Source organism: Andrographis paniculata, unplaced genomic scaffold, assembly GCF_009805555.1.
Source record: "Andrographis paniculata isolate CXL003 unplaced genomic scaffold, ASM980555v1 Contig77END, whole genome shotgun sequence".
Taxonomy (NCBI): Eukaryota; Viridiplantae; Streptophyta; class Magnoliopsida; order Lamiales; family Acanthaceae; genus Andrographis; species Andrographis paniculata.
The window spans coordinates 3,462,333-3,534,421 of record NW_026137614.1 but is presented as its reverse complement, the minus strand read 5'-3'; the positions used below and the strand labels follow the sequence as shown (position 1 = coordinate 3,534,421).

The following is a 72,089-nucleotide window of genomic DNA, read 5'->3' as shown; positions in this document are numbered from 1 at the left end:
GAAAATATTTTTGAATTGAAAATTGTTTCAGGAATAGTAAAATGTTGAATAAAAAATAAAGCTCTGTACATATATTTTCAACTTTATTTTGGCATTATTCATCAGAATTTCTCTCTAAAATACATTGTATTCAACTTCTATTTTTTCCATTTAAAACATTACATTCAAACCCTATTTTTAGAACTAATTTAAATACATCCCAAGTGTTTAATGTAATATAAGGGTGTGTTTGTTTGAAGGATTTCGGAGGATTTCCACTATTCATCCAATTTTTTCCCCCCAAAAACATCAAATCAAACACCTATTTTTCATTTTTTATATTATACTAAAAATCAATTTTACATTCAAAACATCATATCAAACCCTATTTATATCACATCATACAACTATTCAAATTCAAAATTTTTACTATTCAAATCCCAATCCAAAATCCAAACCCCCAAACAAACACACCCTAAATGGATGTTGGATGCGATTTACCTGAAGAACAGATTTTTGATGTAGTACTTCAAATGAAAATTAAATTTTCATTGTTGAAATAATAAAAGCATAAGAAAAACAAAAGGAAAAAAGAGTGCAGAATAAAGTCAAAAACATAAGTAAACAGAGCCTAAGGGTACCTCTACAAAAAATCTGCTTCCTTCTAGTGACAAACTGAGCACCGTTCCACGAGCCTATGTGAGGTTGGTATGCAAAGCAGCACCATCTACAAGGAAGATCAGCAGCATTTGGGGTATAACTGGGATCAAAAGCATCCAAGAAGCTCTAAGGACCCAAATCAGGTTCCAGTGCACTCATGTTATCTGTATTCAACACACCATGGGTGAATCTAAGAGCTTGCTACTTTGCAACGAACAAGGGTCTAAGCTCACAGCAATTTCAATGGTCCAAGCTGTCTGTTGGCATTGCAAACAAAAACAAATGAGCTCGTTGGTTGAAATTGCTTTCCAAAAATAAATAATACTCTCTCCGTCCACAAACTAATGTCCTACTTTCCTATTTGGGACGTCCAACAACTATTGTCCTATTTTCTTTTTTAAATACAAATTTTACATTTTTACCTTTCATTCATTTATTACTTTTAATCTCTACCATACAATTAAGGACAAATTTGTCAATTCATAACAAAAAGACAATCACCTAAAAAATCGTGCAAATAAACTTTAGGACAATAGAAATTGGACGGAGGGAGTAAAAAATTAGGAAAAGAATTCATCTTGAGCAAGTAGTTTCAGCATATAAGAAGCATCTGTAGATCATTTCCTGGTTTCAAAGTCGTAACACTCACATTTAAAAGTTGATACAGAAACAAATATAGAGCCCCCCTTGGCATCAAGAAGTTCAATAAAAAATCTTCCTCAATTTTCTTGGCTGAAACAAGGGCACGATTCATACATATCCCAATTGATTTCTTAATTAAGACACCAAATAGTCCAAGATACATTTAAAAAACAAAGTAGCAGCTCAATCAAATATGGATCAATAGATAGGATGAGTTATGGGCCACCAAAGTTCAGATTAATCAAACTTAAGAATTAGACAAGCTAAAAAACCGTTTACCAGCTTTATATTAGGTTGTTCAGAAGCTTCAGAGAGACTATGAAAGATATGAAGAGACACAGGTATAAACCAATTATTGGAAAAATAAAAAGCGAAAAGAAAAAGAACAAGTCTGCTTGATCAATAAGCTTCTAGCAAGGTTACATCTTAGAGTAAAATATATATAGCGTTATTAGCTGATTATTTTGATATAAATAATCATGTTGCATACAAATAATTATTTATCAATATTGTCCTAATAACTTTTGGCAAACATTTTATTTTACTCATCTATTAACAGTTACATATTATAAAAATTGAATGAGCACAGTTATTTAAAAATATACCCATATATATTATACTTTATGCAATGTATCATCTTATAATACAATAGTAATGGCTATATTATGTTGGACTCCCTCCCTCCCAAACACCCTGCAACATTTTCTTTTTTGTTTGTCCCAAACTCACTGCAAAATTTTCAAATTTAGAAATAATTAATTATATTTTTTATACATATATATATACTTCACTTTATCCCGTCACATCACTCAAATAAAAATAAATAAAATATATTTCTCTATTCAATCACATCACCTAATCTCCAAATTATCTTAAATTACCCTACTTAATACTACCCACCTAAATTCTCGTGCCAAACTCATATATTGCACGGTGTTTGAGATGGAGAGAGTACATACATATATATATATATAATAATTAAAGAATAACAAACCTTGTCTTTCTAGAGATCTTTGTTGATGATGATCTTTGGTCCAATTAAGGATAAAGAAATCTTCTTCACTGTCTTGGCTACACATGGCGCTTAACAATGCTGAGTGTCCTTCTGAACCAAAAACTACTTCAAGATCAGCATTGCTCTTCCTGCCCATCTTGCTGTATGAACGACCTGCCACCAAAATATGAAACCTTACAAATAAGCTTTTGAGAGACTCAAAGCTCCATCCAGAAAACCAAAACAGTAGCAGAACTAGAAAGAACTGAAACCCAGAAAATACCATACATTAATTACAAAATTCCATGAGCGCTCCTATACAAACAGCATGGTACAGGAAACTATGAACACACTTGTACAGCCTGTTGGCCCAGTGAATACCAATGGCATTCAATATTTGTTGTCTGATGCCCAACAACAGTGGGATTGGGTCATTGAGATTTTTGAAAGGCCATGTTCCAATCAATCTAAAGAAACAATTCTACATGTATATGATATATTGTTAACCAAAGAACTTAATTCTTGTATAGTTTAACTTGCCACACATAGTACACAATAGGACATCTTTTAATTTTTATGGTCTAAAGCTCTTGAAAGTCTGATTTCTCCTCTTTCACTGATGATCAATGGTCTGGCAGCCAAAAGTAGACTATCAAATACTCCTGCATAACCAAATGCAGCATGCAACAACACCATATTCATGCGTGCATGCTCCAAGTTGTGAGAACATGTATTAATAACAAAGACACCCATTCATCATGTTGTCCTCACAGCAACTAGTCAAGAATCCATCATCTATACTTCTAATCATCCTCATCGCTTCTTGTTACTGTGTTGCCATCAAATTTTCTTCTGATTCTTGAAGGGGCTGATTTCTTTCTGTGAGCAGTCATCCCAGCTCTAAATGGCCTGCCCTTTCTTAATACCAAATTCATTAAACTGATGTACCTATTTCTCATAGCCATCAAAGGATGCATCTCAAGCAGTTGATTTTTTCTATATGCCTCCCTCAAAACAACAGTCTGAGTTCTTATCTTATTTGACACATAAAATATCCCTGGAAAATGCACCAACGCCTTTTTAACCCTTGTCTGCTGAAATCCCAAAAATTCTCCCAAGCAAAACAAATTATCCCTCTCTGTTTTCTTCGACACTAGCAAGCTCAGCACTTCATGAATCAACCCTACCGTCCATTTCTCTGCGTGATCTCCATTTGATGTCAAATGGAATGCATTTTCATATGGAGAAATGTAAGGCAAATTCTGCCACTCATTCACCCATGTTGACACCCTTTTTTCCAAATCAAATCCTCTTGGTAAATTCATCAAATACTTTATGCCTCTTCCACTTTTCCCTTCCCCAATAACCGTCTTCTCCATTTCCGATACTGCAAGATAATCTCTCCAAGAAACTAATTCCAAACCAAAAACAAGATCACCATTAGAATCCCGGAAGCCCATATCACAAATCTGAAAATAGTCTGGGAATTCCAGCAACAATGTCAATATGTAATCATGAGGCAACCCCAAATCATACTTAAACATTTCTATTATAAACAGAGGAAGCTTTCCAACTCGTGAAAGCATCAAAAGCTTAGCCAGCCTCTCAGCAACATCTTTTCGGTAATGAGAAAAATTTAGAATCAAATTTTCGTTGTGATGAATAGCCAGGGCTTTATGGGTGAGTTTTATATGAGGAAGGGAATTGGACTTATTAGGGGGGAGAAATGTTTTGAAAATCAACGGATAATTTTGAATAAATTTCTCAACAGTGGTTGGTAGATGAAGGTTCGGCTTTAAGGGTGATGCAGTAGACAGTGGTAGAGTTTGAGAAGGGTGTGAAAGGATAAGGTTTTTGAGAGAGATTAAAGGCTTAAGGTTTTTCTCCCTCTCTACTGCTTTGTCAAGGTAGGGATCACGGACCCATTTGATTCTCGCATTTATAAAGAAGCGCTTGTTATAGAGAAAGTAGTGGCGATTTGTAGTGTTGCGAAGATGGAAGAGAGGAATCATTTCTCATAACTTCCAGTTCATTGCCTTTTACCTTCCTGGAGAGATGAATGCATTAGAGAAATTCTTCACAAGGCAAACATAGTTTCATAAATTCACCAAAATATAGATGATAGCAAAAATGTAGATCAAGCTAAGTAAAGCCCAAGCTGTTTCTTTGTGTATACATACTGAACATCAAAATATCACAATGCAATGGCAAATAACATACTCAGGACACATCAAATTTGTTCTGCTAAGATAAGCATACAAAGCCCATAACCCTGGACCTGTTCATAAGATGGCTGATAGGTACTTCATTAGTACAGAAGCATAGAATGAAGACAAATACATTAGAAAGATTGTGCAGATCAGATCAACACAGGGATGAAGAAGATTACAGATAGAATGTAAGTACTTTCGGGTGTGTTTGTTTGGGGATTTTGGAGGATTTCTACTATTCCTCCAAAAAATTTCCCTTAAAATATGAATCAAACACATATTTTTTATTTTTTCTATATTATACTAAAACTCGACTTTCCATCCAAAAATGACATAGCACTTATTTATTTGACAACAAATAGCTATTCCAATTCAAATTTTCGTTGTTCAAAAACCCAAACTCAAAATCAAAACCCCAAAACAAAAAAAGCAAATCATAATAAGGAAACTTCAAGTGGAAATTGAAATCCAGTTATAAAATAGAGGTTTATGTTGGATAGAACAGATGAGGAGTCATAGAATTGAATCAGGTGAGTTTAATAATTCAATACAATTTCATTTTGCAAGTCTACAATCACATTCTACAATGATTTTGGTACATAAGAGTGATGAGAATCGACATATATAATCTCAATAACTAACAGAAGCACTAAATATGACGATAAATCTCCCATCAACCATCATATTACGGCTTGGAGGGAAAATATGAGAAAATGCAGAAGTAACTTAAAAGTAGATGAAGCAGTTCACCATTTTATATGCTTCCTTCGCAAAATCCTTTCAGATTTTGGGTATGCCGGTTGAGGCCATCAGCAGTAGATGAATTTAAAGGCAACGAAGAGCTGCCGGAGACGACGAATTTGGCGCAATGGGGACTGCTGCGCGGACAGTAATGAGTAAAACGCAGGTGAAGAAGACGCGGCGCCCGGCAAACCGTAAAACAATTAAAGATGAAGGAAAAAATGAGAAAAGGGAGGCGAAGGCGAAGATGACAACAGGGCCGGAGAAGAGGAAGAAGGAGAGGCTATGGTGAAGATGCTGGGGGGTGCCGGTGAAACGGAAGTTGAAGGAACTGCCGGAGAAGACGAAGACAAAAGACGGCGGGCTGTGGTGGACTGGTGGGATAAGGGTTTAGTAATTTATTTATTTATTGTTTATTTGTATCTTTTCCAAATACTAGTATTTTTTAATCTTATTATTTTAGATTTCTACTGTCCGATCATACTTAACTAAATTAAATTAATTAACTAAATAATATATATAATATCATGAACTATTATTCAAAAAAATTATTTATACTTTCTTATAAAACAATAAATAATTTTATTTATATTTAAAATTTCATTAGTTTTATAAAATTAATTTATGTTAATTATAAATAAATAAATATTTTTTTTATTTATTTGTATCATATAAAAATTATATTTTTTATTAAATAATATTTATATTTCATATAATTTTTATATTTTTTATTACAATATAATTTTAAAATATTTAAATATATATTCTAATTTTTAACAATATATGTTAAATTTATTTTAAAATTATTAATATTATTAATTATATAAAAATAATATAATAATTAATTATTAAATTAATTAAATATTAATATAATAAAAATATTCAATCCCGAGGAAAGTATTTTGTAAAAGTATACTCCTATATAATTTTTTATAATAAAATATTCAATTAAAATTATTTTAAAAATATATATATAAAATTGTAAAGAATATTAATATTTTAAATAAATTTAGTCAGTATGTTGTATGTTTTATATATTTGAGGACGGCCATATGGATTTTTGTTATTTTTTTAAAAAAAATATATTTTGTGGGCTCTACTAGGTATATATTATTATACGATAAAATTACTTATAATTTTTTTATAATTTTAAAATTTAATGTAAATTCTTTCAATATTTTAAAAATTAAATGAAATTCTCTATATTTTAAAAAATATTGTATAAAATCTTTCGATATGCAAAAAATATAGATTGAAAATTATCCTTCGTATCACAAATAAAATACTTTCTTCGTTCCATAAGTAAATATCCATTTGCTTGGGATAGAGTATGAATAAAGTAAAAATGACCAAAATAATCTTATTAGTACGTGTGATATAAATGTAATGGCATTTGGGTAATATATTGTAAGTTGTAAGGGTATTTATAATATTACGTAGATAATACAGTTATTAAAAAAGGAAATTGATACTTTGTTATAGGACGGAGGGAGTATAAAATGAGGTTTCATGCAATATTTTTGAGAGGATGTCATGTAAATTTTAAAATATAGAAAGATTTACGCTATATTTCGAAACTACGGAGGAATTATAAACAATTTTTTCTTATTATATTAATATACTTCCTCCATCCTGGTGCAATAATATTAGTATTATAATGGGTTGTAGTGAAAAAACGAAAATGCCCCTATTAGTATTGTATAATATAGTGTAAGTTTAAAGGGTATTTATTATGTTAGGTAGATAGTACAGTTACTAAATTAGGAAATTATAAGCTTATTTTGGGACGAACAAAAATAAAAAATGACAGTCTTGCGATGAAACGGTGGGAGTATTTAAGTTCACTATTGGTTATATATATATATATATATATTATAGAAATTTTTAATGATATTTTGCTAAATATATATATACACACACACGTGTATATGTATATATTTGTGCATGTATATGGGTGTCTTTCTGTAAGTTTGTGTATGCATATGTGTCTGTGTGCGAGTCTATGTGTATATATATGCGTGTCCGTGTGTTTGTATGTGTGTGTAGACGAAGGTCCAGGTCGCTACGGAAAATCTGCAGTCTTGAGGAAAAAATATAAGTAATAACTGCGGAGGCTTTAATGATTATTAATGAGGTGTAATTGAATTTTTATTTTCATTATTTTAAATTTATTTTTCAGTATTTGGTGGTTAATCATTTGGCGGTTACTCAAATAATTAAAAGAATTAGATTATTTTTATTTTCAATATTTTATTTTTATTTTTCAGTATTTTATATTTATCGCAATTTATTTTTCCGCACTTCTATCCAATTTTTCTATCGTTTTCTTTTGATTCCGTTCGTGTTTTCTTTCTAAGTTTTAATGAAATACATTTTAAAGCTTTTTTTTTTTTCTTTCATTCCAATCAATAAATTTTCTACTAATTTTCATTTTTGCAGACACAAAAAAAAAATCAAATAGCGGCTTTTTGGATCAAACTGTCGTGAGAGTCGGGATATACAAAATTTACATATACAATATAGACAATCCAAAAGCTTTTATAAATTGTAAAAATCTGATGAAATCTTTCAAACAAACATACATGCACCTTAGTGCAACGCTTTATATGAGTTATTATTTTGTTTAGATATATGTGTTTATATATATATATATATATAATTTTGAAAAAAAAAATAATAATAAAATAATTGATATAATTTCTTAAGAAAGAAAATAAATATTTAGTATAATATTTTTTAAATATTATTATATAAATCATACTAAAACTTTAAAAGCATATATAGAGAGTTTTGAAAATTGATGGCTTGAATTAATTTTATGGAAATTATATAAGATATTATATATAGAGTTATTTTTACCGTTGCAGTTAAGGGTTAGACAAATAGTGTGTTTCTTCATCCCAGTTTTGGGCCGTTGGCTCAGTAAATTTGCTCAAAATTAGACTGTCACGGTTTGGGGACAAAGTCTGATGCGATTTTTTTTTTTTTTTTTTAATTTAAATTAAATTTTTTTTATAGTAATTATAATGTAATAAAATATATACAATATATATGTCATTTTGTAGAGAATAAATTTTTTTATAATACAAAAAAAAAAAATTTAAAATATATATTGATATAATATAAATTTATAATAAAATTATACAAATTAATACTCATTTATATTATTATATTCATTACCATCAAATCAATACACATCAAAACTCTCTGAACCCAATCCAAACCTTAACACAAAAGAAACACCTAAATTCAAACTCACCGTAAAATTCAAATAAAAATCAAACTCAATCTTAAATTTTTCCAAACTTCCTGAAAATACACATCAAAGTATTAATAAATTAAATGATAATTTCTTTCATATATATATATATATATATATATGATAAGAATATGCTCGGCCCAATCTTACCTCTAATGCCTAATTTCTTTATTTAATTCGAAATAATAATATTCTTAGATCTAATGCCTAATTTCTTTATTAAATTTTAAAATAATATTTTTTTTCGTCTCTTAACAATTTAATTTTTTTTTTTTATTTTGATCCGTTAATAAAGTATCTATATTGTAATTGTACTGTCTACCTAACAGTATAAATACCATTCCAATTTACAATATATTACACAAATGTCATTACCTTTTATCATATTCCATCCATCTCATATACACCGTGTCTGCTACACTGTAGACACAGTATTTTAGGAGGAGTGTAATTAGTAGATAATTAAGAATATATTAGTAAAATAATTATCCTATAATATAAATAATTATAAATTAAGATTAAAATAACTAATTAATTTAATTAAAATTAAAAATAAAATAAATTAAAAAGTTTAAAATGAAATTAAAGTGCGTAATCATTTTCCAAAAAATGAAAGTGACATGGAATGTGGGACAGACAGAAACGGCGCAGGGAGTACAATACTAATAGGGTTAATTTAGTTTTTTTACTCTTATTTCTACTTTATCCCAATATAATACTAATATTTTTAAAATTTCGTGTAAAAAATAAATAAAAATATAAATATGGGAAAAAATGAGTAATAATAATAATACTAATTGGTGACATGCATGTATCCGTCCACTCAGTCATTCATTCAATAATGGCTTTATTATGTCAACCTTGGTATTATTATATTATGTGTATGTATGTATTGATTAAGTTGTGCATGTGCCATGTGCATGCATGCACCATGTCCACACTTCGTAGGGTCACCTTCTTACGTGGTTTTCTAGATATATTATATCATATAAATACGAGTTTGTACGGATCTGCCACTTGAAAAGTCTATCCTGCCCCTCATTTCGAAAATGACAATTTAGTCCTTACCTATCTTTGTACTGGCTTGAAAAGACGAGATTGTACGGATCTGCCACTTGAAAAGTCTATCCAGTCCCTCATTTCGAAAATGACAATTTAGCCATTAATCTACCTTCTCTAATTCCTCCTTTATTGACACGTGCCTTGCACCGTCTCGCCAAACGCTTCCACCAGTTCCCAAACTCAACTTGCCCGACCGACCATTCCAGAGACCAATTGCTAGACCAGCCGACCTACTTTATCCGACCTGCTGACCATCAGACCTGTCTGTCCGACCTGCTGACCATCCGTCTGTCCGACCTGTTGACTTCCCGACCTAAGGACTTCCCGACCTGACCACTTTCCGTCTTGAGGACCTCCCGACCTAAGGACTTCCCGTCCTGACCACTTTCCGTCTTGAGGACTTCCCGACCTAAGGACTTCCCGTCCTGACCACTTTCTGTCTTGAGGACCTCCCAACCTAAGGACTTCCCGTCCTGACCACTTTCTGTCTTGAGGACCTCCCGACCTAAGGACTTCCCGTCCTGACCACTTTCTGTCTTGAGGACTTCCCGACCTAAGGACTTCCCGTCCTGACCACTTTCTGTCTTGAGGACTTCCCGACCTAACCACTTCCCGTCTTGAGGAACTCCCGACCTGAGGCCGTCCCGACCTGAGGACTTCCGGACCTGACCACTTTCCGTCTTGAGGACTTCCCGACCTGACCACTTCCCGTCTTGAGGAACTCCCGACCTGAGGACTTCCGGACCTGACCACTTCCCGTCTTGAGGAACTCCCGACCTGAGGACTTCCGGACCTGACCACTTTCCGTCTTGAGGACTTCCCGACCTAAGGACTTCCCGTCCTGACCACTTTCTGTCTTGAGGACCTCCCGATCTGAGGACTTCCCGTCCTGACCACTCTCTGTCTTGAGGACTTCCCGACCTGACCACTTCCCGTCTTGAGGAACTCCCGACCTGAGGACTTCCGGACCTGACCACTTTCCTTCTTGAGGACTTCCCGACCTAAGGGCTTCCCGTCCTGACCACTTTCCGTCTTGAGGACCTCCCTACCTGACGACTTCCCGACCTAAGGACTTCCCGTCCTGACCACTTTCTGTCTTGAGGACCTCCCGACCTGAGGACTTCCCGACCTGACCACTTTCCATCTTGAGGACCTCCCGACCTGAGGACTTCCCGACCTGAGCGCAAATTTTTCTACTTTTCTGCCCGACTTCGGGTCCTACCTTCGTTCAAGACCCTGCTACCATTATTTTTATTATTATTATTATTTTTGTACGTAACACCTTAAATTTGATTTTTTAACGTCTGAGATTAGGAATCTCTAAACACTGTACGGTACATAAAAGGAAATTGATTGGAAAATTAAAATGTTGAAAATTTAAAGTGGTGATCCCCAAATCTGACTTTGCTTTGTTGAAGTTGATTGAAGATGCTTGAAAATAAAAAATCTAAATCCTTAAATATTACTTTCATGGAACTTTTTCACCGGTTGTTAAGATGGTTACAGTCCATTGTGTTGTATCTCTAGCCCTTAGTCGAGGTTGGAAAGTCTTCCAATTACATGTTAATAATGTTTCTGCATGGAGATCTTAATGAGACAGTCTACATGATAGCTCCTGAAGGGTATGCAGATCTGTTTAAGAAAAAAGTCTGTCTTTTGAAGAAATCCCTCTATGGATTGAAACAAGCTCCTCGACAATGGAATGAGAAGCTAAAGATAGCTATGCTAGAGTTTGGTTTTATTCAATCCCTTCATGATTACTCTTTGTTTGTTAGGACTGTAAATGACTTGATCACTGTTTCCTTAGTATATGTTGATGATATTCGTTCAAGACACTGCTACCATTATTATTATTATTATTATTATTATTATTTTTGTACGTAACAAGACCTTATGTATTAGTTGATTTGGGTATTAAAACTTGTATGTTGTTATACACGAGATTGTATGGATTTGTCACTTGAAAAGTCTATCATGCCCCTCATTTCGAAAATGACAATTTAGCTCTTACCCTACCTTTGTACTGGCTTGAAAAGACGTTTTCGAACCGTCGCCAGCAACCGCCGTCAACCGCCCAAGACGAAACGTTTTGAAACGTCGTCTGGTCGGTTACATCAACCGCCTCGCCAAACGCCTCCACCAGTTCCAGAACTCAAATAGCCCAATCGACCAATCCAGAGACCAATCGCTAGACCAAAAGACTCCTTGGCCGCACCCACCAAGCAACCTGTCCATCCACCTGCGGACCAGCTGACTTGCCTATCCGACCGCAGACCAGCCGACCTACTTTATCCGACCGCAGACCATCAGGCCTGTCTGTCTGACCGCTAACCATCCGACCGAGGACCAACCGACCAGACCAACCGACCGAGGACCTTCCGACCTGCCTATCCGACCAGACCAACCGACCAAATCAAACGACCTGACCCACCGACCTGAGCACAAATAATTCGATTACATTTTTGTTTTACAGTTTATATTTCAAATAAATAATGTTTCACTACATTACATTATAGAATAGTCGCGCGGTATACCGTGCAAGAGCGTGTTCTAGTATATATATATACCGATTCCGTCTCGGTCAAAAGGGGTCCTTTGGAGTTTTTAATAAATAAAAAAATAATATTTCATTCGTCCCATTGAAAGGTTATCATTTTCTATCTGCGTCTGTCCTAAAATAAGATTATTATTTTCTAATTCAGTAATTATATTACTTACCTAACATAATAAATACCTTCCGACTTATACTATATTACACAAATACCATTACTTTTATATTACACAATACTAATAGGAGTATTTTCGTCATTTTCACTACAATCTATTATAAAATTAATATTAAAAAATCTACGTGCAAAAAGCAAACGTCACTCTTGTTTCGGAACGGAGGGAGTAATACTTTATTAGTCAGTGGAAGTGTGTAAGAGGTTTTGATATTTTTGCCATTTGAATTTATATAAAAAGTAATTGTATGTATAATAATATATTTGTAATTTAGGTAAAAATTAAGGGTATTTTGATATTGATGTACGATTAGTTTTATTAAATAGAAAATAGATACTTTGGAATTAGACGAACGAAAATAGTAAAAATGATAATTTGAGTTGATACGGAGTAAGTATACATATATATTGACACGACCCCCTTTTGACTTCATTCAATTATTAATATATTTGTTTATGTGTCTACCTATTTAACGACACAAGCACTCGAGTATTCGAACTTGTAAGCGGTACAAATTTGATTCGGCTCGTTAAGAATTTGAGTTAAAATAATGGTCGAGATTGGTACATTAAACTCAAATTCGAGCTCGAGTTCGTGTTCAGTTCGAATTTTATACATATTTGATATATTTTTAGTATATAGATTAAATATATAATTTTATTCATAATTTATTATAGTTAAATATTTAAAAAATTTTAATACTAATAAAATTTGATATTAAAAATATATATTTTATTAATATATAATATAATATAAATATATTATCTCTAACGAGCTCAATCGAACTATCCGTAAGGAGAGCTCGAGCTCGTTTATCTTTATAAACGAATCGAGTCAAGTTGCTAACAAGCCGAGTCGAGTCGAGCTCGATTCGTATAAAATAGTCCTGACTTGCCGCAAATTTGATATCAATTAATCTTTGAAAATTAAGAGTGTGTTTATACAATATTTTTAAAAATTTGATATCAATTAATCTTTTTCAAAAATATTACATAAAATATATTTTCTCTATCACAATATATCATATTAAATACTAAGTTTGAATTATTTATGTCAATTTAAAAAATTCTCAAAAGTATATTTTGTCAAAATAAATGTAATGTGTTTTTATGTAATTTAATATTTTACAAGAAATTTTTTTTTTTTTATCAAAACAAATACTCTCTCCATTAAGTAAAATTATGTCCATTTGATTGGAAGCAAATTTTTTTAAAAAAATACTCCCTCCGTCCGCTTACAAAGTTTATATGTTTCTATTTTGGGACGTCAAATTACAAAATTTACATTTCATTAAATACCTTACTTTTTTTTCCACAAATACTCTTACTTTACATCACATCATTACTTTTACACAAAAAAGTAAGGGCAAAAATATCATTACACTACTTTTAACTACTCACTATAATTAAAATACTATTATTTCTTAAATATCGCGCCAAAAGTAAATGTAACACTTGTAAATGAACGGAGGAAGTATTATAAAAATATAATTTTTTTTCTTATAGTAAAATAATTTTTTTTTTTTACTAAAAAGAAAAACATTAATTTTGGGTCCACCGTTGATTAAAATATAATATTACTATATATATTTTTAACCTCATAAATATAACCTTCTTGGATATCCAAGGGTGTGTTCGTTTGGAGAATTGGATTTTAAATATACTATTTATTCTATTTTTTTTCCAAAAATATTAAATCAATTATTTATTTTTTATTTTTTATATTATAATAAAAATCAATTTTACATTCAAAACATCACATCAATACCTATTTATATCACATCATACAACTATTTAAATTCAAAATTTTACTATTTAAATCTCAACTCAAAATTCAAACCCCCAAACAAACACACATCAATCATATCGTCGGCTGTGTTTATTTGTAAGATTTTGTTTTTGGGTTTTGGTTTTGAATAGTAAAATTTTGATTTGAAATAATTGTTTGATGTGATATAAATATGTATTGATGTGATATTTTGAATGTAAAAGTTAATTTTAGTGTAATATAATAAATAAAAAATAATTGTTTGATTTGATATTTTTATAGAAAAAAAATTGAAATAGTAAAATTGAAAATCAAATAGCACAAGTAAACACACTCGATTCAGAACGTTACATAATTCTAAATTATTGGGATCTTTTATTTTAAAGTAAACTGTTTTTTAAGTCCGGTAATTGGATCCCTTTATCATTTTAGTCCCGTAAGTGGAGCCTGTTGCAAACTAGTCCCATAAGTGAAAATTTTTTGTTGTTTTAGTCCTCCGGCGCCGGAGATGCCCGCATGGCTCGCCGGAGGTGACGTATCCGGCAGGTGTCGCTGACCTGGCGGACACGTGGATTTTTTTATTTTTTTTAAACTTATTTTTAATTTATTTTAAATTTTATTTGTATTTTTTTTTATTTGGTCCAATTAAGAAAAATGAAAAAAATGAAAAAAAAATGAAAAAAAATAATAAATCCACGTGTCCACCAGGTATCGCTGACCTGGCGGGACACCCGGCGGGCACGTCACCTCCAGCGAGCCACCCGGGCGTCTCCGGCGCCGGTGGACTAAAACAACGAAAATTTTTCACTTATGAGACTAGTCTTCGACATACTCCACTTACATAACTAAAATGATAAAAGGATCTAATTACGGAACTAAAAAACAATTTACCCTTTATTTTATATATAATTTTGCCTATAATAAACATAAAGTTTACATAATTCATTTTTTAATATATTTACAATAAAATTACATATCAACTTCACCCAATGCTTTTTTTTATTATTATATTTTATTGCATCTAAAAGAAACTGTCCACTGTGCACGTATCGAATAAATAACCTGCACGCATACTTAAAATGGTTTTTATTTATTTATTTTTTCTGTAAATTTTATACCAAAAATATATATATTAATTTTTCCTTACAAAATATTTAATAATAAAAATAAATTATATCACATAAACAACACACAATTATTAAAATATTTTAACAATTTCCAATAGCTAACAATAAAAATTTTAAATTTTTAGAAAGTTGAATTATAATAATTGTTTAAATGTAATTTGAATATGTAGCGATGGCATGTATTTTGAATGTAAATTTCTTTTTAAGTATATAAAAATATAAAAAATTAATTTTATAGGTTTTTTTAAAATAAAAATAAAATTTAATAAGTAATAAAATTAGAAGTAGAAAAAATTACAAACAAACATAACCTAAAAGAACACAACAAAGTAATTTGAGTGTGCGCTGAATACAACATAAAGCCTAAAGTCGCATAATCTAATCTTAAAGCGTTTTATATAATTAAATCGTTATTTCCTTTCCACGCTTTTGGTTGTTTTCTTGGTTGGTATTTTTTCATTTGACTTAACATTAAAAATATCATTATATTTGTATAATTTTTTGTACGAATCATATTCTATTAGTATTATAAGATACTAAAGAAAATATTTTTGTAATTTTTACATTTTGATATAATAATTAATATTCAAAAATCAACACGCAAAAAATAAATAAGACCCTTAGAGCCGACGGAAGTATTTTTTTACATTAAAATATTATTATTTTTAATTTTTGTATTAAAATAATAGAGAGTGTATCTTTAAAGGATGTGTTTATTTTGTAAAGAAATTTGTAGCAATATATATATATTTTTTAATGTAAAATATAAAATAATTATATAAAAAATATAAAAATAATGAATATGTACGAAAAAAAAAACATATGTACCCTTTTTTTAAAGAACACACTTGCAATGTTGTGTTGTTCTTCCACTAATTATCTAAAGTATTAAACAGGGATCAACACGTATTCCAAAATTAAAGGTGTTTGTTTTGGGGATTTTTCCTAAAATATACTATTCATTCAATTTTTTTTTTTAAACATTAAATTAAATATCTATTTTTTATTTTTTTATATTATACTCTATTCGTCTCAATACAATTGTCTTGTTTACCATTTTTGTCCGTCACAAAATAATAGTCTTATTTTCATAAATAATCATATCACCATAAAACCACCCATACTTTTTTACACTAATATACTCACAAGAGCAAAAAGGTCTTTTATTCAATTTATGCTAAAAATCAATTTTATATTCAAACATCACATCAACAACTTAAAACCAATTGGTGATAGATAAAGTAGCCTTCACCTTATATACTAGGGAAGATCCCACACATTTTCCAACGTGGGATATACTCAACGCCTGTATCATCACAAACAACACTGCCAAAATAGCAATTGAAATTTCAATTAATTTATTATTATTATTATTATTATTTTGTGACCAAACACGTATAGAAACACATTGTATTGTACTCCCTCCGTCCCAGATATCATGTTTACGTTGTCGTTTCTGTCCGTTCCACATATAATGTCACTTTCTTTTTTTGGAAAATGATTACACACTTTAATCTCATTTTAAATTTTTATTATTTTTTAATTTTAATTAAACTAATTAATTATCTTAATCTTAATCTATAATTATTTATATTATAGGATAATTATTTTTACTAATACATTCATAATTATCTACTAATTACACATCTCCTAAAATACCGTATCTACAATATAACAAACACAGTATCTGGGACGGAGGGAGCATAATACGTACATATGGAGTGATGATTGAAGTGCACGACACGTAATTACGTGGCTGATTTACTACTGATCGATTACGTAATCATTCTTATCTTAAACTATCTAGATAAAACAATGTATATATATATAACTTCCGTCCTACTCCGAATGTCTCATTTATTTTTTACGTATTGATATTTGAATATTAATTATTATATCAAAACGTAGTATAAATTAAAAAAAAAATTGCAAATATACTTCAATTAGTGTCTTATAATACTAATAGAAGGATATTTGTACAAAAAATTATACAAATATAAAAATATTTTTAATGTTAAATACAATGATGCAAAAGGTAAATGTGACCCTTAGAGACTGACGGAATATATATATTATTGAATACTTTTTTGTTCTTACTATAAAAAGAAAAATTAAGGTAATTCTAATGTTATTTTAGTAAAATTGTGACTAAGTAAACCTAGGAGCAAAGACTTGTAATTCATTTAAGGTGTGTTTGTTTGGGGTTTGTATTTTGAATTGAAATTTGAATAATAAAAATTTTAAATTTGAATAGTTGTAAGATGTGATATAAATATGCATTGATGTGATATTTTGAATGTAAAACTAAATTTTAGTAGAATATAAAAAAATGAAAAATAGATAGTTTGATTTGATATTTTTAAAAGAAAAAAATTGGATGAATAATAAATTTGAGGGAAAAAACCTAGGATAGATTCTTGAAACTAGTTGTAAAATACATTGCTTATTTGATATTTAGTCTATTTTGATCCACTCTTTATAATCTTTATGTTACTATTATTTTCACTTTCTTAAGTTTTTAATGACATTTTTAACTTAGTAATACATCTTCTAATGAGAAAGTCCTTAAAGAAGAAAAGGTCTTATAGGATCTACCTATTTTAAGTCTTTTAATTGTTTATAATGTCGTTTGAAAAAGAGATATGATTTACTTTTTTTGTCCACTAAAAAATTATTTATTTTGATCCGTCTCACAATAAAATATTATTATTTATTATTATATATTACACAAATATCATTACCTTTATATCATATAATACTATTAAAGTTATTTTTTTTTCTTTTCCAATTTCTCTTAGTTTGTACTACATATCAATATTATACTATTATTAAAAAATTATGTGCAAAAACAACCGAGTACTTATTTAAGGAACAAAGCGAGTATTATTTTAGAAATATTTGTTGATTATGGATAAAGTGTTCTTTAATTCAATATGATAACTGAGATCCTTAACTTATTACTTCTATGAACGAACATAGTTATTTTGTACTCTTTATTATGATCACCTAAGTTTTATATTAATCTAGTTTTGGGTATGGTTAATAATTTAATTGTTTAGTTGACATTATATGAATTGATTTCTTGATTGTGTTCCTAATATATAGATTGTCTCGATGTATGTGATCCTTAAGTGTTATATATGTTAGAATCTATCATTGATATTTGGTGATCATGCTTATTATTTGAATTGCATGTTTCTTGTGGATTAGTTGCTTTTATTTGATTAAAACATGTTATGTCTTCAATTGATTGTTTGTGGTCTTTGTGCCTATAATATTTGCATTTAGACTGTAAATTTTTGTACTTAGACTGTAGGACTTAATACTTAGGTTGTAGGACTTTGCGCTTAGAGTGTAAGACTTTAGGTTGTAGGGCTGTATGTTTGAATTGTAGGACCGTGTACTTAAGTTGCAGAATAGTCTGTCTAAGCTATAGAGTATCTGAATTATAGAGTAATGTGTCTAAGCTGTATAGTAGCATGCCTGAGATGTAGAGTTGTGTGTCTAAAGTATAAAGTTATGTGTCCATACTGTTTTGTGTGCCTATACATTCTCTAGTTGATATCAAATAAAGTGGAGTTCATGTTATGAGATTCTAAGTTTTATATTCATCATATTGTTGCTTTTTTTCATTTTTGAGTATGCACGTGTGTTTCTGAATTGTGCAGTATCTTATTTGTTCGCTTACAATCTCTAGGCTCATTGTGTTGAACATGCTTATACTTGCTTGTTTTTATAGTAGCTTATGTGTACTACGTGCTAGGTTACTGTGTGATTAATCTAAGTGTATGTTAGAGACTTGTGTTTGTAATGCATGTGTGAAACTCAAACCTCTCCGAACACTCGCCGGAATCGCTCCCTTCCCTCCCTCAGCCGCTGCTCTCCCCATCTCCAATCCTTTCTTACAGTTTTTTATTCTTGAGAGAAACTTCCGCAAACTCCCTCCTTACGCTATATCTAATAAACCAATGTTTGTTTGGGGGATTTTCCCCCAAATACATTATTCATCCACTTTTTTTTTCCAAAAAATATCAAATCAAACACCTACTTTTCATTTTTTATATTATACTCCCTCCATCCCAGAATTATATTCTTAATTGAGTTGGATACGAGATTTAAAGAATATTGGTAGTTGGTAAAAAATATAGATAAAAGACTTTTTTGCCTTTATGAGAGTATTAGTGTAAAAAGTAGTGACAATTGTGTAATAAAAATGAAAAAGTAGATGTAGTTTTATGGTGATATGGTTATTTATGAAAATAAGACTACTGTTTTGGGACGGACAAAAATGGTAAACAAGACCATTGTACTGGGACGAATGGAGTACTAAAAATTAATTTTACATTCAAAACATCACATCAACACCTATTTATATCATATCATACAACTTCTCGAATTCAAAATTTTTACTATTCAAATCTCAACTCAAAATCCAAACCTCCAAACAAACGACACCCTAAACAAACCCATAACTAACACACCCCAATTAATGAGCTATTAGGAATTGGGTTTAGGTTTATGGTTTGGGTTTGAGAATAGAGTTTGGATTAGAACAGATTGGGTCGATCCGGTTGGTTGGATTAAGAAGTCAGTTAACTTATTTTATTTACTCTCTCGTTGGGTTAGGTCTCGAACGATTAAAATTTTCAACATTAAAATTCAATTTTACATTTAAAATATCATATCAATATATATATATTTATATCATATCAAATAACTATTTCAATTCAAATTTCACTATTTAAAATAAAAAATCAAAACCTCACAAATAAATTAACCCTTTTTAAAAAAAATTACATCTAATCCAAACCAAATTTTAAATTTTATTTTGATTTGAACATATATTTAAATTTTATTTTGATTTGAACATATATTTAAATTTCAAATATTTTGCTTACTTATACTTATGCGACTAAATATTCCATTTACCCAAAATTTTCTATTATTTTAAACAAAGATTCTAAATGTCAAAATTCTATCTAAAACATTAAGTAAATTAAAGAATAATTTTTATACTTTTCATTTAAGAATTTATACCGTAATAATAATAGTACTACCTCCGTTTCAAATAGAGTGTAACATTTATTTTTGGCATGAGTTTTTAGGTTGGTAGTATTAAGTAGGATAATTTAAAAAATTAGGGGATGTGATGATGAGAGAAATATATATTTTATTTTTTTATTTGGATGATGTGAGAGGATAAAGTGTAAGGTAGAGATTAAATATAATTAATTATTTCATATTTTAAAAATATTGTAAAGTATTTGAAACATATAAAAAAAAATATTACAGATTATTTGGAACGGAAGGAATATTAAAATACTTAATATTATTATAGTAATAATATTTAAGAATAGAATAGAACAGAACAGCTATGAATTATTTAAATATCGACGTGACTGACACAGAAGCAGAATATATATATATATATATATGTATAATGTGTCAGCTTTTTAATTATTTGATGAGCTGTCTCCTTTTGATAAACTCTATATAATAAAATTTCCTTTACAATTTGCCCGTCCCTTCAACCTTTTTTGCAAAATTATTGTTCATTGTTGCTTAGGCTTGTTCATGTAAAAATCAATTAAATACCATTATTTATTAAAAAATATATATATATATAAACATTTATGTAAAATATTATGGTTTTATTCTTTCTATATTTCTTCCACGTATTTTTATAAAAAAATATACATATTTATTATTTTTATATTTTTTATATAATTGTCTATATTTTACGTAAAAAATTTTTATTTTAAATACTCAAACACATCCTACATCTAATACATATAAATATAAATTAAATTCTTATTTCTTTTAAAAAACACGTATTAAACTTAATCTCTAATATTTTAAATTATAAGCAAGTCTTTATTAACTTTACAATTTTTAGTTTTATTGGACCAAATTTTTATTTGAATAAAATAAATAAATAATTTTTTATTTTATAGTTTTTTTTTTTTTAAAATTAAGTAATATTTTAGGTTTATTCTTTTATCATTTTAAACTAAAATTAATACTCTCTTCATCTCATATCTATATATCAAATTGCTTTTTGCACGAAGTTTTAGAAATATTAGTATTATATTGAGATAAAGTAGAAATAAAAGTAAAAATACTATTAACCCTATTAGTATTGTATGATATAAAGGTAATGACGTTTGTGTAATATATTGTAAATTGGAAGGGTATTTGTAATATTAGGTAAATAGTACAATTACTAAAAAAAGAAATAAATATTTTGTTATGAGACGAACCAAAATTGAAAAATAGATAAATTGTTAAGGGACAGAGGAAGTACTATTCATTTGACATAATTTTAATAAAAATATATTCCCTCAGTCTGCCTCTAAGAGTCATATTTACTTTTTGCATTATTATATTTAACGGTAAAAATATCTTTATATTTGTATAATTTTCATATAAATATCATTCTATTAGTATTGAAAAATACTAATTGAAGCATTTTTGAATTTTTTTCTTAATTTGTATTATTTTTTATAGTAATAATTAATATTCAAAGATATAAATGAGACCCTCAGAGTATGAATATTTATAAAATATCGTATCAAAATATTATTTAAATAAAAATTTAAATTAATATTTAATTTCAAATTGCAAAACCAAACCTGTCATTAATACGGTCCATTCATTTACAAGCTACTATTTTATCGCATGTATTTAATTGAGTAAATTTCCATCTAACCCCTTCAATTCTCACCGCACTACATTTATTACCCAACAGCTACTTATTTACACCTCCAGAAATTTCAGTAAATTTTTAAATTATTTACCGTGCATATTAATTGTACGATTATTTGAATATATACTTATATAAAATTTCAATTATATTAATACTACACGTAGAATTTACTGTAATTTTATTTTTCACCATCTTATTTTACCTTTTTCATTTAATAAATTAAATACGTATTAATTAATTATAGCTTTAGATAAGATAACGCAGACTTTAAAAGAGACAAGTGGGAGTGGGATTCAAACCCAAAATTAAATTAAGCATTAAATTAAAATAAATTAGGTTAACAAATACCTACAGCTCATAAATAAACATAACAACAACAACAACAATAACGCCTACACGTACATAGATACCAGGGGCATTTTCGTCATTTACCTCCTGTCAAAACCGAGACAAAGGGCTATGTCCATTCTGCACCATCAAAAACTGCAGCTCGAAATTTTCTCCCCAAAAATTTTTCCCCCTTTCTTCATCGCCAAAAATTGTCGAAGTCGGAGAATCTTAGGTCGAAATTTTTGTTGTTGTTGAGGAGGAAACGATCGAAACGTCGGACAGGATGAAGAAATTAAGCTCTGTTCGGGAGGTTTAAGATTTGAGAATCGAAGAAATTTGGTGTTGCAGAGATGCCGGAAATCCAAAGGCCTGTTAAGACAAGAGGCTTCTATGTCCGAATGAAGCTCTCCAATGGCGGACAGAGGCATACGAGGAATTCAGCGAAGCAGTTTTGTTACAGATACTCGAAATGGATTCTGTGGTTTTCCATCTCTCTGTATTTCTTATCCTCTTTCTTCAATAAACCCTCGCCTTCCTTCTCCCGCACGATTCTCCGACATTCCGCCGCTTCCCGTGTCCTAATCGAGGAATCTTATTACAACTCCACGTCGTCTCTCAGATTTCCGATGAATGGAATGAAGGTATACGTGTACGACCTCCCGCCGGAGTACAACGCCGCCTGGCTGTCCGACCGGCGGTGCAGCCGCCACCTGTTCGCGGCGGAGGTAGCGATTCACCGCGCGCTGTCGAGCAGCGAGTTTAGGACATTAAATCCTTTGGATGCCGATTTTTTCTTCGTACCTGTTTATGTCTCGTGCAATTTCAGCAAGGTTAATGGTTTTCCGGCCATCGGACATGCCAGAGCTCTAATGGCGGCCGCCGTCCGCCACGTGTCCGAACGGTTCCCGTTCTGGAACCGCAGCGGCGGCGCCGATCATGTCTTCGTGGCGTCGCATGATTTCGGGTCGTGCTTTCACACGATGGTAAGGGTTTGGGATTTGAGTTTTTTTTTTCGGTTTCCTGTTTGGTTGAGATTTTCGAATTTCAGAATTTTGAATTTTAGGGTAATTTTGTCTGTAGGAAGACGCCGCTGCGGCGGAAGGAGTGCCGGAGTTTCTTAAGAACTCGATTGTTTTGCAAACGTTTGGGGTGGAAGATAAACACCCTTGTCAGAACGTTGAGCACGTGGTAATTCCGCCGTATGTTTCGCCGGAAAGTGTACGGACGACGCTGGAGAAGACGGCGTTAAATGGCCGCCGTGACATTTTCGCGTTTTTTAGGGGTAAAATGGAAGTTCATCCGAAGAACGTTAGCGGCCGTTATTACAGCAAGTAAGATCAAAAAAAATTGAATCGACTGTTTAATTAGAAACGTGATTTTTTATTTCTCCTGTCATTTCAGGCGCGTGAGGACGATGATATGGCAGAGATACGGCGGCGACCGGCGGTTCTATCTCCGGCGGCGGAGATTCGCCGGTTACCAGTCGGAAATCGTACGGTCGAAGTTTTGTCTATGTCCTTTGGGGTGGGCCCCCTGGAGCCCCCGGCTGGTGGAATCGGTGGCGCTCGGCTGCGTGCCGGTGATCATAGCGGACGGAATCCGGTTGCCGTTCCCCGCCGCCGTGCCGTGGGCGGAGATCTCGCTGACGGTGGCGGAGCGCGACGTGGGCCGGCTGGGGAAGGTCCTGGACCACGTGGCGGCGACGAACCTGACAGTAATACAGAGGAACTTGCGGGACCCGGAGGTCCGGAAGGCGCTGATGTTCAACGACCCGATGGTGAAGGGGGATGCCACGTGGCAGGTCCTAGTGGCCCTATCTGCCAAGCTGGATAGGTCCCACAAGAGGCTTTCTAGCGAATGAGCGAGGGACACGTGGCATTACGTTGGGCGGCGCTGTCTTGACGTGTATGGGAAGGATATAGAGTTGGAGACAGCTGGAAATTGAAGCGTATGGGAATGTCCAACTGGGCCCTATGGGTGACGTGGCGCGATGTGATTGGGCGGTTTTTTTCTCTGACTGTGGGTAGTGGGTCGTCACGGGTCATATGTTGCAATTACATGTGAGGGAAGGTGCACAGTGTTGGGATATTTCAGTAATTGAGGGGGGACCGGGTGTGGTGCTCCCGGTCCACATGGACCACCGCGGTTGAGCTGAGCTCGGGTATTCATATTCATATTTCATTTATTATTTTAATGTTAAATTACAAATATTGAATTTGGAATTTGTTGTTTATAAATGAATGGGAAAAAGGGACAACATGTGGGCAGCTGTGTGATGTGTCAGAACTCAGACCAGACCGGCTTTTAATTTCACAAATGGACTTTGTCACGGGTTGCCACTCTTCATCATAATAAATAAATAAAAGTATTAATATAATATTTTTTTAGGACTAAAGTTTTAATTGAATTGGATAAAAGATTTAAAGAATATTGATATAGTTGATAAAAAATATAAATAAAATATCTTTTTTTTCTTACGAGTGGATTAATATAAAAAGTAGTGACAATTATATAATAAAAATAAAAAAGTAGGAACAATTTTATAGTGATATGATTATTTATGAAAATAAAATTATTATATTGGAACAGACAAAAATGGTAAACAAAATTATTGTATTGGGACAAAGGGAGTATGTACACTTTGGTTGTACTCCCTTCTTTTTATATAATTTGTCTATATTTTTTTTTTTCTGTTTCATATAATTTGTCTTTTTTTTAAAAAAATATAATTATACATTTTAATCAAATTTTAAATTTTATAATTTTAATTAAATTATTTAATTATATTAATTTTAATTTTTAATTATTTTTATTAATATATTGTTTAATTATTTACTGATTATATTTTATTTAAATTCCCGCCCCCATCGACTCTTCCACTAGAGAGATTTAAACATCAAACTATAGTGTGACTGCCCATGTTATGTTTCCCATATGCAAAGCTGAAAATGGGTATTATATTATATAATATAAATAAATAAATATATATATATATATTGAATATTCGTCCTGCTCCTCGTGATGCGAGTTGTGTAAGTAGACGTTAAAAGCATCTTCTTATCCAAATAATTAATTATCCTTAAATATCAACATTATATGTAATTAATTAAGACTTTATCAATATTTTAGCTACGTCAGAAAATTAATAACAAAATTGTTTAAAAATTACATAAATATATGACATTTCTGTTCCATCTCAATAGTCTATATAAAAACATAGGAAAAAATTAATAATAGGGTTATGTTTACGTATCCATCTGGAATTTACCTAACTTAAAAACTTTTTCACAGGCCTGATAAACAAGTCACACTAGACGAATCAAATGTGACAGGTGATCTGAGACGTCGGAGATTTGAACCGGGACTTCACAGTCACAAGTCCAACCTCCACAAACTAGGCCATCGTTTACGAGACGACATCGTATATTATTATTAATCTCATATATTGTTGGTATAGTACTTTAGGATGCCATCTACTCCAATAAAATTCCTACTTAAAATATCCTTACATATTCTATCATATATCCAAGATTATCTTTTACTAAAATAAGTGTATATATATATATATGTCAGATGGGAAAGTTGTAAAAAATATCATATATATATATATATATTTTATTATCACTTTTGTCTTGTATTTATTTCGCTGGCAAAATATATCTCACATGATTATAAAAGTTGCTATTTCTATCATTTGGCCGCGCGTGAAGGCGCGCGGTGTGAATGTCACGCGCCGCGGACAAATGACATAAATAGCGACTTTTGTAAACATATGAGATATATTTTACCATAAAGATAAATACATGACAAAAGTGATAATAGGGTATAAGTGTGATATATTTTTTGTAATTTTCTCTATATTATAACAAGCATACCACCATAAAAATATTCTACCTTACAACTTATATACACTAACGCACATATGTTAAGATTTTCAATGTATTTACACATTTGTCCTAAAGATTCATAAAAATACATTGTGTGTTCAAATATTGCCTGTCCAACTAAATAAAGTACCATTGCTAAGGTTATAAAGATTTAAAATCATAGTTGCATTTCAAATTTCAAATCTAATTTAATGATGCATTATTATGCGAAAGTTAAATTTTCATAAGTATGTACTCCCTTCGTTCCAATACAATAGTCTTATTTACTATTTTTGTCTGTATTAAAATAATAGTCTTATTTTCATAAATAACCATATCACTATAAAACTGCCATTACTTTTTTATTTTTATTATACAATTGTCACTACTTTCTACACTAATATACTCACAAGGCAAAAAAATCTTTCTATACTTTTTACCAACTACCAATATAATATCAATATTCTTTAAATCTCGTGTCCAACCCAATTAAGACTATAGTTTTGAGACGAAGGGAGTATATATTATAATAGATCATAATGTGAGTTTTGATAAAATATACTACCTCCGTTTAGCTCTTTACTTTTTGCGTGCTGATATTTGAATATTAATTATTATATCAAAACATAGTACAGATTAAGAAAAAAATGTAAAAATAATTCAATTAGCGTCTTATAGTACTAATAGAAGGACATTGTATAAATAATTATACAAATGTAATAAATACAACGATGCAAAAAATAAATGTGACCCTAAAAGGCGGACGAAAGGAGTATAAAATAATAATTTTTGTCATTCAAATTTATTATTATTTTCTTCTTCTTTTTTTTTTGTAATCATAAAAATATTTTGTTTTATTTTTAGTAAAACAATACCATTTTTTTTTACTATAAATGAAAAAAAATTATATTTTTATTTTTTAAAAAAATTTATATCCGATCAAATGAGAATAAATATGAACGAGGGACTGAGAACAATAAATTAGTTTGCTTTCCTCCAAATAAATAATCCAACAATGTACTCTTGCAAATGACTATAATAATTTTTTCAAAACAAATAACTGAGATTATTTACAAAATAATCTATTATTTATCAATTGAAATTGAAACTATTACAAATTTACAACATAAAATAATTCTTTTTTTAAAAATAATAATAAACCAAATATAATAACAAGTATATATATATTTTTTTAAAAAAATAAAGCAAATAATTTAGAAAAAATCTAAGCAAATTTAAAGAGATACAAAATTTATGAATTCTTTCACACACTCTGCCACTGCGGCCGGCCACCAGGGCTCCGTCGGACACGGAGCGCTGACCGGGTGCGTCTTCTCCACCGGTGTCCGACCAGAACACTGGCGGGGATTTAATCCGTTGCTAAAACCCTTCACAAAAGTGACTTTTTTTTTTTGTTGGTAATCCCTTGCTAAAAGGAGTTACTCCAAGGTTCTAAATATAGTCATAGATGTATATTTTAATTAATATATATATATATATATATGTAAGAAGTAGTAAAATATATATGCATATGATAAACATTAAAGAGGATGCTACAAATTAAGCAAATCGACTGCAATGACAAGTGTTTAGTAGAAAATTTTGAATGTTGTTTTATTTTATTTGTTACGAGAAAACGAGAAAGAAAGCAAATAAAGAACACAGAGGTTTTACGTGGTTCGGTGACGGTGTGTCAACCTACGTCCACGGGCAGGAACCGGAGAGATTTTATTATACTGATTCAGAGATTTACAATATGTCATCCGACTAAGAACCATAGTTGTCTATTTATAAGCACCCCAAAACATCCTAAACCCTAAGTCCATTTGTTATTAATTAGGATAAGCCCAAAAGGAACCCTGCCAATTGAAACAGCCCTTTCGCTTTGGTTTAGGGTCGGGTAGACCGCTAAATCCAAGTCACGTTTCAACAATCTCCACCTTGACTTGGAGTTTCTCCAACCGCCAAAGGTTCGTCAGTATCTCTCAGTCGTCTCCTTCCTGCCAGATGCCCCGAGAAGGCTTTACCTCCTACGAATATTCACCAAGTTCAAGCAGTGCTCAAACTTCTCCGTCGGTAGCGCCTTTGTCAACATATCAGCTGGATTGTGCTCTGTAGCTATTTTCTGAATAGAAAACTTGTCTTCCTCCAGAACATCACGGATAAAATTCAACCTTACATCAATATGTTTGGTTCTCTCATGATACACTGGATTTTTAGCCAAACTCAAAGCACTTTGACTATCACAGAATAACACCGGTTTCTCCACCTTCAGACCCAAACTCTGCACCACACCATGTAACCAGATACCCTCCTTAATACCTTCAGTCATTGACATGTATTCCGCCTCAGTCGTCGACAATGCAACCGTAGGTTGTAAAGTAGACTTCCAACTGACTGCACATCCAAACAGAGTGAAGATAAAACAAGTTAGTGATCTTCGTTTCACCAAGTCACCCCCGTAATCAGAGTCTGCATAGCCAAAAAGACCATCACCATGGCCTTTATCATCATATACCAGACAAATATCAGACGCTCCTTTCAAATATCGCAAGATCCACTTTACAGCTCCCCAGTGAGCTTTACCCGGATTAGCCATAAACCTGCTCACCACACTAACCGCATAAGCGAGATCCGGTCTCGTACATACCATCGCATACATAAGACTTCCAACTGCACTTGAATATGGAACCGTCTTCATGTAACTAACCTCTTCATCTGTAGCCGGTATAGTGCTTCGATCAAGTTTAAAGTGTGCCGCCAAAGGGGTACTTACCGGTTTGGACTGATCAACAGAGAATGCCTGCAAAACTTTCTCAATATACTTTTCTTGAGAAACCCATAACCGTCTTGCTTCTCTATCACGCCAGATCTCCATACCAAGTATTTTCTTTGCCGCACTCAAATCCTTCATCTCAAACTCACCCTTTAGTAAAGCCTTCAAGTCATTAATTACAGCCATGTTTTTAGCTGCAATTAACATATCATCCACATACAACAGCAGATACACAAAGGAATCAGTAGAAACTTTCTTCGAGTAAACACAGTTATCAAACTGATTACGAGTATAACCATTAGACACCATGAATGAGTCAAATATCTTGTACCATTGCCTCGGAGACTGCTTCAAGCCATACAGAGATTTCTTTAACAAGCATACCTGGTCCCCTTTAGAACTGTAGAACCCCTCCGGTTGAGACATGTAAATCTGTTCTTCTAGATTACCATGAAGGAATGCTGTTTTTACATCAAGCTGCTCCAGCTCCAGATCAAAAGCACCCACCATTGCCAAAAGAACCCGAATGGTTTTGTGTTTCACCACAGGAGAAAAGACTTCATGGTAATCGATTCCTTCCTTCTGTGAAAACCCTTTTGCCACCAGTCTCGCCTTGAACCTAGCAGGTTCAACACCAGGAATTCCCTCCTTTCTTTTAAAGACCCACTTGCATCCCACTGGCTTCACCCCTTCTGGTAGTGCAACAAAATCCCAAGTCTTGTTCTTTTCAAGAGACTGCATCTCTTCATTCATTGCCATAATCCAGGTTTCTGCATCTTTACTCGCCACAACTTCTTTATATGTCTTTGGCTCATCAGAGCCAAGATCATCACCAACCGCTAGTGCATAAGCAACAGAATCCATGTCACACGTATTGACACATCCTGCAAACCTAACTGGTTTCTGAATATTTCTCTTTCCCTTTCTTGCTGCTATGGAATCTTCAACCCCAGTACCAGCATCATCAGCTTCCCCCTCAACCGGTTTCCCTTGAGGTTTTGACTGATCTGGTTGATCGGATTGATCAATATTATTATCCTGCTGCTTTTCCTCTAACACAACTCTGTCAGGAGTCTCAAACTCCACCCTCTGGTTAGCACCACAATCTTTTGTACCTGCAATACTTTCACAACCTCTACTCTGATCAAGCATAGCAGATTCATCAAATGTTACATCTCTGCTAATAAGAAATTTACCAGGATTTTTACCTTCTGTACACCACAGTCGATAACCTTTTACTCCTGTTGCATACCCTAGAAATATGCATTTTACCGCCCTCGGCTCCAGCTTACCATCATTCACATGAGCGTATGCAGGGCATCCAAATATTCTTAGATTAGAGTAATCAGAGGGTTTACCGGACCATACCTCTTGAGGAGTCTTTAAGTCAATTGCAGTTGATGGAGATCTATTAACCAGATAGCTAGCAGTGTTTACTGCTTCAGCCCAGAATTGCTTAGACAAGCCAGCAAATATGCGCATATACCTAGCACGCGCCATGAGGGTTTGATTCATTCGCTCTGCAACTCCATTTTGCTGTGGTGTGTGTCGTACAGTGCGGTGCCTCACTATACCTTCTTTCTTGCAGAAATCATCAAATGGAGCGTTGCAGAACTCCAACCCATTATCAGTTCTTAGAGTCTTGACCTGTTTACCCGTCCGTTTTTCAACCATGGTCTTCCACTCCTTGAACTTCCCAAACACCTCATCTTTAGTCTTTAGAAAGTACAACCAGACTTTTCTCGAATAATCATCTATGAAAGTGACAAAGTAAGAACACCCGCCCTGCGATTTCACCGGAGAGGGACCCCATAGATCTGAATGAACATACTCCAGAATTTGTTTTGAAGTGTGATGACCGGTACTAAACTTCACCCTGCGTTGCTTCCCTTTGACACAAGCCTCACAGAATTGAATTTTACCTATCACATCTCCACCAAATAAACCCTGCTTGCTCAACACAGACAACCCTAACTCACTCATGTGACCTAATCGCCGGTGCCACAAATTTGTCCTATCATCATGTTTATCCAAGGACTGAGATACCGCCGCCGTTCCCATCACTGAACTGCCCTGTAGAAAATAAATTCCATGCTGCAGTTTTCCCTTCATCATTACCAGCGCACCTTTCAGGACTTTCACCCACTCACCTTCACCATGATATTTTAAACCATTTTTGGCTAAGGTCCCAAGAGAAATCAAATTCTTTCTGAGTTCAGGAACATACCAACAGTCAAATTTCCTGACAGTACCGTCATGCAATTTTATCTGCACTACCCCGCTCCCTTTTATGGCTAGAACCCCATCATCACCTAACTTCACCGTTCCATTCCACTCCTTAAAAGAAGTGAGTAGATCACGAGAGAACGTCATATGGTGAGAAGCACCGATATCCATAATCCAGGAATCAGCAGTACTAGCACTACACGCTGTCAGAACTTCACCAAAGTCCCCATCATCAGAACTGTCTTGTACCACAGCAGCACTGCTGCCACTGTTACTAGAATCAACTTTTGTATTACCCTTCTTTTGTGGACAATCCCTTTTAACGTGCCCTTTCTCCTTGCAAAGATAACACTTAACTTTGCTAGAGGATTTTGATTTTGAACGCGACCTCCCATTCCCGTTACACCTCTCATGTGGTCTTCCCCTACCTGCAAACAGACCTGAACCAGAACCCTCTTCCAGAGAAACCTTTCTTTTCAATTCTTTGGACATAAGGGCATCTTTCACATCATTAACAGAAATTGTAGTTCTACCATATAGCATAGTATCTACAAAATTCTCATATGAACCAGGTAGTGAACACAATAAAATTAGGGCTTGGTCTTCATCATCTACTTTAACCTCAACTCCTTGAAGATCAAGAATGATACGGTTAAAGGTATCAAGATGATCCTTTACCTGAGTACTTTCGGACATCCGGAGGGTGTAAAGACGTTGCTTCTGATATAGCCTGTTCGTGAGGGAGTTGTTTTGGTACTTCTCACACAGTTTATTCCATAACCCAAAAGCCGTTGTCTGATCTACAACCTCCCGTAACACCTAATCAGTAACTGACAGCAAGATCGCGGAATGAGCCCTTGCCAAAATCTCTTTATTTACCTCCTCCTTTGTGTCTTTAGGAAACTTGTCTTCTCCCTCCAACGCAGCCGCACATCCTTGTTGAACCAGAAGTGCCCTCATCTTGACCTTCCAGAGCGTGAAGTCATTCGACCCATTAAACTTCTCCAGATCAAATTTATACGAGGACATTTTCAATCAATGGGATATGGCTCTGATACCACTTGTTATGAGAAAACGAGAAAGAAAGCAAATAAAGAACACAGAGGTTTTACGTGGTTCGGTGACGGTGTGTCAACCTACGTCCACGGGCAGGAACCGGAGAGATTTTATTATACTGATTCAGAGATTTACAATATGTCATCCGACTAAGAACCATAGTTGTCTATTTATAAGCACCCCAAAACACCCTAAACCCTAAGTCCATTTGTTATTAATTAGGATAAGCCCAAAAGGAACCCTGCCAATTGAAACAACCCTTTCGCTTTGGTTTAGGGTCGGGTAGACCGCTAAATCCAAGTCACGTTTCAATATTATTGATGTACAATTTTCATGAAACCTGAATCCTTAATAGGGTTGAAATATTGTATGAAAAGCAACCTTTCGCGACTCAAAATACATATAAAATCGTTTTTATTTTGCAAACACTACATGAAAAAATTATTTTTGTAATAAATTTTTTTTGTCTCTAAATCTATTTTTTTCGTTACTAATGACATTACGAATGAAATTTCGTTAGCTATGTGATCTTTAGGGACAAAATTCCGTTACAAATATATTAATTTTTTGTAGTGAAAATTATGTTTTCTCTCTATTTTCCTACATCCTATACAATAGTTCCAAAGTAGGTGCTCATTGGATTTACTACAACCTATTCACAATTGGGTGTTTCCTCTTAATATGTTTTGCTTTGTCGACCAAGAAAATATTGATTTCATTTATACTGAATTTAATTAGGGACAAAGTTTTGACGGATATCATAGTCAATCCAACATTTTTTTTTTCCTAAGTCAATTAATGTCGGATTTTTTTTTTTTTTAAAGCTTTTAGGGGTGTTTGGCAAATAGTTTTTTGAAGAGCTTTTAGCTTATTGAATAGCTTTTAGCTGTTTGACCAGTCAAAAAGCTAATTTAGGTATTTGGTAAATTAGCTTTTTGGACCCAAAAAGCTAATTTCTGAAAAGCTAACTTACCCAGCGTTTTGAAATAATTTTTTTTGTAATTTTTTTTTTATTCCTTATATGCCCTTAAAAATTTATTATAAATTTTACACAAATAAATATATTTTGATTATTTATTAATTATATTAAAATATTTTATTATATTATAGTTTTACTTTTATAAATTTAAAATAATTAATTTTTATATAAAAATTATTTTAATTGTAAAATATATAAATTTATTAAAATCAACATAAAATAGGAAATATAAATATTAATAATTTATTTTTTTATTAAAATTACATTATATAAATTTATACTAAAAATAAATTAAGTTTATTGAAAATTATAAATATAATGAACTAATCGATAACTAACATAATAAATATATACACGAAAAATTTATTATTTTATATTTTACATCATTTTTAATAAAAAAAAACTATTTATATATTTTAAATAAAAATATATTATTTTTTAAATCTAACTGTAATAAAAATAAATACTTTTATAACACTTTTACAATTTTCAATAACTAATAACAAAAAATTTTAAACATTCTAAACTCAAAAAAACATAATTGAATATATTAGAAATAAGAATAAAATAAAAATGTCCTCAATTGTCATTGTACGTATAAACAGCTAATATCAAACAGTTGTTTTACCAAACATTTTAATACAAACAACTAATCGAATCAGCTAGTCAAACCAACTAATTGAATCAGCTAACAGCTATCAGCTAATTGAATCAGCTAACAGCTATCAACTAATTGCCAATCACGCCATTAATTTTGATTCTCCTAAAATAATAAAAAACACTATGTTTAAACCTTTTTTAGATAGCAAGAAATGCAAAGAGAATTCTATCCATGGAATTTGGGGAATTCAGTAATATTGAACTCACAAATACATTTGATGGGAAAAACACAATCCACACTTACAAGAATATGATAAATGAAAGTGAATAATTTGTGTAAATAGGAAAAGAAATGGTAACTTTATTTTATTTTTTTTATTTTGAAAAATCCTTCAAGACAAAACAAAAAATTAACCACAAGTTGACATTCAAACAAAAGAAGATACTGATACTACACTGTAATAAGAACAACCAACAATTGATCAACCAACAAATACCATAAATTCTTATAAGAACAAAGAACAAGAAGACAATCTCGACAACTTTTACAACAATGTATAATTTTCTAGTGAAGCTTCAGAGATCAAACCGGAAATATCATTGTTGGATTGGAAGAACAACGTGCACGAACAGACTTTTGAAAATTTTAATTTTGTAAAACTAATAATGTGGCAAGAATTGCTTTTTTTTTTTTTTTAATTTTATTTTTCCATTTCTTGTGGATGATTTTGATCGATTTAATTAATCTCCAATTGTGATAACTTTTCCTAAATATTGATTCAAGTGAATTATTTACAAAATCTAGATATATTATCCAAATAAAAAGTGAGCCCAATCCAACAATATTTAATAGCATCAATAATGTTGAATGATAGATGTTGAGGAATTTCATATAAATGATCCATCAACCAAGTATTTTCTATACAATTTTGAAAATCCTAAAGATAGACTATTCTTTAGAAAAATACTATAAAAAATAATTTGAAGAAGGTACTTAATAGATTTTTTTTTTTTTTTTTTAATTTCTTTACAGAGGTTAAAACATTGAAAACAAAACTATCAAGGGTATATATATATAATATAAAATATAAAACAAAAGAATTATTTTTTAATTTTTTTTATAGTATAATGCTCAACCTGAAAACAATAGTCTCATTTTACTATTTTCGTCAATCTCAAAACAATAGTCTCATTTTTATATTTTTCGTAATTAGGTCTCTAACTTTTTACAAAACTATCTCAATTTTTTCACAATAATTAAAAACACTTTTACATTCACTTAATTCTTGTGCCTAACACATGTCCCTAAAAAATTAGTTTTACATTAGAATATCACATTAATATTTGTTTATATCGTACAACTATTTCAATTCAAAATTTTTACTATTCAAATTTCAACTCAAAATTAAAGTCACACCCCATGATTTCTTTCAGCATAATAGATATTAACAAGAAAAACAAATCAACAAAAAGACAAAAAAAAAAAAAAAAAAAAAAACAAAAAAAAAAACACAAATTTAGGGGACATTCATCACTTACATTTCCACCTACTCTTTTCCTATAATTGATTTAAGCACTGTTCTTGTTCTTGCCAATATATATAAACATACGTATATATATATAATCGAGTGGGGCCCATAATTTATTAATAAATAAATAAATTAATTAATAGCACTCGGGGGTGAGGTGGTGATCTCTCTGCGGGTCGCGGCAGTAATCGTAGATCATGTACTTGCTCTGGGCGTCTGTCAGCGCCGCCTCTTGCTGGCGGCTCAGCCCTCCGGCGGCGGCGGCGCGGCCGATCTTGAAGGAGTTGTACTTGGCAACGAAGGGTTGGTAGGAATAGTCGGCCTTGTAACGGCCGTGGTCGGTGGCCCAGGAGGAGGCGTCCCAGATCGATCCGTACACCCACATGGGCCGCGCCGCCGCCGGAAAAGTCTCCTCGCTCTTCTTTGGATACTTTCTTATGGGCACGCCGTCCACCAAAAATCTACAAAATTATATAATAATAATAATAATAATAATAATAGGCTACATATATTATGTTGATACGATCAAATCAGCATAATGTCATATGGATGACTAATATATATATATATAATATTTTATCCGTCATTTAATAAAGTATTTATTTGTCTTTTGTATCATTATATTTAATGTTAAAAATATATTTTTTATATTTATATATATATTTTTTATAAATATTATTATATTAATATTATAAGAAACTAATAAAAATATTTTTATCGTTTTCCTTTAATTTATAATACACAGTTACATGACAGAGAATGTATAATATATGTTATATTATAAATATGATGTAATATGTATAAATATAAATTGATCAACTCTATAACATATATTGATCCGATCAAATTCGTACTAATAATAATAATAGTAATAATAATAATAATAATAATAATAATAATAATAATGTGAGATTGATAATCGAATCTATGGATGTATGATTGGATTTTGGACAAACACACAACGAGGAAAAGCGAAGCTGAATTATTCGCATGGGGCGTGGGGCACCTACGCACGAGGAGGACCCACAGCTCCGGGACTAAATTTTCTTGGGGGATCCCGGGACCTTATGTCAGTAAGTGCTATGCATATAGGCATAGAAGCTGATTTTTTTTTTTTTTTTTTAAAAAAATATGTATAGTTTATGGATTAAATAATTAAGGGATAAATATGTTCATCATTTTAAAAATTAAAATAAAATATTTATAAAGTAATTTATATTTGACCTGTAATTGTTACTAAAGTAGCAATTAAATTTTTTTACAAAATTAAACTAATAATTAATTGTGATTTGAAATTCAAATTTTTGCATGATTCTTAATAGATATAACATCCAAATATTATTTAAAATAAAAATAAAAATAATATTTTATTTTAAATCAATTTCAAATCGCACCTAAATAATATATTAAATATCTATGTTATGAAATATTTGCTAAATGAAGCAACTTGTGTCGTTTAAGTAAGACACAAAATAGATAAATAGTAGAAACTCGCAAATAATGGTTAATTATTGAATTAATTAATGTTATTAAGCAGAATTGACACCGTGTTTTGTCAATATCCTTAAAATTAATATACTTTTTTTTTTATCAAAATTATTGGTTAGTCGGTACGTAAAACACTAATAATATGTGTCACTTCTTCTTTACTAATTGATATATAAATATATATATATTTATTTATTTATTGAGATATTATGAATTGCACCCCTCACGCACAAAATAATTCAGCACGAAATAGAAATTATATAATAATAATAATAATAATAATAATAATAATAATCAATATATTAAAGTAAAAATATTTTATTTGTCTCGTAACAATTAACACATTTTTTTTGGGACAAAATTTATTAAATTAAAACATATTTAATAAATATAAATCAATTTAATAAGGTGTAACATCATTAGAATAATTCAAAACTCATTTATTTCTATATCTCTCCTAAAAAAAAATAAATATATTTTTTTATACATTTAAAACTTCACATCTTTTATAAATTTAGCTTATGTTAATTACAAATATAAAAAAATTTATTATCTACAAAATGATATCAATATTGCATATATTTTTTTTATTGTAATATAATATTTAAAATATTTAAATACATATTCTAATTCTTTTAATAGTATACTATATTAAATTTATTTTAAAACTATTAATATTATTAATTATATAAAATAAAATAAAATAGTATCATTATTCACTATTATTAACTAATTAAACATCATTATCTTAAATATTGTATCACTAATAAAAAATATCAATTATATCAGAGATGGTACTATTTAATTATTCGTGTGTATCATAGGAATAAATAAAAAGTATCGAAGTTAGATATGTACGTGCATAATTATTAGCAATAGTGTATAATAAGAGGAGACAAATTAAATATTGGGTATGTAAGAAATTAAGGGTTTGTCTAGATAATGAGTTTTTGGAAATTTGAAAGTTTGAAAAAAAGTAAAAATTAGTATTTAATTCGATATTTTGTGAGAGAAAAAATTGTATTTGATGTGATATTTTTTTGAAAAATAAATAATTTCAAATGAATGAAACTGTATTATATAAACAGAGCCGTGTTTTAAGATAATTGATTAATAAAAAAAAACTCACATGATTTCAGATGGATTCCAAATAATGGCGTAGTGATGAAAAGCTTTTGTAGGATCGAACCAGAGATGGAATTTCATCTCTCTCCCGATAATATGGCCATCGCCGCTCCCTCTTATGTAAACATTTGTCTGAAGAACATACGGCTTGTCCTGAGTCGTCCCGAGGAACTCGATGTCGATCTCGTCGTGGTTCCCGGGACGGGCTTCGTTGTTCGAAAGCTGCATATATAATTTATTAGTCAATCCGTCAAGTATTAGTAAAATTATTTATAATTTACTTGTAATTTGAAAAGTCTGCACCATATTCTTTTATAATACTTCGGTAAAGTTATTAATGTTCAAATAAGATAGGTAAAGAGTAAATTAAAATAAAGTATTATAAGAAATTTATTAAAAAATTTGATTAAAAAAAATAGTAGAATAAATAGAAAAAGTAATGACAAATTAATTATTATTTTTTAAAATACATAATAAAATTGTTTAATATAAATAAATTGTCCATAATACATATTTTTTAAAAGAACATTAGACAGTCTTGTGTAAAGAATGAATATGCATAGTGAAGATTTTTTCCAACTTTTTTTTTTTTTTTTTTTATCGGATTTCTTACATAAAGTGATGTAATGACTCCGGCAGTGTAACCCGACTGAAGTTTTATGTTAGCTCCGAAATAACCAGAGGAGTATGACCTCAGTGATTTAAATCCACTCCCTGCAACTCATCAACAATTCCAAAAAAAATAAATAAATAATACATCAAATATATAAAATAAATCAAATTAAATTAAAAATAAATAATTATACTATTATATACCAGAGGTTCTGTCGAGCCAAATGGTGAGAGTGCCAGAGTCATCTAGGGTTTGGTGGGAAGATCCCCAAAGGTTTCTGAAACCCTGGTTGAAGGCTATGGTTGGAATTCTGGAACCAATTTGGGCATCGATTAAGATGATGCTGCTGCTGCAAACAAAGATGACAATATTGGAAACAAGAACAGCCATAGCCATGTCTGTACTGAATTGAAGCTTACAGACAACAGTCGACAATAATTAATTTGCAATTGTACGTATTTTATTTTGTTTTATTACATGATCTTAATTCGAATGTATGGTGTTGTGTGAGTATAAATAGAAAGATTTTGAGGCCCCACTTGGAGGAAAATTTGGAGGGGAGGACGATGACGATGACGATGACGATGATGACGACTAAAATTAAACAGGCTTAGCTTAATTGTGACACACACTAAAGGATAAAACCATATACACATCTTCTATTTTTTCTTTCTTCGACTTTATTTGTTCAATAATTTTTTCTTACACATTTCTCTGAAAAAAATTAATATTTCCTCGTCGGCTAATTTGTCTCATTTAGTTCAGGCACAGAGTTTTAGGTATTGTATAATTAGTAAGTAATTAAGAATTGTATCGATATGATTTAATAAAAATAGTGATTAAAATAAAAATTGTAAATTGTAAATTTTAAAATGTGATTAAAGTGTATAATTATATTTACGAAAAACGAAAAGAATAAATTATATAAAACGGACGGAAATAGAAAGAATGGATAAATTAACATTACATAAATTTATTATTTTTATATTTCCTACATAATTCTCTATACCTCACATCAAAAAATTTATTTTCCAAAAATCTCACAAAATAAACACACTTCGTGTTCGATCGGTTCTTGAGACTTACTGTACAAACTCTTGGTAGCTTTGGATGACAATGTCGACTCGACATTTATGTGCTTTTTGATATAAGTAAATATGATTGTCATGTTATTTTGGAGGGAACAACTATTGTCTAATTTTGTCGACTATCCTTTTTACTTAGTTTTATTTTTAAATTTTTCTTTTTGAGTTCTCGAATTTAAACAAAATTTGTATGATTCATCCAAAATAGTTAAATGAGTCAAAACTTTTTTCTTTTCAAATGATCATTTTTGAATTAAAATATATTATTATTATTTTTTTTATAAAAATTATATCAAATTATATTTATTTAAATTAAATAAAAGCTCAAAATCAAAACATAAAGCAAGCAAAACCCGACTTTTGAGTTGGCAGTCATTATTAATAAGAGATAGGGCAGAGTGGCCATTGTGTTGGGGAGTTGTGTTCATATTCCTATCCATATGTATTAAGTATCTGTAAAAAAAATTTCACCATATATAATTATAATTATTGCTTCCATCACAAATTTGTTTTCATTTTTTTAAAAAAAAAAATACAAGAAAAATGAGAACAAATTTCAACGATGGAGGTATTAGATTTTTATAATAATATAAAATTAAAATATTAATAAAAAGAATTTTTTTGATAATATATAAAAATAATAATATAATACTCTCTATGTCTTATATTTATCTATGTATTTATTTTTTGTATAGATACTACAAATATTATACTAAAAACTAAATTAATTTAAAAAATACATATACAATAAGAATTAAAAACTTTATTAGTAAAAAAATACAATAAATAATTTAAAAAAATACGAGGAATAATGATAATAAATTATATTTGCAAATAAAATATGAACAAAATACGATAAATTTTAATATGAAAAACCTTTTAAAATAGAGAAAAAATCACGTATTAGCAAGGAAAAAAATTTTACTATAATCAAATTGTATATAAAAATTCATCAAGAATGCGTGGAAACCCGGCTCAATTTCCACTATATTAACCAACGAAAATCAGAAACTTAAAAAAAAAAAAACAAATTAAGATTAACAAAACGAACAAAAAAAAATCTGCCACATTCTGTAAAATTCTAGTCGAACTATTGTGCTCCATCTTTAAGAAAAATAAAAATAAAAAATAAAAATCACATTATGTAAAATTCTTATTTTGACTCCATCTTTCCCTCTTCACATACTCTGCTTCCAAAAAGACCTATCTTATTAAGTTCAGCCGGAGATTTATTCAGTAGCCACTTTCGGATAGTGGTTGCGAGTTTCTACATCATAAAAAAAAAAAAAAAAAAAAGAAGACCTCACTTGCCTAACTTTTGAGGCATCCGCCGAGGAAGTATAGCTCAAATAGTTGACCTCTTCATTTTAAAAAAAAATTCAAATTAAATAATTATTTTGATCTTTTGATAATATCCTAAAAACTAATGTTATATTTAAAATATATATTAATATTTATTAATATTTCATCAAATAACTATTAATTTTTTTTAAAAAAAATATTATTCAAAATTCAATTCTCAACCCACAAACAAAAACATCTTAGTCTATACATTTACACACATATCATATTATATATATATATATATAGATATATCAATGCAAGAAAAATATCATTTTTGTAACGAAGGTTTTTCGTTCTTAAATTCATTTTTTTTCGTTACTAATAATATTATAGACGAAATTAAGGATGAAACTACTTTAGCTACGTGAACTTTAAGGGTGTAATTCTTTTACAAATATACTATTATCTCCGTCCCTTGTCAATTTATCCATTTACAATTTTCATGTTAATATTTGAATACTATTAATTATTATATCAAAACATAATACAAATCAAGAAAAAACGACAAAAATACTTATGTTGGTGTCTTATAATACTAATGTAATGATATTTGTACAAAAAAATTATACAAATATAAAAATATTGTTAATAATAAAAACAATGACGCCAAATGCAAATGGATAGATTGACGGTAGACGAAGGTGGTATTTTTTTTTGTAGTGATGGATATAAATCAATTAACTTCTATTACTCATTCCGTCCCGTATTTATTTATCCGTGTTAATATTTAAATATTAATTATTATATAAAAAAGAATTACAAATTAAGAAAAAATTGCAAAAATACTTTTATAAGCGTCTTATAATACTAATAGGAGGATATTTGTACAAAAAAATATATAAATATAAGGATATTTTTAATGTTAAGTACAATGACACAAAAGGTAAATGTAACCCGTAGAGGCGGACAGATTGAGTAATATTTTATTGGTTAGTGAAGGTGTGTAAATGATTTGACATTTTTACCCATGACTTTATGTATAAAATAGTTATATGTGTAATAGTATCTTTATAATATATGTAAAATGTAAACATATTTTGCATTAATATATATATGATTATTTTTTCTAAAATAGAAAAACAATACCCTTTATTGGGACATACGAAAATGATAAATATGGGACGGAATATATATATATATATTTGTATTAAAAAAAAAGATATATTATTTTAATAAAATGAGTAAAACGTAATGTGAGATATTATAAAAATTTTATTAAAAATAATAGAAAATAATGAGTTCTAATTAAACAGATAATATTGTACTATAAATAGATTAAAAAAAAAATGACATAATTCTTCCGAATGTTCCAAAGTTTTTTTCGCCTCAAATATTTTCTTAAATTTTTATGAATTTTCTATAATATCTTATTTATATCTTTCTCCTAAATGCAAAAATATCTTTATATACATTTAAAAAAAAATAAAAAATCTTATAAACTAATTCATATGAATGATGTATAATTCTCTTTATTTATATTACATAATTTTTTTTTTTTTTAGATACTATTAAATTGTCATTAATTCATGTTGGATATGCATTATTAAATATAGTTTTAAAACATTAAAAAAAGAAAAAGACATTCTAAATTAATTTTTAATCAAATAGATATTGTACTAGAATACAATTTACAATAATAAAAAATAATATCTAAACCAAACCACAACTACAACTCCAACTTACAACTCATGTAGTTCAATGATCTTTCTTATTTATTTATTTATTTATTTATTGCAATATATGTGATCACATAATTCTCTCTCTCTCTATATATAACTATATTATTCGAGATTAAAATAAAAAAATTGATATTATAAGAGGTGATCGAAAATTTTCAGATGTTAGAATACTCTTGATTAGGTTTGCCGACAGGAAACTTATTTTTTGAACCTTCAAAAATTGATCATTATCGTGCGGCGATTAAATATATATACTTAATTGACCTAACATAAAATATATATAATTAATATAATATATATATATTCATCATCGAATCTTAGGGTTTGTTTGATTTTGGCTTGAATTTAATTTTTTTTTTTTTTTAGTATTGATTTTAATAGTATTTTTTTTTTTAATGGAGTGGGAATCCGCCGTCGTTATCCGAAGATGCGCACTAGGTAAAACCCCCGGCCGAACCTAATACCCTGCAAATGAGGCCCGATGGGAAAGTCACACTAGGCGAAGCATGTGTGACAGGTGACCTGAGGCGTCGGGGGTTTGATTATCCCAATATGGCTTCAGTTAGGAATTGATTGTCTCAATCAACACATAAAAATATTACAGATAATATATGAAAATAGAACAGACAAAACATGTTGAATAAAGTATTAATATGTGCTATCAATTATATTTTATATGTATTTTGTTAGTAAACTGTATGTGCTAAGATCAATTGTAGTTATTGTTGTATGAATTACTATTATATACGGTTAGTTTGCGCGTTGTATTTAAAGTATATAAATATATACATTGTGCTGTTAAAATAATATATTGTGTTCTATAATATATATTATTGTACTATTTACACAGTGCTGATATTTATATTTAATCAGCACCGTAACCAGTGTCTTTCAATATGTATTGTGAATGAAAAAACCTTTTGTTATTGTTGGCATATGGACAAATATGTTTTCTTTCATGCTGCAACAACTTATTCCATTTTTATCATACAGAGGTTGCAGAGAGTCGGTTACTACAATCATGTTCTGAGCTACTCTGTTGTAGGGTCGTTGACAGTACGTGTTTGTGACAACGTAAACCTGTTGAAGTATTTTCCTAGGTTATCAATGATAGAAGTGCGTGCAGAAGGAGCTGTGGTTGTTCGTATTCTATAATCAGTATTGATTAATAAAATATCTCTTGAATTGGTATCTCCGAATGTAGATTGGGCGATAATCGAACTGTCTTATGTGTTGTTTTGTGTTCTGCTTTATTATTTGTTGTTGTTGGGGACTCGGTTTGCGGATAAATAATTAATGATTGTGTTTCCCTTAGGTGAAACGGTCATTCTGCATCGTTGTTACATCGTTGTTTTAACTGTGAACTTTTCATGCTTCGGGAGTTGGCCCTTTAAAATGTTCGAATGTGTTATGTTCGATAAATCACTTCTCAAACATATATTATTAATTGCATGAGTATGACATTGTTAATAGGTTGTAATATATTTCAATTTGTTGTTGTGTAAATGGGGTCCTTGTCTGTGGCACTACTTTGAATTACGAATGCATCTTGCAGGGGAAAATAAATATAAATCTATCTTTATAATATTATTATTGATGCTGAAATAATTCGAAATAATTCCAATAATAAATAAACAAATATATATCTATATATATTTATTTCCATTTAATTTGCATGTTTCCAGGATCAATAAGTCGTTATTAATTAATGAAATGTTGCATTTGCATGACTGTATATTTTGTAAAACTACTTATAATAATTTGTTTGAAAATTCCAAATTGCTACGAAAAATCTTAATTAATTAATTTCTCATTGTATGAATCTTATATAGAATGCTTTTATTTATTTATACAATTTTACAAAATACATAAAATCACACGTCACTTAAAAAAAAAATAGTATATTTGTAACGGAATTTCGTTCCTAAAGTTCACGTAGCTAACGTAATTTCATCCCTAATTTCGTCTCTAATATCATTAGTAACAGAAAAATTGTATTTAAGAACGAAAAAATCTCGTTACAAAATTGATATTTTTTTTTAGTGCCTCTCCTTAGTCGCTAATTGAATAATAAATTTGAAGCAACAAATAAATTATATCAAATGTATGAATTATTGGAAGAATAATGAGAAGGAATGAATAAAATGATTGGTTTGGTGTGGAGTAACTATCAAATCCACCAAAATATTGAAACAACGATGTAATTATGTATTTTAATTATATTTTAAATTTTAAATTTTATAATTTTTTTAATTTTAATTAAACAATTTATTTATTTAAATTTAAATTTATAATTATTTTTATTAATATATTTTTTAATTATGTATACTAATTGAAGGGAAAAAATTATTTTTGGTCCTAATATAATCAAAATCTATCAATTTTGGTCGCAATATAAACATCTTATCAATTTTGGTCCAAATATAACCAAAATTTATTATTTTTGATTCCAATATAACCAAAACTCATCATTTTTTATCCTAATATAATCAAACCTTATTTTTTTTGGTCTCAGCGTTAACAAATCGACGAAAAAATGCTGATGTGGACTTGCAAGATTGTGCAATTTCTTCAAATATAAATATAAGATTTGATTTCTTTTCACGTCAGTATTTTCCGTCTGTTTGTTGAAGGTGGGACCAAAAAAAAAAATAAAGTTTGATTATATTGGGACAAAAAACGATGAATTTTGGTTATATTGAAACTAAAATTGATAAAATTTTTATGTTGAGACAAAAAATGATGAGTTTTGATTATATTGAGACCAAAATTAATAAAATTTTATATTAAAACTAAAATTAATAAATTTTGATTATATTTGAACTAAAAATATTTTTTTTTCATAATTGCAATATATAACAGTATCGCACAAAACATGGAGTTTCAGACAAAATTAGAGTTTTTTCTGCAGCAGCATCAGCATCAGCTTTGGGCGGCTGCTTGCCTGCCTGCCTCGTCAATATCAACATGAACATAAATGTAGAAGTTAATAAATACTTTCTGTACGAATAAAATAAAAAAGATTAAAATAATATAATCAAAAACGGAATTGTACATGATATAAATGTAATGATATTTGTATAATATTTTATAAGTTATAAGAGTATTTTTAATGTTATTGGAAAGTAGAATTATCAAAAACGGAAATAAATAATTTATTATCAGATGTACCAAAATAAAAAAATAGATAAATAGTTAAGAACGAATGAAATATTATTCTCTATTTTAAATAAATTGTTTTTTTATTTTTTTATTTATCCTACATAATTTATCTTTTTATAAATTGAAAATATGATTATATACTTTTATTGAATTTTAAAAATAATAATTTTAATTTTAATTAAAATATTTAGTTATTTTAATCATAATATATAATTATTTTTATTATATAATAATTATTTTTACTAGGTCCGACCAATCAAATTACGTTAAGCGAATCATGTGTGACAAGTAAATCTTTAGGTGTCAGAATCTATAAACTCACGATTACGTATTCACCTCCAAATTACTAGACCATCGTTTACGAGTCTTTTCATTTGAAGACCTATTATTATTTTAATAATGTAAAAAATTACAGTCGCTATTCATATTTTGGATAAACTTTATTATTATTATTATTATTATTATATGAAATGGGTCGGGTGGGACCAATTGCAATTTAGCAGCTTGCCGACACTTTTTCTTGGGGTACGGTACGCCAATATTGTTGGTCTTTTCATATGCTACAATATTTTTATTTTTTATTCTCTTCGGGTTTATGTTATTTTTATATTTCCTTTGTCCCATCCCATTGGTTGTCTTAATTACTATATATATACGAAAATTTAAAATAAATATAATTAGTAAATATACGAGAATCTTGTTTTAACTTTAACTCTCAATGGTAGAATTTAAATTTGCCATAAAATTTTGTGATTATTAGTTTTTTTTTTCCTAGTAGTGTATTATACTAATTTTTTTTAAAAAAATATATTTAATATTAATTTTTATTAAATTATTATATAGAAAAGAAACTAAGAAGATAATTTGACACTTCCTATTGCTTTAAAGGATCACCGAACTCTCTTGTGATTTCAAAAATTCTGCATTTAACCCTTATTCCATTACTAATTAATGGTGATTACTCTACACGTGTCTTAACTATGAATGTAATTCATAAACTACACACTACAAAATCATTTTGACTATTGATAAAATGACGGTTAAACTTACAAGAGAGTTTGACGTAATTTTATAACAGTAGATGATTTCGTGCAATTTTCATAACTCACATGTGGATATTATACTATTGGGCCTTATTTTTATTCAAACTTTTATTGTCTCCCTCCGTCTCAACTCAAAGTGTCATTTTTATTATTTTGCGTTTGTCTCACTCAGAAGTATTTCTTTTCTAATATAATAAAAATATATTATATACAAATATCAAAATATCTCTATTTTAATATAAATTACAAAAATTTATTACTTTATTTGTACTTTATAAGGACAAAAACATCAACTTCACTTACATATTTCTACTAATCATTAAAATACAATTATTTCTTAATTTATTAAAAAAAAAGTAACTCTTTAAAATGAGATGGAGGAAATATATAGAAATTTAAAAAAAAAAAGTTAGAAATTATTAGGATCTGATTAGCCTAATCAACATATAAAAAATCCACACTTAGTACATAATTTTAATTAATACAACTTGTGCTCACAATGCTATATGAATATATCTCATATGCTAAGATGAATAGTAATATATCATGTGTAAAATAAACACTACAAAAAAATAATATATTTGTAACGGAATTTCGTCCCTAAAGTTCACGTAGTTAACGTAATTCCATTACTAATTCCGTATCTAATGTCATTAGTAACGGAAAAAATAGATTTAGAGACAAAAAAATTTTGTTACAAAAATGATTTTTTCTTGTAGTGAAACTCCCTTCATCCCAATACAATAATCTTGTTTACTATTTTTATCTGTCCTAATACAATAGTCTTATTTTCATAAATAATCATATCACCATAAATACTACCCATACATTTTTATTTTTATTACACAATTGCCACTACTTTTTATACTAATACACTCACAAGGGCAAAAGAATCTTTTATCCATACTTTTTACCAATTACCAGTATAATATCAATATTTCTTAAATCCCGTGTTCAATCCAATTAAGACTATATTTATGGATCGAAGGGAGTATGATATTATATTATTAATTTATATGCTATATTTGTATTATATAAATATAAATTTTGTATCTCGTATTTACTACAAGCAATATTTGTCAATTTTCTATTTGTTCATATTATTTCATTTTTAAAGATGATCAGATATAATATCCTGCAAAATATATATATATATATATATATAAAAGTCACGGATTATTAAATTAAGTTGATTTCTTTGACAAAAAAATATGCTATTTATTTCAATTTTAGGGGCAATGCCATTTTTCTCAAAGTAAAGCAGACAAGATTTCCATGTCGTTGAATAGTTAAACTGACAAAAAATCTAAAAAATTAAATTTGTCATACACACACACACATGTCATTCAATTTAAACCTAATATTTGATTCCCCATAACAATAAAATAAGTCCAAGTTGTTGTTCAAGTAAATTTGGGGCAACTTTAATTAATTAAATAATAAATACACGTAAATTTGTTCTCTCCCATGCAACTAATTAACATCGACAAGATTTTATCAAAAATAATAATAATAATAAAAAAAATCTCCCATGCAATTTTACAAAAAAAATTTCTCCCACTATATTTTTTTTTCATGTATACACAAAAATGTCACATATTTCTTACACATATTATACTTTAATCCAATAAATTATATTACTAACCTCGAAAAATTTTAATTTCATCCTTACAAAAATAGACGCAAATAATATTTTTTTCTTAATTTTTGTGCCCAAAAAATTTGATAGTCATTTTATAAGATGGAATGAGTATCAATTAAAAAATAGAGCTGTATAATATAACGATGATCAAACATCTAGAGGCCTAAAAGATAAAAAGCCCAATAGAAAGCCTAGTAAAAAGGTCTGCTCTAATTAAATCAAAGGCCCAATGAAATCAGCCCAAAAAAATGGGCAGGCCATTTCGAACCAGTAACCTATACAGACAAGACAAAAACGTTGTAGGAATATTAACAACAAAATAATTAAGAGAAATGACAGCAGAGAAAAAAAATCAATTAGAATTAATTTTTTATTTTTATTTTTTAGTAAACAGATAATTCTGTTTGATAAATATATAAAAAAAATTGCAGTGGTTTGGATGCTAATCAAGAAGAAATTATTAATTGGATAATAAGATTCTATATTTTGTAAGATCATATTTTAGTATTATTTTTTTAAAAAAAATCATAGAAATAAAATAATAGAATGTTTTTTTTTTAAAAAATAAATAAATTTATTCTTTACTTGAATATGAGAGAAAAGAAATAAAAAAATAAAAATTATCAATTTTGACTTCCATGACTCAAATAAACAAATATATATATATATATAATATTTTTCTTTTTGTATTTTCATTTCATTTCACATAATAACAAATATAAACATTATTCCCAAATCAAAAAGATGCAGTACATACTGAAACTGAAATATATATATATGTATATAACATAACAATTAGGCAAAAAAAAATAATGTTATTGAATTAAAGGGGCAATCCCTTAGTCCACCTGCTTATCATTTCCAATGAGGGTTTTGGCTGATCCATTGGAACTAAGTGACCTGCATTGTATACCTTCAAAAAGCTCAATGGCCCAAACCCCTTCTGCAATCCAAAATCCTTTCCATCCACCATGAATGAACCATTCTTAGCTGCTGCATATTGCTTCTGCCCTGACCAAACTAGCTCATCCACCCACCTCCAATTCCCTGCTCAATTCATATGAATCATTAATTCTTAATTTAGGGTTTATGGTTTTAGGGTTCTAACTATATAGATATATGTACATATATTGATCTTCTTTCTTACCAAGCCAATTGCATATAAGATCGTACTCGCCGGCATACACTAAAACTTTTATGCCAAGATCCAAGAGGCTAGGAATTCCATCTGCAAGGTTTCTCATCCAATCGGCAGACATTGCCTGATAAACTGTCGTGCTACAAGAGACGTACTCGATATCCCCCACGCCGAGAGCTTTTTTAACAGGATCTTGATTTAGAAATGTTTCCACATTCGAGAAGTCGTAGCACATTAGCCCCTCACATTGCTTCCTTATATCATAATACTGCAGCAAAAAATAGTTCGCTATTTATTCTAGTCGATGATTGGTAACATTTTTTGGCGAATGTTCTTACATTTATATCGCCAGCAATTGCGAGTATGTCGTTGAAAATCTCGCCACAAACATTGTATGCTTTATCACAAGAATCTTTGGCATTAGGTCCTAGACAAGAGGGTAGATTCACATTGTTAGAAGATTTAAATTAGGAATTTCGGATTGAGAAATAAGTGTGCAAATAAAATGCTTGGGATTATTGATTACCACAAGGTTTGGTTGCTTGTTCACAAAATGAAACTTTCTGTTGCAACATATCATAATCGGCTTGTTGTATAAGCTTTGCATTTAGAGCATAATCAGGGTATGCTTTGTATTGTATTGCTGGATTGGTAAGTCCATTTCCAATGGCAAATCCCTACATATATATATATATATATCATACAATATAATGTAAGGTCGATGAATTGCATATATATATATATATTAACTTTAGTAAAATGTAAAAATGTTTAGAGAAGAATCCTTTATCATTAGATATGTAGAGGGAATAATTCTTGACAAGAACCATGTAAAAAAACCTTGTTGAAGGGCAAGTGATCTTTTACAAAACTTTTGGAGATCATCAATAATTTTGGGTTTAGGGTTTTGACATTTTTAAATTTCATCTACAAGATTCCCAATAAAAATACAATATATCCCACACAAAGTATATCAAAAATTTATTCAAATCAAAACTCAAAATCAAACAGAAATAATTATTTTTTATTTTTAATATTATACTACAAACCTATTTAAATTCAAAATAAAATATCAACGTCTGTTTATATCACATCAAACAATTTTTAATTTCAAATTTTTAGTATAAAAATTCAACCAAAAATCCAAACCAACCCTCAAAAGAACACAGGTTTCTCAGGAGATAACACTAAAAATGAATAATCGATAAACCTCATCAATATAAATATATGAACATACCTTCATATTGATATGAATTCCTTCATTTTTTTGATTTGCTTGATGAATCCTGGAGGCCAAAGCAGGAATGTAATGTCCAGCATATGATTCTCCAGTAATGAAAAAATCATTCTTCACAAACTGAGGATGTTCTTTGAAGAAGGCCTGACATCATACATTGTAAAAAAGGAAACAACATTTGTGTCAACAAAAAAAAAGCTTCATAATTAACAACAAACATAGAATACATAGACCATGAAAATCAGACCTGTAAAAAGCTATAAAGATCATTGCTAACACCCTCCTCGTCGCTCCGAATGTCGCGATCATCAGAACTATAGCTGAATCCAGTTCCAGTTGGTTGATCCACAAATATTATATTCGACACCTAAATCAATTTCAAGAATTCCAATGGCTGAGTTCAAAACCAATCAAAAAATTCACACATATGCTTTTATATACATATATATGTATGTATATGTATACCTTGTCCCATCCAAAATCATTCAATGATAAAGACAAATTGCTGGTTATGTGAAAGGGGCCATTTTCATAGAACAAAGCCAATTCACTCCCACATCCAGGCCCTCCTGTTAGCCATATCACTACAGGATCTGTCTGGTTGCCCCTCGATTCAAAGAAGAAATAGAACATCCTGGAAAGTTTTATCGTTGACAATTGATGATTGAATTAATAGAAAATAATCCATGATCATAAAACCCTAATGAAGAAATAGAACATCCTGGAAATTTTTATCATAGACAATTGATGATTGAATTAAAAGAAAATCCATGATCACAAAACCCTAATTTAGAAAAAATCATCTAATTGCAAATTCAACAGTGAAGTATACAAAACCTTGCATTTAAGGTGTCTGGCAGCCTGTAATAGCCAGCATGATGAGCCAAGTCTTGTACTGAACTCCCGGTACCAACGACAAGAGGCAAATCCAATCGCTTTTCGACGATCCCTGAGGAAGAAAGATTGATGTCCTGATCTGAGGTATGAATGTTCACTTCACTCTTTGGGAACAAATTAAGGGCTCTGATGAGTCTTTCAGCATATGCTTTTGGGAACTTCAGATTTGCAGAATTGGGTGTTAAAATGTCTCTGGATTGTAGTGTAAGAGAAACACAACTGAGGACAATCAGGAATCTGTAAAGGATTGAGTCCATGATTCAATTGTACACTGATAAGAAATGATTCTCGAAATTTTCACAACTGATTTATATATAAATGATTTTCTACCAGAAATGTGTATCGATTGTGCATTTAAGTTACTTTCTCTATATAACTCATTCCATAATTATTTATGAATAATTTTCTTCATTAAATGAATGATCGGTGAGATGAAAAGACTCCAAATGAAATTAATTGGCTTTCATGACATCGTTATTATATTTATGAGTAGAGTACATTCTTGAAATGTTTCTGGAAGAATGTATGCATTTATAGGTTTAATGGTTTTTCAAATTCTGCTCTTATTTGTGTATATAAGTCATATTAAGTCACCTCTCTTTACAACAAATGATCTTCGTAACGTACCTTTGATTCATTAGAAATAAATATTCAAATTAATTCTGTAATTTTCCCGAAAGCAAAACCGATTTGTCTTCAAATTTGAATATTATTTTTTGTGGATTTCTAACAAATTTGTACTATTTATTCATTTTTTTTATATTATATTAAGAATTCTTTTTATATTCAAATATCTCGTTAACATCTATTTATATTATATCAAACTGAAGAAAATGAAAATACAACTACTGTGTATCTTACAGTTCATTAACCAAGGAAGAAGACGATATATATATATATATATACAAAAAATCTACCTCTAACAAACTCTAACAACCTAATGGGCTGACCCAAGAAAAATAAACCTAAATCAATCAAATAAAATACAACAGCAAAAAAAAAAAAAAAAAAAAAGGCCATTATAACCTAACACAATTTATCACCATAGTCTTCAATCTTCTTAATTCTCTGCTTCTCTTCTCTTTCCATAACTTGACACAAACAACCGTCTAAATTCAAAATTATATTATTTAAAACTTAAATTCACAATTAAATCCACAAACAAACACACCCACACGCTTGAGGGGTAATTTTATTTTTTTTAAAATGTCAAATATTATTATTTTTTATATAATTTAAATAAATTGCCTCATAAATGTCAAGGGATTTTTTTTAATCTTTTAGGTATAAGATTATATTTTATTTCATGTTTCTACAATCTTTCATTTTTTTTTAAGAAAAAATAATTAAATTGTCAGTTTGAACCGAAAAACAATAGTTTGAAGAATTTAAAACTAAAATCAAATTATAAAAAATTGATTGATTAGACAATTCCACCCCATGTTCAGAGACTGATTCTATCACTGCCCGATTTTGAATATTTAGGCTGTCTTCTTCCATTGTTTACAAGATTTTTGGTTTTTTTTTGTTGTTAACTATTATAAATTATAAAGATATTATTAAAATATTTATGTTTTAAATATTTTTCTTTTTTTTAAAAAAAATATATTTACTAAAAACTATGCATTTTCACCCATTGTAGTCTATCATCTCCCACCTTCTAACAAGCATACATTACTAACTTATTCGATATGACATGACTCTGATCCACTTGTTTTCTTCTACTTGTTTTTTTGTCCAGCAATTCTTCTTAAATGAGTAGTTCAATCAATTACTCCCTACCAATTTTGGTATATTCAGAATACAAACAACACTTCAAGATACCACTTTATTTTGAAAAGAGATATTTAAAATAATGTAACCACAATTGTTCACCACCAGTAGCAATGCTCTCAATTAAATTAAAATAGGAAACGACGAGACTCTCATTGAAGTATTAAAAACGGAACTCTCACGTGCAAGGAGAAAATACGTAATTTTTTTTTTTTAATCCTCTACCTGAAAGTGCGCACTGGGTAAACCCCCAGCCGAATTTAATACCCTGCAAACTAGATCCGACATGCAAGTCACACTAGACGAATCATGTGTGACAGGTAGATCTAAAGGCACGTAGCTCTGGAAAAACACATCAGACGAATCGCAGATTGATACGCATACATGATTCTCAGATTCAGACGCGAAAACTAGGATTTTGAACAATATCAAAATTAAAAACAAAAAAGACTTGCAATTATAGAAAATATATCAAAATTAAGAGATCTCCGGTACATTCCAAGTTGAATGTAACAAGAGAAATAGGGTTAGTAGAATGTCTCTATTCCAAAGAACAATAGGTTATACTATGTGAGAATATTTTACAAAAACTTAAAAATTGCATAATTATTCATAATAAAAATAAGGGCATATATATATATATATATATATATATAGACACCGATATAACAGTGATACTCCGGAGTTGGGCCGTTGCTTGACCAAATCTGGTGTGTGGATGAGCTGGTGCTAGACCATCTGAAATTGAATATAGATTAAATATATTGAATAGATGCAAGCGTGTCGCAAAGTTGCAAAATAAAATATTAGTTCCTACACTACAAAAAATTTGCAAAATGCAGTAGTTCGGTGAGTAGGGTCGTCTCCGTAGGGAACAATAATATATATATAATGGGGGGTTGAATTTATCACACTAAATTAGGAGAAAATAAATTCGCTCAACTAAATAAAATAAAATAAAATGCAAAGCGGAATACCAAAGATGATTAAACTCTAGCATAGGCATGAAATTTCTGTTCGAAATATAAATTTTGTTCATCGACTAAAAATCAAATTCATTGACTAGTTGGATAAATTGTTTATAGTTGAGAGTTTTAATGACTCTATAGCTTTAAGTACTTGAAATGCCCGATTCAATTTAACAAAATTCCTACGCGGATTTGTTTAAAATTGATTCTAATTCTTCCCTAGAGTATTTCTCTATGTTGCTACACCAATTGAAAAATTACACAATTACGGGTGTCAATCTCCAATTTAGCTACGTGCGCAATAATCAATTTAAGATTTCTAAACTTATAAATTAGAAGAATTAAAAATACCCAATATTGATTAACACCAAATTAAACAAAATCAAGTCTCACAAATTCAATTCCAAACATAAATAAATGAAATTACTCGAAATTCATAGGAGTTGCAAATACAAAACAAATAAAGAAGTTCATCGTGCCTTCAATTTTGAAATCGACAAAGAATAACAATATGAAGACAAAATCAAGTCTCACAAATTCAATTCCAAACATAAATTCACACATACGCTAGAAATGAAATTACTCGAAATTCATAGGAGTTGCAAATACAAAACAAATAAAGAAGTTCATCGTGCCTTCAATTTTGAAATCGACAAAGAATAACAATATGAAGATAGAAGAAGAACGCCTTGAAAAGTCGTCTGCAATCCTCTTCCAAGTTCTCCTCTCTTCCGTCGTGTTCTTCCTTCTTTCTCTTCAAATAATATGGTGTCGTGGTAGAGAACGTGGTAGTCCCATTCTCTTCTCCTCTTCAATTGAAAAAATCGTGTCTTTTAAAAGTCCATCCCAAATCTCCTTTTAAATAGATCCCCTTTGCACTTCAATCCTCACATACTCTTTATATTGTTAATTTACCCCAAAGGACCTTTTTGTAAATTTCACATTTCTCACATTGTGTTGCGTGATCACGTCTAAAGCCTTCGTGCGTTCTGCTCATTGTACCAAATACACCCTAAAACATGTCAACTTCATGAAACCTATTACGCAATAAAAAACACATAATAAGTTGCATATATACGAAATTTCGTATCTCAAAAGTCGCCCAAAACATAATAAAATATCATTATATACAACACATATCAATAAACTATTCATGTCAACAATGTGCATATTCCTTTTCGTGAACTCTACTGAAAAGATAAATTTTCGGTTGAATTTAATAATTTACAAACTAAGTCCGATAAGATAAATCATATTAGACGAACCATGTACAACAGACATAATTACAAGTTCACCGCATACCACCGGATCATGTAGCTCCTTATCTTGTCCTTACTTTTATTTGTTTGTTTGTTTTTCTTTTTTTGGTTGCATTTCTTTTTTCTTGCAATACATTTTGCTTTATTTCATATTATTTTTGTTAGTCTCCCTTTGATTCTTCAATCTCAAAGTTATTTTTTATCATTTACAATTGTAATCCTCCAATCTCTAGCAGATCTCCGATTGAAATTTTCGAACAATAACCACCATTTATTCATGTAAATATTTTCTTTTTCTCGGGCATAGTTTGCAGAGTATTAAGTTCGGCCGGGGGTTTAACCAGTGTACACTTTCGGGTAGCGGCCGCATGTTCTCATGTCATAAGAAAAATAAAAAAATATAAAAAATTTCCTTCTTGTGTATGTTGTCTGCGATTTGTGTATTCCAATTATTGTTTCTTCAAACAAATCAAAATTTCATTATAACATACCAAATGAATGTTGTCATTTCTGTACACTGAACAAACTAATCGAAATTAATATGGTTACGAGTGTCATGTTTCAATTCAGACCAAGCTTGATGGCTTCTCAAAGGCTGTCAAATATTGGTACAATGTAGTGGTAGTAGTTGTTGTCATATTTTGATCATGTCCGGGCATAGGCCCCTCATTAGGAGCAGCCCTGACAACAGGTGATCGCGGCCGGGGTGGGGATGCATACATGGCTGCCGCCTCTAAAATCTCACGCCTCGTGCGTTCTCTATTGCGACAAAAATTCTCGGCTCGTAGGGCAGTGATGTATAGGCCTGAAGTAAAAAACACTGTGACAAGCCCAAAAACCCCGGCAGCTATGAATAAACCTTGCGGGATGGTTAGACAAGAAGGGTGCGGCCTCGCCCAATTTTTTAGGTGGCCCGACTCCACGCTTATCCCGATTAATAGTAAAATTTCGGCCATCGCAAACGACACCCTACATTGTTCATCGAAATAAGTACATAATTGAGTAAGCCTTGCTCATAAATTTAAAGAACTTCTTTTATCATATGTGATCAAATTTTTACTATTCATAAAAAAAAAAAAAAAAAAATTCTAAAAAAATATCAAATCACATATCTATTTTTTATTTTTTATATTATACTAAAAATTAATTTTATATTCAAAATATCACATAAAATTAATTTTATATTTATATTGCAGTTAAAATTAAATATTTTTTACTATTCAAGTCTAACATAAAATTCAAACTCCAAACAATCCCACCGTAACACATTTGATGCATTTGTATGAAACTTATTGAAAGAAGTTTGTAAACCGTGCTTTATGTTCACTTTGCAATTTTATTATTTTTTTCCCCTATTCAATTATAATTCTTATAAAAAATATATATTTTTCTTACAATACATCACCAATAAAACTCTATTCAAATAAAAAATAAAAGTCAAAATATAATTAAAAAATAAATAAATATTTTGTTTTTTTGAAAAATCCATTTTTTAAAATAAAAATAAACTAATTTATTTAATAAAATATTAAAAAATATTGTTCTCTTCATTCGGAATCAATTTATCAACTTTAATATTTTGATCCGTCTAAAGTCAATCTATAGTTTCCTTTTTTGATTAATTATGATCCTTAATGATATTAAAAAAAAAAATAAAAAATTCTTACGTCTTACATTTGATTACAACAATGTCCGCAATAATTTATAAAACATTACAAGACATTATTAAAAGTAAAATTGTCTATTCATTTGTACTGTATACATAAATAATATAAATATTTAAATAATTACGTGTAAAAAATAAACGAATACATTTATGCTCAACGGGAGGAAGTAAAAGCTACTCCATTCAAACATCATAATCCAATTATTTTTACGATTTTCAATAACTTAACAACAAAAAAACTAATCATTTCTAAAATATTAAAAGATTGCTAGTTTTACTTTTGGTGTAATTTTTAGATGGTATAATTTTAACAAGTTCTTAAATATTTCGTTCTTATTCTTTCGGCTTATTTAAAAAATTATCTTTAAAATAGTAAAAGAGGAACAATTGTGTGAAAAAGAAAACTTTATTTTTTCTTACAAGGTTTTGGCTTATAAAGTTGTAGTTTTAATCAGTGGTAAAAACAAATAAATACAATGTGTATTGAAAATGTGGCAAAGTGTGTAATGTAAACTTTGATACCATGTTGCAATGAAGAAAAACCCGGCTTGCCAAGCGATAACCTTGGCAAAATCGGAGACGGGATCCCAAGAAATGTCGAGGAGGGCGTCGGATCTGCTGACCGCAAGCAGCAAGTACGTGTGTTGGACAACCATGGCCGATGCAAGCGCCAAGAACGCGGCAGTGCCCGTTATGAGAGGCAGCTTTCCATTAGCCGTGTAGACACATTCGGTTTGTGTTCCTTTTGCCTATACATATATACATACGGGCGTATGACATTGCCGCAACATTATTATGAGCATGGATTAGCTGTTGATCTGGTTAAGTCAGCATAGTACTGATTTGATGATATAGATAATCAAACATATCTATAATACAATATATATTATATTATGATTAAGCCTATGTTATATTATCACTCAGCTTATATTGTGTAAATAAATGCCAATTCTGTGTATGACATATCACTACAATAAATTATCAATTTTGTAAAAAACGAAGTTTTTTCGGTACTAAATTCATTTTTTCCGTTACTAATGATATTAGAGACGGAATTAGAGATGGAATTACGTTAGGTACGTAACGTAAACTTTAGTAACGAAATTCTATTACAAATATACTATTTTCTTGTAGTGTATACTGATTCGGTCAAATCAGCATCATGCTGACTTGGCCGAATCAACATAGGATCCACACAGCGAAGAACCGTTGTAAGAATTAATAATTAATGTTACATTTTGCAAAATTTTTGAGTTATGTTTTTATTAATAATGAAATAAGCGCCTATAAACATAGCTAAATAATAACTATCTAATCTAAATAAAAGAAATCTAATCCAAACTATAAATTAAATATCTAAAATATCTCAATAATTAAAAAATACAATCAGAGTGCACCTCGGATCGGGTGGCCTCAGCTATAAGGCAGAGAATGAAGCAAGCAAGGCCGAGTAAAATGGACAAAACCATGAGAAAAACGCCGGTTTTGCTGCCAAGATCGGTGCTTTTTGGGCTCGGCGCAAGGTCAGCGTGTGTCACCGCCATCGGATATTTGGATTTGGATTTGAATTTGGATTTGAAGTCGGAAGGGCATTAGAGAAATTGATGTTTAAAATTGTGAGACAAAGCAGATTTGGAAGTAAAAGTAGTTTCGAGTTTGAGAATTGCTTGGAAGAAAGGTTGCTTAAAGGCCAAATATTCTTGTTCCATATTCTTGTCCACTTTGTGGAAGTTTTGCACAAAACTTGGACTATATATTTGTTACGTACATATCATTTTTTTATTTTTTATTTTTTCATTTAAATATATTATTTGCAAAATTTTAAATGTATAATTGATTAATATTAGAAAATTAGTATGTGCAACTTTAACTAATCTGGAATAGATCGAAAGACATTTATGTTCCTCTTCTTCGACACTTTTCCCCCTATTTTATGGCTCTAATTTGTAGCTTTTATTACATTTTGAAATTTTGATTATTTGGCCAATCAAATTCAATTAAGATTTTAACTAATTACTATTCATCCAAATTTTTTTTCAAAATGTATATATATAGATTATTTTTTCTCATAAAATATTGTATCAAAATACTATTTAAACAAAATTCAAATAACTTATTTTAAATCAATTTCAAATTTCGAAAAAAAGGAAAAAATCCGAATTTGCTATGGATAATATACTCCATTCGTCCCACTTATTATGTCCACATTTTCATTTTTGTCCATCCCATTTATTTTGTCACTTTCCTTTTCTTAAAAAAGAATTATACATTTTAATCTTATAATTTTTTTTAATTAGACCAATTAGTTATCTTAATCTTAATATAATTATTTTTATTATGTGATAATTATTTTCACTAATACATTCTTAATTATTTAGTAATTATATCCCTAAAAAATTCTCGTGTCTACGGTAAAATAAAATGGACAAAATATCCGGGACGAAGGGAGTATATTTTTGTGAATATCTTTACAATAAAAAAAAAATCCCCCCTCTGCAGTTTTCATTTATATGAATTCAAGTGTTTTGGATTTTCCACTATTCATTCTATTTCTTTTCCAAAAATATCAAATCAAATACTTATTTTTTTATTTTTTATATTATATTAAAAATTAATTTTAAATTCAAAACATCGTATCAACACCTATTTATATCACATCATACAACTATTTAAATTCAAATTTTTTAATATTCAAATTCTAACTCAAAATCCAAACCTCTAAACAAACACACCCGAAAATAAACTCTAACGTACTAGTATTTAATTTATATTTGTAACCTAATATTTATAAATTTTCCACTATTATATTTACATTATCTACACATTCAATTACCAAACATTTCTTCACCGAACGTTAAATTACATTTGAGATATCAATTCGGACAATAAAAAATATTCAGTCTAAAAACCTAATCCGAATACAGCCCAAAAAAATCTGAATATGATCTTAACTTTTAGGCCCAAAATAATTTCAGACTGGGCTGGCACGGCCCAATTCAAAAACCGTGCCGAGTTCAGGCCTGTTAAAATTAAACTGTGCTGGCCGGCCCATTTTAATACAAGTCCATGACTCCTTGTTTTCATATCTCAATTTTTTATGGCTAAAGTTTAAAGGATTACCGAGGATTTATATTGTTCACACAAAATTTTCTTATATTATACTATAAATAAATTTATATTCAAAGATCATATCAATACATATTTATATCACTGTAACAGTACTAATTCAAAATTTTACTATTCAAATCTCAGTCCAAAATTCAAACTCCTCGACAAACACATCCTAAAATACAGGTTGATTTTTAATTTCATAATGCGATCGTATGAGTTTCTACCCAACTTCACAAATCAAATATTCTCAAAACAATCATGCAATATATTTCATAGTCGCACATCCAAACCTCCCCTATAGAATCTGTTGGTACGAGTGTAAACTCAATAACCGTCAGGTCATAAGATTAAACCTTCAATGTCTTTCGGACACATGATTTACCTAATGTGACACAAAAAATAGAGACTTTGCACCGACACATTTTACCTTCGAATCACAAATTAACATACTTTTAAAAAGCTAACAATGCAACATTAACAAGGACTTTGCGACGATATCTTTTGCCTTCCAATCACTCGTCAACACACTTTTGTGTCTTCTTGGACTACCTACGAATGACTATATATCCAACTAAAATAATGCAAACAATTTATTTAAAACATTATCAAGATTTTATTTTCTATACAAAACATTATATGTAACACTTATTTATATCATATCAAATACCCACAATTTTATTTAACTTTTTACTAGTCTCAAAATTCTTAAAAATTTAAAAACTTCCAAACTTTTCAAAATTCTCATCTAAAGAGAGCCTAGATGATTATAATATGTTAAAAATGTTCTTTTAAGGTTCATGGGCTCGATTTGAATATCCTTCTACAAAGATCATGACAATATCAAGGCACTTACGAAATCTATTTATTGATAAGTAGAAGAACAGTTGAGGGGGCAGAGCAAAGCTATGCATTGATCAGGACTTAGCATTTATATATCGGCAATAGCTACTCAACAATGAAAAGCATCTATTAATACAAGTGGGGCATGGAGTGTACTGACATTGCTATGGAGAAATGAAATATGGCGTAAACCGAGCTCAGAAATAATCGTCGGATTTTAGGGTCCATTTTCTTAATGCAGTACCCTGTAGAGAATAGACAGAAAGCAATTAGAAGAAGTATAAATTGCAAATTATATAAGAATAATGTAACAGAAACTGGATGAAGCATCACAGATAGGAATCCCCTTTCCCTCGACATTTTATTATTTATTTATTTTTCCCTCTCGGAGGAAGGGGTTATCAAATTATGTATTATATGCCTGCCTAAGTTGATGCAGAAGGAATGTAATAGAAAATCATAAAGAATACTGACAGAGAGAAAATAATACAAAATTTGTTTGCTGGAAAGAATGAATACATGTTTGGAAAAAAAACCAAAAGATAACTCATTGAATATATTGGAATGTATCCTGTAGTGGCTTCTTTCCATATCAAAAATGCCTTGAGCAATTGCAAAGTAAATGAAAAATGACCATTTCACAAACAGCCGACTAGTTATTGCTATATCCGAACAAAGTCGTGTACAGGTATGTCACATTTTGAGTAGTTTGTCAATTGTGTTCACAAAGTTACAGATTAACTTGAACCATAATAAAAGCACCACAATGAGCACGATCTGCCAGTACTCGATTTCTTGCCATCTTGCAGATAATTTTTGTGATATACTATGTTAAAACAACGTAAACATATCTAGTGAATCTCACTCCATTTAAGCACAGTAGTAAAAGGAAGTATCTGAGAAGTGATTTGACTAATGGACTGGAATAGTAACAGATGCGGGATTCCCGCATTATTATCAAAAAACAAAAATAAAAAGAATAATTTACTTAGCTCCATAAGAAGTTTTTGTTTTGTCATATGTGCACATAGATATTGTCAAAAAAGTTTCTCAATCATTGTTTTCAAAATTAATTGTTTCACAGGTCCATCTTTTTGTTTTACGCAACAAATAAAGTTTGTGTCCTTAAAGAACCATGGCGATACAGGAATGGTGGTAATTATATTAAGTTCGCAGTAGATCAAAGCATATCAGATATATTTCAATTAATACATTAATATCAGTGAAAAATAAAGAAAGTGTGAGACAGTGTCAAATCCAGATCATATTAACTTCGATCAATACCGCTGAGGTTACATCATGACATGCAATGGAACAATTGTATAGAGATGGAATAAATGTAGGAGAAATTGTCAGTTCATCTTCTGGGTTTCATCAATATTTTGGTCTAGACCACAAAATCCAAAGCAGACTAATCAGGAAAACGAAAAACTTAAAATAATACAAGGATGATCAAGTACACTTGGTTGTTTGCAGCTCCAGCATGATTAATTATGTTTTTAACTCGTAGTCTCATAATAAAACTTAAAAAGTCCCAACTTGTTCACTTTTAACAAATTTAATTCCCGACGGAGAGTGCATTAAAATCATTCTCTATAATGTGTTCCAAAAGAAAGCCAAGATGAGAACATAGAAGCTAAATAATCTTTAAGCTTATCTCTCAGTTACAGAATTTCACCGTAAAACTTTATCAAAGGAATTTGAGACCACAATAGAAACAACTTGGATCTTAAAAACTCTTTTTTCATGAAATACAAATGCAGAATAAATGGCACAAACATTATCAGGAAAAAGGAGAAAATTTATGTCTTAACAGTTACCCATAGATTCGAAAATATCCACTTTAACCACAAGATCGTATAATCTAAACCTAATCCCTCAATTTGAAAGCATGAACAGAAAAAAGAAGAGCAATATCACACCTTCTGTAGAAATCTGAAGTATAGCGGAATCCATTGTAGCAAATAAACCACATCAACACAAGCACCAACGTATCTAGTCGGGTTAAGGCTTTTCAAACCACATGCCACATTTCATGCTACGGCGACCATGCCTGATATTTGTTATATTGTGTAGCCCCAAGCTAAGCTTGAAGGAGTACTATACATCGAAGCCCTCGGACGTTGTTCAACCTATATATATATATATATATATATTTGTTGTACTCTCTTTGAAACTAACACCCAAAAATAATAGTAAAAATACATATATTGGAGCCGCCCCAAACCAAAACGTAGATCAATTTGATTGAATTGAGCACCATATTATTGTCTTTTTTTTTTTTTTTTTGTTTTTGGTGTGCGACAACCTTCAATCATAATTTGGTTAAATAACTCGAAGATGAAATGTTCAACTTTTCTAGTACCTACAGTTGAGATCTAACGAAAAATATAGCATAATCGTGTCATAATTCGAGGCATTATTCTGGAAAAGAAAATTGGTAGTAAATCGAATAAGAGTGTACACAAATAAAAAGGATACTGAAGAGAAGACGTTCCCACCAATCGAGCATATAGAGCCCAAAGGTAACGTTGTATAGATAAATTTTGCGCTGAATCCAATTCATCTCTTTCCTGGTTTCACTTTCACCTTCTGATCTATTATCCTGCAAACAATAATAAGAATTACGAATTCGAAACCTTACACATCGAACAGATTGAAACACGCGAGGAATCGAATAGACACTTGTTAATTCAGTGGAGAAGGTCGAAGAAAAAGGTGGGAGATGAAGAAAAATTAATTAGTCAAAGACTGTCGCGCAGAGGATTGAAGGTGAAGCGGCGTATTGGCCTCGGCACTCACAGCCGGTAAACGACCCACCTTCCGGCGAGAGTTTTTCGAAAAGCTTCCATCACCTCCGGATCTAGAAACGAACCATATCGGCGAACGACGACAGGCAGCGACAGGTATGGCTGTCGATAGGAGGAGAAGACAGAAGAGAGAAAATATAAAACAAACTCACCTGAAAGCCACCGAGAGCTGCAACAGCAGGGGATGAAGAAAAGGCAAGGGAAGCGAGGAAGGACTGATGAAGGAGAAGGGGAAGAAGGAAATGCGAGAAGAAGGGGCCGGGCCGGCTGTAGTATTTTAGTTTAGAGCAAAAGTAAAATAGAAAGTACTAAGATTCAAGTTCTATTTTTTTATTATTATTATTTTTTTATTTCTACTCACATTTAAAATAATATATCAAAATTATTTATTTAGAAATTTATTTATTATTTATTTATTCTACTGTTAAATAATAATTCGATTCAATATAGTTCATATATATAGTTAAAAAGTCAAATACAAATATATTTTCAATTACGGTCATATTTGATATTAACTATTGAACTATGTTTGAACTAAAGACTGTGATCACCTCAAATATTTGATTGATAGTGCAACAGGTTAATTTTTGGTCGTCGTTGCGGGTGGATTCACACTTTGTTTTACTTTTTTGTGTTCTAATGTAGTAAATAAATCGAGAGAATTTTCTTTTATTTTTTAACAAAGATAAAATAACAAAATAATTAAATTAACACAACTAACATTCCTGACTTAAGAGATGATACACACAGTTATGTTTTATCTTCCCTTCTTCCACAATTATTTCTTATATTCCATACTCAATTGGACATACCAAAGCGCTTTCTTCATTCAAATGTGTGTATCTATAGACACATATGTATGTGTTGAGGACTCCCGTTTGCGGGATATGTAACTAGTGGCTTAGTTTCCCCAACAAGTTCGAGCTTTTAGGTGAGACGGTCATTAGCATCCGACATGGTATCAGAGCCTAGGTTAGGTCTCGAGTTCGAGTCCTGCCCATCCCCATTTGTGGCATATGCATGAGGGGGCGTGTTGAGGGGACATATGAAGGTTATTTTGTACAGACCCATTTGCACCAATATATGGGAGTGTACTTAGTACAGGCTATAAGTATCACAAATATAAAATTATTTTGTTTTTTCTATGCTCCTAGTCCTCCCTCCCCATATTGTAAATATTTCCGTGTATTTCTTGCTTCTAAATCTAGTCTAACAGTATTTATCAATTTTTAGAATTTCGATTCTGAGCTTGAAAGCCAACAACCACAACAATATTTATCAGCAAAATTTTGGTGACAAATGATCATGACGGAAAGAGTTTAATCTTTCTTGTAGTGCAACTCATTATACTAGTAGACTATATATATTGCTTACGTCTTGGATCGATCATTGATTATGTTACTTGTATCATTTTTCATCTAACCCTTGGGGGACTTGTCATGCATTCAAATGAAAGGCCATGAAGGTCCGATCAAAAAACAAAAAAAAAAAAAAAAAATTAAATGCCATGGAGGAGATCATCTGCTTTTCATTTCATCCAATCCAAAAGATATTAAATCTTCATTATCAATATTATTATTGGGAACATATGAAGGTTATTCGATCTCGATTTCAGATGTAAGCTGCTGTTTCTTTGGCTCCACTTTGTACTCTTCACAGAGGCTTCCCTTGTATCCATCGGCTAAGCATTTCCAGTGAGGCTTTTGGTTGATCCATCGGGACCAAGTGACCGGCGCCGAAGACCTTCAAGAATGTGAGAGGTCCTTTGCCTTTAGTCAATCCACATTTCTTATTATCGACTATAAAATCAGTAGATGGCGCGGTTGAATATCCGGGCCATTTCAAGTCTTCTACCCATCTTGAATTTCCTAAAGAACATACAAATTGAAATTGTTAGCATCTATCTTTCGAATGCAACAAAAAACAGAAATGAAGATCAGTTATGGTAGAGTTGGGCTTAATGTACCTAGCCAATTGCAAATGAGATCGAATTCGCCGGCGTATAATAAAACCTTTACTCCATTTTGGAGCAATGGAGGAATGTAGACCGCGAAGTTTTTCAACTCGTCACCAGCCATCGCTGTTTGAACTGCGCTGCTGCAAGAAACATATTCGATGTTTTTAACACCTAAAGCATCCTTGACATTCTTTTGGTTGAGAAACTTTTCCACATTTGAGAAGTCGTAGCACAATGAGCCTTCGCATTTCTTGCGAATGTCGTAGTACTGTAACAGAAAATAAAATGTCGATAATGTTGGTTTGGTTACAAGTTAAGTTAAAAGACATGCAAACAATTAGTTGCATTACATTTATATCACCACCGGCGGCGTCCAAAATACTGCTGAAATATGAGTTGCAAGTGCTGTAAGCATCAGTACATGCTGATGAACTGTTCTTGCTTGCTATAAAAAGTTATGTAAAAAATGTGGAGATTAGCTAAAGGGGAAAATTTGTTTAAAGATGATGATATTAGGGTTTGGATTAATTTCATAGTTACCGCAAGCTTGGGCTGCTTGTTGACATTCCGAAGCTGAACTACTCAGGTCATTGTATTCAGACTTGTCGATAATTTTCGTGCTCAAGGCATAATCACGATCTGCTTTATATTGGATCACCGGATTTGTAAGGCCGTTTCCAATGGCGATCCCCTGTATTCAATAAATTGGTGAAAAAAAAAATATCGCATACAAGCGCTCCATAGGATTGAAGAACATGCAACAAGTTATATATTAAGTACTCCTACTTTATACAACATGCGCTTTCTGTTAGGGTGTGTTTGTTGGTGGGTTTGAATTTTTGGGTTTGAATTTTTGAATAGTAAAAAGTTGAATTTGAATAGTTGTTTGATGTGATATAAATAGAGATTGATGTAATATTTTGAATGTAAAAGAAATTTGTAGTATAATATTAAAAAGAAAAAAAAAATAATTGTTTGATGTAATATTTTTTAAGGAAAAAAAAGAATGTGAATAGTAAAAATCTGATAAAACCCACAAAAGAACGCAACCTTAAATTTTTATATGCTATTTATAATATATTCATGTGCGGATAAATCCTCAATCAACACCGTAAGTGAAGCCATATATAATATTAGTACCTTCAAGTTGATTTGAATCCCTTGTTTGAGTTTGTTTCTTTTTTGAACCTCATTGGCAAAAGCAGGAATGTAATGTCCGGCATACGACTCTCCGGTGATGAAGAAGTCATTCTTCGCATACTCGGGATGTTTTTTGAAGAAGGCCTGATATATATATATATATACATGTTAAGAACAAAACTTGAGAAGATTATTATTATTACAACTAACAATATTGAAAGAATAATTAGTTATACATGTATACAAAGCAAACCTCACCTGTAAAAAGTCATAGAAATCGACAGCGGCTTCCTCTGAGGTTGCTCGAATGTCGGATTCGGATGTAGAATAGCTGAAACCAGTTCCTGTTGGCTGGTCTATATATATAAGATTGGATTCCTGCAAGATCCATAAATGTCAATTAGGATTAGGTTTAATGATGCTGATTACACTAAAAAATGGATGTGAGAGTTAGATGCACTTCCTGTGATGTTCTAACTAACTTAGCACAGCATTGACAACATTCGAAATACAAATGGACAACCTATGAGTTATTATCCTTAATCAACATCCTAACTATTTCTGAGTTATTTCTATGTTGCACAAAGAATATGAAATAGGAATGATACCCGATATCGATGTAGAAATACTTACTTTATCCCAACCAAAATCATTCCATTTAAGAGACAAGTCATCTGTCAATTTAAATGGCCCATTCTCGTAGAACAAAGCTAGAGAGCCACTGCATCCTGGCCCTCCAGTTAACCACACCACAACTGGTGCATCTTTTCTGCTACTTCTTGATTCGAAGAAATAATAAAACATCCTGCATATATATATATACATCAACCACCACTCATCAAAACTCATGTATATAAACTAGGGTTTTGGATGAATAAAATCCTAATCAAATGATTTTATTTTAGTTCAAATAATACATAAAACACAGCTATTTTGTAAACAATAATAAAAGTAAAAGAAAGTGGAAAGATATAGGGTTTGTTTAGATACGGGTATTTTGGAGATTTTTGAAAATTTGAAATTTTGAAAAAAAAAAGTAAAAAATTAGTATTTAATTTAATATTTTTTTAAAAAAATATTTGATGCAATCTTTTTCTAAAAATGAATAGTGTCAAATATAAAAGGAGCCATGGTGAAATATAAACATTCATTATTACATAAATTCACAAGCACTGTAGAGACTCAAAATGATGCAATTCACTAATTTAAATGATCCAATCAAACCAATCTCAATGACATTTTTCTAATTTCTAATGATCTTTTTTTTTTTTTTTTTTAAATGTTTGCAATTTTTTTTTGTGAAATAAAAAATACCACTATCCAACTGGTACTGTTGCTGATAAAAATACCATTTTTTTTTCTTACAAAATATTAAATCAAAATATTATTAAACAAAAATTCAGATAAACTCATTATTTCCAATCAATTTCAAACAACAAAACAAACTTTATTATTTTGTTCTTTTTTTGGGGCTTCTTTCTAACTATATTTAATTGTTTCTCTTCGATTTCAATTTTCGCTTTCGTTATTAAATTACATCATATCTTGATCGACACATTTTCTCTTATTTGGCTATATCAATTCATACAATCGACATCACCAAACATAATAAAAACACTCATAGGCCAAAGATTTAACCTATTTTCATAGATACATAAAATCATTCCAATAAAAAAAAATTTCATAAGTTAGCATGTTTAATTACCTAGCAGCTTTTGTGTTTGGAAGACTGAAATATCCAGCATGATGACCAAAATCTTGAATACTTGGGGTTCCATTTGTAGCATCGGCATAAGTTCGATAATCACTCAATCCTGGAAATCGAAAACTCTTTTCCACCAGTTCGGGTGCAGCAAACAAAGGATCATTTTCGACGATATTTATGTCCCGAGTAGGAGAAAGATTAAACCCTTTTATTAACCTTTCCGATTTCACTTTTGAGGCTCTGAAAACCGAAGGAGATAACAAATCATTGTAGCCATGAACGGATGAACAGACCAAAGAAAGAAGCAGTAGAATTGTGCAATGGAAATTTGTTGAAATCATTTTTTTTTTCCAAGAAAATTGGTTATGGTGAAAATCTTATTGTGTTGAAGGAAAATGATTTTCACACTATATATTGGCAGTCAAAATATTTGGTAAGAATAGGAATTGCATTAAAATTAATTCAGTTTACTATTTTATATAATTAAGGATTGTATCAAACCAAATAATTAACAATATTCAATAGTAACCATATAATTAATTAGGAGGATACCTACCTACATTTATTGTATTCAATTATGATTATATTCCTTTTCTGATATTTAATATTCACTCGTTCATTCAAATCTATATTCATTTTTCTTTTTGGAAAAATATTCTCATTACATTTTTAAGTAAACAATTATTTCACTTTTGTACTATTTTTTTACTATAAAAGAAAAAATTAACAATTATTACACACTTTTATTAAAACTCGTGCCCGGTTAAACGAGCACACATTTACACGACGGATGGAGTTATCTATATGTATTGAAAAAATTAAACTCAATTTTATCCCCAGTACTGTAAATTATAGTTACTTGCTATATAACCAAGATTTAATTCCTTTTGTGCATTGTATATCCATAATTGTTTCTTTCCATTTCTGTTATGTGATTAGGAATATTTAAATTGCAGGTTCATGGCGATATTATTTGATTCTATATATTTTTTACTCTTATATTTTTAAATTTATATTTCCATTATACATGCATAAATGTTTGGAAAAATATTAATATGAATAAAATTAGAAAAATTAATATTAAGACTGGACCAACTTAATACTAATATGATATTGCCTCGTCTTTGATCAAATGCACCTGTCTTTGACCAAATGCACCCGTATTTATTTTTAGATTCTTTTAAAAGACCTTTTACTAGTATAGAATTTATATAATGCGATTTGAATTTGGACCCAACAATTAATTCAATTTATTGCAAATACCATTAATGAATTTTGGTAAATTTAACTGCACAATTAAAATTGAGGACTCCTAAATATTGTTTCCTTGTTTTTATTTTTTTTGGGATTAAATTGTTTTGTTGTATTTTGATTGTATGTATATATGTTTTAATTTAAAATTATTAAGCTGTGTAAATAATGATTGAATTTGATGGTCTATAAAAAAAAAAATAGTAAATTATAAGTTGTATAGTAATAAAAATTAAAATTTAAACGAACCTAAAAACAACCTAAATCTTTTGTGCCTCTATTTAGTTGTGGTATAAGGTGTAATTTACTATATAAGGTATAAGTTTTTAAATATAATTTATTCATAGTAAATTATACCTTAATTTATATGTGGCGTTTTTACGTTTGTAGTAATTTATACCTTAAATTACACTATAGATTTATTTGTTGGATATTATTTATTTGTTTAATTAATATTTATTTATGAGATAATATATACAGTTAAAATAAAATTAAAATAAATATTTAAGTGTCTAAAATTATATTGACGTAGGCTACAACCTATTCCTCAAGCTAGTAAATGTCTCAATATTTGATCTATAAGTGTTTGACAAAGTGAGTCTCAACTAAAGAAATGATTAATTTTTTTTTTTTTGAAAGAATGGAAAATCAGCCAAACAAGCCCTTGTGTATTAGATTTTGTAAAATTTTTATTATTAATTATTAGAAAATATAAAAATATTTTGATTGTGATATTATTTAGGTGAAATAATAATAATAATTATTTTTTTATCATGAAATATGGATATATATATATATATTTATAAGAAATGATTTAAAAGATAAAAGAACAAAACAAGTTGAGATTTAACATAATTTATGGGAATAACAGAGTGATTTGTTGTATTTAATTTATTTGGTTTCATACTTATATTTTGATATTTTTTTAAAATAGGTGTTGAATATGATATTTTGAATATATATATATATATTATAGATATGTTACAATTTTTGAAAAAAAAATAAAATTCAATAGTAAAAAGTGAAAAAAAAAAAAAAAACAAAACAAAAGAACAAATCTAAATTTGTGCTACAGTATATTTTGGTCTTTTAAAAGTGCTAAAAATTTAAATTAAGATGACTATTAAATTGATATATATTTGGTGTAATTTTTGGTGTAAAAAATAAATTATAGATATACAATATATGTCTTCTGTTCCGGAATATATACGTTTGGTTAGTGATACTATATTCAAGGTAATGAAATTTATTAAGTTAATAATATTATTTTATTATTTTTATGTGAATAATCTAGTTGATATTTTTTAAAATAAGAATTAATATTAATATGCTGTTGGAAAATAGGTGTTGCACTCAAATTTCTTCGAACATCTAAAATAGGATTAACTCTCGAAGCATAGTTATATCACAAATATAACAATCTGCCAACAGTACGAATGCAGAAATAAAAAGCAGTAAATGAAGTTTGTTAACCCGATTCGATTTAAATCAACTACATCTGGGGTTACCAATCATGAAAAATTCAACTAATTATAGAATATAAACAAACCACACCTCCTTCAACTCATACTTCTACAATGATTACCTTGGAATACTCCTCCACGGGCTTATGCTGTCACAAGCTCGTACTGACAACTACTACATAGTAGGGCTACTCAGAATCTGGACATTTCTCCTAATTGGAACTACAATAACTTCTTCCTCCGACGAACTATCTAACGGATTAAAGTGTCAAACACTTAGAACATGATGAAAAGAAAGGGCATGGTTGAGAGCATTGAACATACTTTCTCACTCTAAACACAACTCTCAAAACCCTATTTACAACAAAATTAAACACTTCAGGGTTTACAAGACAATAGCCATGGTGAGCATGCAAAACAAACACATTAATTTTTGTTTTGCATATAACTGATATAGTGT

At 30.1% G+C, this 72,089-nt stretch overlaps 7 protein-coding genes across 8 annotated transcripts in view; 1 reads left to right on the top strand and 6 right to left on the bottom strand.

The window, feature by feature from the left end:
- Positions 1–5,602, bottom strand: part of LOC127239436 (protein WHAT'S THIS FACTOR 9, mitochondrial) — a 6,647-nt gene extending 1,045 nt beyond the window's left edge. The window contains exons 1-4 of one of the 2 annotated variants that reach the window (XM_051257587.1): positions 5,236–5,602; positions 2,564–4,322; positions 2,276–2,449; positions 621–896 (exon numbers count right to left, since the gene is read on the bottom strand). In XM_051257587.1, coding sequence (XP_051113544.1) covers positions 3,079–4,287 — 1,209 coding nt within the window. In that variant the 5' untranslated portion in view covers positions 4,288–4,322; positions 5,236–5,602 and the 3' untranslated portion in view covers positions 621–896; positions 2,276–2,449; positions 2,564–3,078. The remainder of the gene's footprint in view (positions 1–620; positions 897–2,275; positions 2,450–2,563; positions 4,323–5,235) is intronic. The other variant, XM_051257588.1, reaches the window with a different exon arrangement.
- Positions 5,603–22,310: 16,708 nt separating this feature from the next.
- Positions 22,311–24,530, top strand: LOC127239403 (probable glucuronoxylan glucuronosyltransferase IRX7). The gene is made up of 3 exons (XM_051257523.1): positions 22,311–23,184; positions 23,282–23,532; positions 23,603–24,530. Exons 1-3 carry the CDS (start codon positions 22,552–22,554, stop codon positions 24,060–24,062), a joined length of 1,344 nt encoding a protein of 447 aa, XP_051113480.1. The 5' UTR covers positions 22,311–22,551; the 3' UTR covers positions 24,063–24,530.
- A 10,674-nt stretch (positions 24,531–35,204) lies between these two features.
- Positions 35,205–38,941, bottom strand: LOC127239336 (probable xyloglucan endotransglucosylase/hydrolase protein 32). Its single transcript, XM_051257431.1, has 4 exons — positions 38,663–38,941; positions 38,460–38,560; positions 37,851–38,068; positions 35,205–35,694 (listed from the first exon to the last, which is right to left on the bottom strand). The coding sequence occupies exons 1-4, from the start codon at positions 38,853–38,855 to the stop codon at positions 35,370–35,372; spliced, it is 837 nt and encodes a 278-aa protein (XP_051113388.1). The 5' UTR covers positions 38,856–38,941; the 3' UTR covers positions 35,205–35,369.
- A 10,296-nt stretch (positions 38,942–49,237) lies between these two features.
- Positions 49,238–51,422, bottom strand: LOC127239343 (serine carboxypeptidase-like 48). Its single transcript, XM_051257439.1, has 7 exons — positions 51,255–51,422; positions 51,037–51,156; positions 50,790–50,933; positions 50,070–50,229; positions 49,891–49,976; positions 49,562–49,820; positions 49,238–49,461 (listed from the first exon to the last, which is right to left on the bottom strand). Exons 1-7 carry the CDS (start codon positions 51,420–51,422, stop codon positions 49,238–49,240), a joined length of 1,161 nt encoding a protein of 386 aa, XP_051113396.1.
- A 4,744-nt stretch (positions 51,423–56,166) lies between these two features.
- LOC127239354 (uncharacterized) lies at positions 56,167–58,959 on the bottom strand. The gene is made up of 3 exons (XM_051257460.1): positions 58,750–58,959; positions 57,875–58,101; positions 56,167–56,655 (listed from the first exon to the last, which is right to left on the bottom strand). Exons 1-3 carry the CDS (start codon positions 58,894–58,896, stop codon positions 56,253–56,255), a joined length of 777 nt encoding a protein of 258 aa, XP_051113417.1. The 5' UTR covers positions 58,897–58,959; the 3' UTR covers positions 56,167–56,252.
- A 2,344-nt stretch (positions 58,960–61,303) lies between these two features.
- LOC127239489 (uncharacterized) lies at positions 61,304–64,406 on the bottom strand. The gene is made up of 4 exons (XM_051257671.1): positions 64,266–64,406; positions 63,785–63,908; positions 63,226–63,298; positions 61,304–61,548 (listed from the first exon to the last, which is right to left on the bottom strand). Exons 2-4 carry the CDS (start codon positions 63,867–63,869, stop codon positions 61,536–61,538), a joined length of 171 nt encoding a protein of 56 aa, XP_051113628.1. The 5' UTR covers positions 63,870–63,908; positions 64,266–64,406; the 3' UTR covers positions 61,304–61,535.
- Positions 64,407–65,766: 1,360 nt separating this feature from the next.
- On the bottom strand, positions 65,767–69,142 carry LOC127239488 (serine carboxypeptidase-like 48). The gene is made up of 8 exons (XM_051257670.1): positions 68,916–69,142; positions 67,844–68,015; positions 67,469–67,588; positions 67,211–67,354; positions 66,611–66,761; positions 66,421–66,515; positions 66,080–66,338; positions 65,767–65,981 (listed from the first exon to the last, which is right to left on the bottom strand). Exons 2-8 carry the CDS (start codon positions 68,012–68,014, stop codon positions 65,767–65,769), a joined length of 1,155 nt encoding a protein of 384 aa, XP_051113627.1. The 5' UTR covers position 68,015; positions 68,916–69,142.
- Between the last annotated feature and the right edge of the window lie 2,947 nt (positions 69,143–72,089).

Bases quoted from the DNA above. Each gene is read 5' to 3' on its own strand.
- LOC127239403 (XM_051257523.1), top strand. From the start codon at position 22,552: ATGCCGGAAATCCAAAGGCCTGTTAAGACAAGAGGCTTCTATGTCCGA. The intron at 23,185-23,281 runs GTAAGGGTTTGG...TTTTGTCTGTAG, and splicing joins GGTCGTGCTTTCACACGATG to GAAGACGCCGCTGCGGCGGA. The intron at 23,533-23,602 runs GTAAGATCAAAA...CTGTCATTTCAG, and splicing joins AGCGGCCGTTATTACAGCAA to GCGCGTGAGGACGATGATAT.
- LOC127239336 (XM_051257431.1), bottom strand. From the start codon at position 38,855: ATGGCTATGGCTGTTCTTGTTTCCAATATTGTCATCTTTGTTTGCAGC. The intron at 38,069-38,459 runs GTAAGAAATCCG...TTATATATGCAG, and splicing joins GAGTCATTACATCACTTTAT to CTTTCGAACAACGAAGCCCG. The intron at 35,695-37,850 runs GTGAGTTTTTTT...ATAATTTTGTAG, and splicing joins TGGAATCCATCTGAAATCAT to ATTTTTGGTGGACGGCGTGC.
- LOC127239343 (XM_051257439.1), bottom strand. From the start codon at position 51,422: ATGTTCTATTTCTTCTTTGAATCGAGGGGCAACCAGACAGATCCTGTA. The intron at 51,157-51,254 runs GTATACATATAC...AAATTGATTTAG, and splicing joins ATGATTTTGGATGGGACAAG to GTGTCGAATATAATATTTGT. The intron at 50,934-51,036 runs GTCTGATTTTCA...GTATGATGTCAG, and splicing joins ATCTTTATAGCTTTTTACAG to GCCTTCTTCAAAGAACATCC.
- LOC127239354 (XM_051257460.1), bottom strand. From the start codon at position 58,896: ATGGCGGTGACACACGCTGACCTTGCGCCGAGCCCAAAAAGCACCGAT. The intron at 58,102-58,749 runs GTGCACTCTGAT...ATATATGTATAG, and splicing joins CTGAGGCCACCCGATCCGAG to GCAAAAGGAACACAAACCGA. The intron at 56,656-57,874 runs GTATCAAAGTTT...TGAACAATGTAG, and splicing joins TTTTTCTTCATTGCAACATG to GGTGTCGTTTGCGATGGCCG.
- LOC127239489 (XM_051257671.1), bottom strand. From the start codon at position 63,869: ATGAATTGGATTCAGCGCAAAATTTATCTATACAACGTTACCTTTGGG. The intron at 63,299-63,784 runs GTATCCTTTTTA...TAACCCGACTAG, and splicing joins GTGGGAACGTCTTCTCTTCA to ATACGTTGGTGCTTGTGTTG.
- LOC127239488 (XM_051257670.1), bottom strand. From the start codon at position 68,014: ATGTTTTATTATTTCTTCGAATCAAGAAGTAGCAGAAAAGATGCACCA. The intron at 67,355-67,468 runs GTGAGGTTTGCT...TATATATATCAG, and splicing joins ATTTCTATGACTTTTTACAG to GCCTTCTTCAAAAAACATCC. The intron at 65,982-66,079 runs GTACATTAAGCC...TATGTTCTTTAG, and splicing joins TCTCATTTGCAATTGGCTAG to GAAATTCAAGATGGGTAGAA.